This window comes from Triturus cristatus, chromosome 1_1 (assembly GCF_964204655.1).
Source record: "Triturus cristatus chromosome 1_1, aTriCri1.1, whole genome shotgun sequence".
Lineage (NCBI taxonomy): Eukaryota > Metazoa > Chordata > Amphibia > Caudata > Salamandridae > Triturus > Triturus cristatus.
The window spans coordinates 339879039-339951127 of NC_140579.1; positions in this window are offsets into that span (position 1 = coordinate 339879039).

The window sequence follows — 72089 nt, forward strand, 5'->3', positions numbered from 1 at the left end:
AGTCATGGTTTGAAATTAGGCAGAAAACGAAATTTCTTTGCCAATTGGAAAGCACACTTACTACTCTTTTTTTGGCAAGTGATAAGTACTTTTACAGTCTGACACATTTTGAATCCACTTTTCAGATTCTGAAAACAGCACATGTCCAAACAGCTTTTTGAGACCAGCAACATGTGTAACCTGGGTGACTGACTACACTCCAGCAAGGGCAACCAGCCTTAGTGATGCTGAATGTATTTGCATTACTGACTGCAACCTCAAACCCCACTCGGTTGTGAATACTATGCATGATTCTACAGCATAAGCAGCTGGGTGTGTGCTAAGAGTCTGCTTCTGCAGAAAAAATAGCTCTCCCTTTCCTACTAATGCAAATGTAAAATTACCAGAGTAATACGCAATAAATCTCTGTCTATAATTCCTCTTTGCACACAGAGTCATGGTTTGATATTAGTCAGAAAACGAAATTTCTTTGCCAATTGGAAAGCACACTTACTACTCCTTTTTTGGCAAGTGATAAGTACTTTTACAGTCTGACACATTTTGAATCCACTTTTCAGATTCTGAAAACAGCACATGTCCAAACAGCTTTTTGAGACCAGCAACATGTGTAACCTGGGTGACTGACTACACTCCAGCAAGGGCAACCAGCCTTAGTGATGCTGAATGTATTTGCATTACTGACTGCAACCTCAAACCGCACTCGGTTGTGAATACTATGCATGATTCTACAGGATAAGCAGCTGGGTGTGTGCTAAGAGTCTGCTTCTGCAGAAAAAATAGCTCCCTCTTTCATACTAATGCAAATGTAAAATTACCAGAGTAATACGCAATAAATCTCTGTCTATAATTCCTCTTTGCACACAGAGTCATGGTTTGAAATTAGGCAGAAAACGAAATTTCTTTGCCAATTGGAAAGCACACTTACTACTCTTTTTTTGGCAAGTGATAAGTACTTTTACAGTCTGACACATTTTGAATCCACTTTTCAGATTCTGAATACAGCACATGTCCAAACAGCTTTTTGAGACCAGCAACATGTGTAACCTGGGTGACTGACTACACTCCAGCAAGGGCAACCAGCCTTAGTGATGCTGAATGTATTTGCATTACTGACTGCAACCTCAAACCCCACTCGGTTGTGAATACTATGCATGATTCTACAGCATAAGCAGCTGGGTGTGTGCTAAGAGTCTGCTTCTGCAGAAAAAATAGCTCCCCCTTTCCTACTAATGCAAATGTAAAATTACCAGAGTAATACGCAATAAATCTCTGTCTATAATTCCTCTTTGCACACAGAGTCATGGTTTGATATTAGTCAGAAAACGAAATTTCTTTGCCAATTGGAAAGCACACTTACTACTCCTTTTTTGGCAAGTGATAAGTACTTTTACAGTCTGACACATTTTGAATCCACTTTTCAGATTCTGAAAACAGCACATGTCCAAACAGCTTTTTGAGACCAGCAACATGTGTAACCTGGGTGACTGACTACACACCAGCAAGGGCAACCAGCCTTAGTGATGCTGAATGTATTTGCATTACTGACTGCAACCTCAAACCCCACTCGGTTGTGAATACTATGCATGATTCTACAGGATAAGCAGCTGGGTGTGTGCTAAGAGTCTGCTTCTGCAGAAAAAATAGCTCCCTCTTTCATACTAATGCAAATGTAAAATTACCAGAGTAATACGCAATAAATCTCTGTCTATAATTCCTCTTTGCACACAGAGTCATGGTTTGAAATTAGGCAGAAAACGAAATTTCTTTGCCAATTGGAAAGCACACTTACTACTCTTTTTTTGGCAAGTGATAAGTACTTTTACAGTCTGACACATTTTGAATCCACTTTTCAGATTCTGAAAACAGCACATGTCCAAACAGCTTTTTGAGACCAGCAACATGTGTAACCTGGGTGACTAACTACACTCCACCAAGGGCAAAAAGCCTTAGTGATGCTGAATGTATTTGCATTACTGACTGCAACCTCAAACCCCACTCGGTTGTGAATACTATGCATGATTCTACAGGATAAGCAGCTGGGTGTGTGCTAAGAGTCTGCTTCTGCAGAAAAAATAGCTCCCTCTTTCCTACTAATGCAAATGTAAAATTACCAGAGTAATACGCAATAAATCTCTGTCTATAATTCCTCTTTGCTCACAGAGTCATGGTTTGAAATTAGGCAGAAAACGAAATTTCTTTGCCAATTGGAAAGCACACTTACTACTCTTTGTTTGGCAAGTGATAAGTACTTTTACACTCTGACACATTTTGAATCCACTTTTCAGATTCTAAAAACAGCACATGTCCAAACAGCTTTTTGAGACCAGCAACATGTGTAACCTGGGTGACTGACTACACTCCAGCAAGGGCAACCAGCCTTAGTGATGCTGAATGTATTTGCATTACTGACTGCAACCTCAAACCCCACTCGGTTGTGAATACTATGCATGATTCTACAGGATAAGCAGCTGGGTGTGTGCTAAGAGTCTGCTTCTGCAGAAAAAATAGCTCCCCCTTTCCTACTAATGCAAATGTAATATTACCAGAGTAATACGCAATAAATCTCTGTCTATAATTCCTCTTTGCACACAGAGTCATGGTTTGAAATTAGGCAGAAAACGAAATTTCTTTGCCAATTGGAAAGCACACTTACTACTCTTTTTTTGGCAAGTGATAAGTACTTTTACAGTCTGACACATTTTGAATCCACTTTTCAGATTCTGAAAACAGCACATGTCCAAACAGCTTTTTGAGACCAGCAACATGTGTAACCTGGGTGACTGACTACACACCAGCAAGGGCAACCAGCCTTAGTGATGCTGAATGTATTTGCATTACTGACTGCAACCTCAAACCCCACTCGGTTGTGAATACTATGCATGATTCTACAGGATAAGCAGCTGGGTGTGTGCTAAGAGTCTGCTTCTGCAGAAAAAATAGCTCCCTCTTTCATACTAATGCAAATGTAAAATTACCAGAGTAATACGCAATAAATCTCTGTCTATAATTCCTCTTTGCACACAGAGTCATGGTTTGAAATTAGGCAGAAAACGAAATTTCTTTGCCAATTGGAAAGCACACTTACTACTCTTTTTTTGGCAAGTGATAAGTACTTTTACAGTCTGACACATTTTGAATCCACTTTTCAGATTCTGAAAACAGCACATGTCCAAACAGCTTTTTGAGACCAGCAACATGTGTAACCTGGGTGACTGACTACACTCCAGCAAGGGCAACCAGCCTTATTGAGGCTGAATGTATTTGCATTACTGACTGCCACCTCAAACCCCACTCGGTTGTGAATACTATGCATGATTCTACAGGATAAGCAGCTGGGTGTGTGCTAAGAGTCTGCTTCTGCAGAATAAATAGCTCCCCCTTTCCTACTAATGCAAATGTAAAATTACCAGAGTAATACGCAATAAATCTCTGTCTATAATTCTTCTTTGCACACAGAGTCATGTTTTGAAATTAGGCAGAAAACGAAATTTCTTTGCCAATTGGAAAGCACACTTACTACTCTTTTTTTGGCAAGTGATAAGTACTTTTACAGTCTGACACATTTTGAATCCACTTTTCAGATTCTGAAAACAGCACATGTCCAAACAGCTTTTTGAGACCAGCAACATGTGTAACCTGGGTGACTAACTACACTCCACCAAGGGCAAAAAGCCTTAGTGATGCTGAATGTATTTGCATTACTGACTGCAACCTCAAACCCCACTCGGTTGTGAATACTATGCATGATTCTACAGGATAAGCAGCTGGGTGTGTGCTAAGAGTCTGCTTCTGCAGAAAAAATAGCTCCCTCTTTCCTACTAATGCAAATGTAAAATTACCAGAGTAATACGCAATAAATCTCTGTCTATAATTCCTCTTTGCACACAGAGTCATGGTTTGAAATTAGGCAGAAAACGAAATTTCTTTGCCAATTGGAAAGCACACTTACTACTCTTTTTTTGGCAAGTGATAAGTACTTTTACACTCTGACACATTTTGAATCCACTTTTCAGATTCTAAAAACAGCACATGTCCAAACAGCTTTTTGAGACCAGCAACATGTGTAACCTGGGTGACTGACTACACTCCAGCAAGGGCAACCAGCCTTAGTGATGCTGAATGTATTTGCATTACTGACTGCAACCTCAAACCCCACTCGGTTGTGAATACTATGCATGATTCTACAGGATAAGCAGCTGGGTGTGTGCTAAGAGTCTGCTTCTGCAGAAAAAATAGCTCCCTCTTTCATACTAATGCAAATGTAAAATTACCAGAGTAATACGCAATAAATCTCTGTCTATAATTCCTCTTTGCACACAGAGTCATGGTTTGAAATTAGGCAGAAAACGAAATTTCTTTGCCAATTGGAAAGCACACTTACTACTCTTTTTTTGGCAAGTGATAAGTACTTTTACAGTCTGACACATTTTGAATCCACTTTTCAGATTCTGAAAACAGCACATGTCCAAACAGCTTTTTGAGACCAGCAACATGTGTAACCTGGGTGACTAACTACACTCCACCAAGGGCAAAAAGCCTTAGTGATGCTGAATGTATTTGCATTACTGACTGCAACCTCAAACCCCACTCGGTTGTGAATACTATGCATGATTCTACAGGATAAGCAGCTGGGTGTGTGCTAAGAGTCTGCTTCTGCAGAAAAAATAGCTCCCTCTTTCCTACTAATGCAAATGTAAAATTACCAGAGTAATACGCAATAAATCTCTGTCTATAATTCCTCTTTGCTCACAGAGTCATGGTTTGAAATTAGGCAGAAAACGAAATTTCTTTGCCAATTGGAAAGCACACTTACTACTCTTTTTTTGGCAAGTGATAAGTACTTTTACACTCTGACACATTTTGAATCCACTTTTCAGATTCTAAAAACAGCACATGTCCAAACAGCTTTTTGAGACCAGCAACATGTGTAACCTGGGTGACTGACTACACTCCAGCAAGGGCAACCAGCCTTAGTGATGCTGAATGTATTTGCATTACTGACTGCAACCTCAAACCCCACTCGGTTGTGAATACTATGCATGATTCTACAGGATAAGCAGCTGGGTGTGTGCTAAGAGTCTGCTTCTGCAGAAAAAATAGCTCCCCCTTTCCTACTAATGCAAATGTAATATTACCAGAGTAATACGCAATAAATCTCTGTCTATAATTCCTCTTTGCACACAGAGTCATGGTTTGAAATTAGGCAGAAAACGAAATTTCTTTGCCAATTGGAAAGCACACTTACTACTCTTTTTTTGGCAAGTGATAAGTACTTTTACAGTCTGACACATTTTGAATCCACTTTTCAGATTCTGAAAACAGCACATGTCCAAACAGCTTTTTGAGACCAGCAACATGTGTAACCTGGGTGACTGACTACACACCAGCAAGGGCAACCAGCCTTAGTGATGCTGAATGTATTTGCATTACTGACTGCAACCTCAAACCCCACTCGGTTGTGAATACTATGCATGATTCTACAGGATAAGCAGCTGGGTGTGTGCTAAGAGTCTGCTTCTGCAGAAAAAATAGCTCCCTCTTTCATACTAATGCAAATGTAAAATTACCAGAGTAATACGCAATAAATCTCTGTCTATAATTCCTCTTTGCACACAGAGTCATGGTTTGAAATTAGGCAGAAAACGAAATTTCTTTGCCAATTGGAAAGCACACTTACTACTCTTTTTTTGGCAAGTGATAAGTACTTTTACAGTCTGACACATTTTGAATCCACTTTTCAGATTCTGAAAACAGCACATGTCCAAACAGCTTTTTGAGACCAGCAACATGTGTAACCTGGGTGACTGACTACACTCCAGCAAGGGCAACCAGCCTTATTGAGGCTGAATGTATTTGCATTACTGACTGCCACCTCAAACCCCACTCGGTTGTGAATACTATGCATGATTCTACAGGATAAGCAGCTGGGTGTGTGCTAAGAGTCTGCTTCTGCAGAATAAATAGCTCCCCCTTTCCTACTAATGCAAATGTAAAATTACCAGAGTAATACGCAATAAATCTCTGTCTATAATTCCTCTTTGCACACAGAGTCATGTTTTGAAATTAGGCAGAAAACGAAATTTCTTTGCCAATTGGAAAGCACACTTACTACTCTTTTTTTGGCAAGTGATAAGTACTTTTACAGTCTGACACATTTTGAATCCACTTTTCAGATTCTGAAAACAGCACATGTCCAAACAGCTTTTTGAGACCAGCAACATGTGTAACCTGGGTGACTAACTACACTCCACCAAGGGCAAAAAGCCTTAGTGATGCTGAATGTATTTGCATTACTGACTGCAACCTCAAACCCCACTCGGTTGTGAATACTATGCATGATTCTACAGGATAAGCAGCTGGGTGTGTGCTAAGAGTCTGCTTCTGCAGAAAAAATAGCTCCCTCTTTCCTACTAATGCAAATGTAAAATTACCAGAGTAATACGCAATACATCTCTGTCTATAATTCCTCTTTGCACACAGAGTCATGGTTTGAAATTAGGCAGAAAACGAAATTTCTTTGCCAATTGGAAAGCACACTTACTACTCTTTTTTTGGCAAGTGATAAGTACTTTTACACTCTGACACATTTTGAATCCACTTTTCAGATTCTAAAAACAGTACATGTCCAAACAGCTTTTTGAGACCAGCAACATGTGTAACCTGGGTGACTGACTACACTCCAGCAAGGGCAACCAGCCTTAGTGATGCTGAATGTATTTGCATTACTGACTGCAACCTCAAACCCCACTCGGTTGTGAATACTATGCATGATTCTACAGGATAAGCAGCTGGGTGTGTGCTAAGAGTCTGCTTCTGCAGAAAAAATAGCTCCCTCTTTCATACTAATGCAAATGTAAAATTACCAGAGTAATACGCAATAAATCTCTGTCTATAATTCCTCTTTGCACACAGAGTCATGGTTTGAAATTAGGCAGAAAACTAAATTTCTTTGCCAATTGGAAAGCACACTTACTACTCTTTTTTTGGCAAGTGATAAGTACTTTTACAGTCTGACACATTTTGAATCCACTTTTCAGATTCTGAAAACAGCACATGTCCAAACAGCTTTTTGAGACCAGCAACATGCCTAACCTGGGTGACTAACTACACTCCACCAAGGGCAAAAAGCCTTAGTGATGCTGAATGTATTTGCATTACTGACTGCAACCTCAAACCCCACTCGGTTGTGAATACTATGCATGATTCTACAGGATAAGCAGCTGGGTGTGTGCTAAGAGTCTGCTTCTGCAGAAAAAATAGCTCCCTCTTTCCTACTAATGCAAATGTAAAATTACCAGAGTAATACGCAATAAATCTCTGTCTATAATTCCTCTTTGCACACAGAGTCATGGTTTGAAATTAGGCAGAAAACGAAATTTCTTTGCCAATTGGAAAGCACACTTACTACTCTTTTTTTGGCAAGTGATAAGTACTTTTACACTCTGACACATTTTGAATCCACTTTTCAGATTCTAAAAACAGCACATGTCCAAACAGCTTTTTGAGACCAGCAACATGTGTAACCTGGGTGACTGACTACACTCCAGCAAGGGCAACCAGCCTTAGTGATGCTGAATGTATTTGCATTACTGACTGCAACCTCAAACCCCACTCGGTTGTGAATACTATGCATGATTCTACAGGATAAGCAGCTGGGTGTGTGCTAAGAGTCTGCTTCTGCAGAAAAAATAGCTCCCCCTTTCCTACTAATGCAAATGTAATATTACCAGAGTAATACGCAATAAATCTCTGTCTATAATTCCTCTTTGCACACAGAGTCATGGTTTGAAATTAGGCAGAAAACGAAATTTCTTTGCCAATTGGAAAGCACACTTACTACTCTTTTTTTGGCAAGTGATAAGTACTTTTACAGTCTGACACATTTTGAATCCACTTTTCAGATTCTGAAAACAGCACATGTCCAAACAGCTTTTTGAGACCAGCAACATGTGTAACCTGGGTGACTGACTACACTCCAGCAAGGGCAACCAGCCTTAGTGATGCTGAATGTATTTGCATTACTGACTGCAACCTCAAACCCCACTCGGTTGTGAATACTATGCATGATTCTACAGGATAAGCAGCTGGGTGTGTGCTAAGAGTCTGCTTCTGCAGAAAAAATAGCTCCCTCTTTCATACTAATGCAAATGTAAAATTACCAGAGTAATACGCAATAAATCTCTGTCTATAATTCCTCTTTGCACACAGAGTCATGGTTTGAAATTAGGCAGAAAACTAAATTTCTTTGCCAATTGGAAAGCACACTTACTACTCTTTTTTTGGCAAGTGATAAGTACTTTTACAGTCTGACACATTTTGAATCCACTTTTCAGATTCTGAAAACAGCACATGTCCAAACAGCTTTTTGAGACCAGCAACATGTGTAACCTGGGTGACTGACTACACTCCAGCAAGGGCAACCAGCCTTAGTGATGCTGAATGTATTTGCATTACTGACTGCAACCTCAAACCCCACTCGGTTGTGAATACTATGCATGATTCTACAGGATAAGCAGCTGGGTGTGTGCTAAGAGTCTGCTTCTGCAGAAAAAATAGCTCCCTCTTTCCTACTAATGCAAATGTAAAATTACCAGAGTAATACGCAATAAATCTCTGTCTATAATTCCTCTTTGCACACAGAGTCATGGTTTGAAATTAGGCAGAAAACGAAATTTCTTTGCCAATTGGAAAGCACACTTACTACTCTTTTTTTGGCAAGTGATAAGTACTTTTACAGTCTGACACATTTTTAATCCACTTTTCAGATTCTGAAAACAGCACATGTCCAAACAGCTTTTTGAGACCAGCAACACGTGTAACCTGGGTGACTAACTACACTCCAGCAAGGGCACCCAGCCTTAGTGATGCTGAATGTATTTGCATTACTGACTGCAACCTCAAACCCCACTCGGTTGTGAATACTATGCATGATTCTACAGGATAAGCATCTGGGTGTGTGCTAAGAGTCTGCTTCTGCAGAAAAAATATCTCCCTCTTTCCTACTAATGCAAATGTAAAATTACCAGAGTAATACGCAATAAATCTCTGTCTATACTTCCTCTTTGCACACAGAGTCATGGTTTGAAATTAGGCAGAAAACGAAATTTCTTTGCCAATTGGAAAGCACACTTACTACTCTTTTTTTGGCAAGTGATAAGTACTTTTACAGTCTGACACATTTTGAATCCACTTTTCAGATTCTGAAAACAGCACATGTCCAAACAGCTTTTTGAGACCAGCAACATGTGTAACCTGGGTGACTAACTACACTCCAACAAGGGCAACCAGCCTTAGTGATGCTGAATGTATTTGCATTACTGACTGCAACCTCAAACCCCACTTGGTTGTGAATACTATGCATGATTCTACAGGATAAGCAGCTGGGTGTGTGCTAAGAGTCTGCTTCTGCAGAATAAATAGCTCCCCCTTTCCTACTAATGCAAATGTAAAATTACCAGAGTAATACGCAATAAATCTCTGTCTATAATTCCTCTTTGTACACAGAGTCATGGTTTGAAATTAGGCAGAAAACGAAATTTCTTTGCCAATTGGAAAGCACACTTACTAATCTTTTTTTGGCAAGTGATAAGTACTTTTACAGTCTGACACATTTTGAATCCACTTTTCAGATTCTGAAAACAGCACATGTCCAAACAGCTTTTTGAGACCAGCAACATGTGTAACCTGGGTGACTAACTACACTCCAGCAAGGGCAACCAGCCTTAGTGATGCTGAATGTATTTGCATTACTGACTGCAACCTCAAACCCCACTCGGTTGTGAATACTATGCATGATTCTACAGGATAAGCAGCTGGGTGTGTGCTAAGAGTCTGCTTCTGCAGAAAAAATAGCTCCCTCTTTCCTACTAATGCAAATGTAAAATTACCAGAGTAATACGCAATAAATCTCTGTCTATAATTCCTCTTTGCACACAGAGTCATGGTTTGAAATTAGGCAGAAAACGAAATTTCTTTGCCAATTGGAAAGCACACTTACTACTCTTTTTTTGGCAAGTGATAAGTACTTTTACACTCTGACACATTTTGAATCCACTTTTCAGATTCTAAAAACAGCACATGTCCAAACAGCTTTTTGAGACCAGCAACATGTGTAACCTGGGTGACTGACTACACTCCAGCAAGGGCAACCAGCCTTAGTGATGCTGAATGTATTTGCATTACTGACTGCAACCTCAAACCCCACTCGGTTGTGAATACTATGCATGATTCTACAGGATAAGCAGCTGGGTGTGTGCTAAGAGTCTGCTTCTGCAGAAAAAATAGCTCCCTCTTTCCTACTAATGCAAATGTAAAATTACCAGAGTAATACGCAATAAATCTCTGTCTATAATTCCTCTTTGCACACAGAGTCATGGTTTGAAATTAGGCAGAAAACAAAATTTCTTTGCCAATTGGAAAGCACACTTACTACTCTTTTTTTGGCAAGTGATAAGTACTTTTACACTCTGACACATTTTGAATCCACTTTTCAGATTCTGAAAACAGCACATGTCCAAACAGCTTTTTGAGACCAGCAACATGTGTAACCTGGGTGACTGACTACACTCCAGCAAGGGCAACCAGCCTTAGTGATGCTGAATGTATTTGCATTACTGACTGCAACCTCAAACCCCACTCGGTTGTGAATACTATGCATGATTCTACAGGATAAGCAGCTGGGTGTGTGCTAAGAGTCTGCTTCTGCAGAAAAAATAGCTCCCTCTTTCATACTAATGCAAATGTAAAATTACCAGAGTAATACGCAATAAATCTCTGTCTATAATTCCTCTTTGCACACAGAGTCATGGTTTGAAATTAGGCAGAAAACGAAATTTCTTTGCCAATTGGAAAGCACACTTACTACTCTTTTTTTGGCAAGTGATAAGTACTTTTACAGTCTGACACATTTTGAATCCACTTTTCAGATTCTGAAAACAGCACATGTCCAAACAGCTTTTTGAGACCAGCAACATGTGTAACCTGGGTGACTAACTACACTCCAGCAAGGGCAACCAGCCTTAGTGATGCTGAATGTATTTGCATTACTGACTGCAACCTCAAACCCCACTCGGTTGTGAATACTATGCATGATTCTACAGGATAAGCAGCTGGGTGTGTGCTAAGAGTCTGCTTCTGCAGAAAAAATAGCTCCCTCTTTCCTACTAATGCAAATGTAAAATTACCAGAGTAATACGCAATAAATCTCTGTCTATACTTCCTCTTTGCACACAGAGTCATGGTTTGAAATTAGGCAGAAAACGAAATTTCTTTGCCAATTGGAAAGCACACTTACTACTCTTTTTTTGGCAAGTGATAAGTACTTTTACAGTCTGACACATTTTGAATCCACTTTTCAGATTCTGAAAACAGCACATGTCCAAACAGCTTTTTGAGACCAGCAACATGTGTAACCTGGGTGACTAACTACACTCCAACAAGGGCAACCAGCCTTAGTGATGCTGAATGTATTTGCATTACTGACTGCAACCTCAAACCCCACTTGGTTGTGAATACTATGCATGATTCTACAGGATAAGCAGCTGGGTGTGTGCTAAGAGTCTGATTCTGCAGAATAAATAGCTCCCCCTTTCCTACTAATGCAAATGTAAAATTACCAGAGTAATACGCAATAAATCTCTGTCTATAATTCCTCTTTGCACACAGAGTCATGGTTTGAAATTAGGCAGAAAACGAAATTTCTTTGCCAATTGGAAAGCACACTTACTACTCTTTTTTTGGCAAGTGATAAGTACTTTTACAGTCTGACACATTTTGAATCCACTTTTCAGATTCTGAAAACAGCACATGTCCAAACAGCTTTTTGAGACCAGCAACATGTGTAACCTGGGTGACTAACTACACTCCAGCAAGGGCAACCAGCCTTAGTGATGCTGAATGTATTTGCATTACTGACTGCAACCTCAAACCCCACTCGGTTGTGAATACTATGCATGATTCTACAGGATAAGCAGCTGGGTGTGTGCTAAGAGTCTGCTTCTGCAGAAAAAATAGCTCCCTCTTTCCTACTAATGCAAATGTAAAATTACCAGAGTAATACGCAATAAATCTCTGTCTATAATTCCTCTTTGCACACAGAGTCATGGTTTGAAATTAGGCAGAAAACGAAATTTCTTTGCCAATTGGAAAGCACACTTACTACTCTTTTTTTGGCAAGTGATAAGTACTTTTACACTCTGACACATTTTGAATCCACTTTTCAGATTCTGAAAACAGCACATGTCCAAATAGCTTTTTGAGACCAGCAACATGTGTAACCTGGGTGACTGACTACACTCCAGCAAGGGCAACCAGCCTTAGTGATGCTGAATGTATTTGCATTACTGACTGCAACCTCAAACCCCACTCGGTTGTGAATACTATGCATGATTCTACAGGATAAGCAGCTGGGTGTGTGCTAAGAGTCTGCTTCTGCAGAAAAAATAGCTCCCTCTTTCATACTAATGCAAATGTAAAATTACCAGAGTAATACGCAATAAATCTCTGTCTATAATTCCTCTTTGCACACAGAGTCATGGTTTTAAATTAGGCAGAAAACGAAATTTCTTTGCCAATTGGAAAGCACACTTACTACTCTTTTTTTGGCAAGTGATAAGTACTTTTACAGTCTGACACATTTTGAATCCACTTTTCAGATTCTGAAAACAGCACATGTCCAAACAGCTTTTTGAGACCAGCAACATGTGTAACCTGGGTGACTAACTACACTCCAGCAAGGGCAACCAGCCTTAGTGATGCTGAATGTATTTGCATTACTGACTGCAACCTCAAACCCCACTCGGTTGTGAATACTATGCATGATTCTACAGGATAAGCAGCTGGGTGTGTGCTAAGAGTCTGCTTCTGCAGAAAAAATAGCTCCCCCTTTCCTACTAATGCAAATGTAATATTACCAGAGTAATACGCAATAAATCTCTGTCTATAATTCCTCTTTGCACACAGAGTCATGGTTTGAAATTAGGCAGAAAACGAAATTTCTTTGCCAATTGGCAAGCACACTTACTACTCTTTTTTTGGCAAGTGATAAGTACTTTTACAGTCTGACACATTTTGAATCCACTTTTCAGATTCTGAAAACAGCACATGTCCAAACAGCTTTTTGAGACCAGCAACATGTGTAACCTGGGTGACTGACTACACTCCAGCAAGGGCAACCAGCCTTAGTGATGCTGAATGTATTTGCATTACTGACTGCAACCTCAAACCCCACTCGGTTGTGAATACTATGCATGATTCTACAGGATAAGCAGCTGGGTGTGTGCTAAGAGTCTGCTTCTGCAGAAAAAATAGCTCCCTCTTTCATACTAATGCAAATGTAAAATTACCAGAGTAATACGCAATAAATCTCTGTCTATAATTCCTCTTTGCACACAGAGTCATGGTTTGAAATTAGGCAGAAAACGAAATTTCTTTGCTAATTGGAAAGCACACTTACTACTCTTTTTTTGGCAAGTGATAAGTACTTTTACAGTCTGACACATTTTGAATCCACTTTTCAGATTCTGAAAACAGCACATGTCCAAACAGCTTTTTGAGACCAGCAACATGTGTAACCTGGGTGACTGACTACACTCCAGCAAGGGCAACCAGCCTTAGTGATGCTGAATGTATTTGCATTACTGACTGCAACCTCAAACCCCACTCGGTTGTGAATACTATATATGATTCTACAGGATAAGCAGCTGGGTGTGTGCTAAGAGTCTGCTTCTGCAGAAAAAATAGCTCCCCCTTTCCTACTAATGCAAATGTAAAATTACCAGAGTAATACGCAATAAATCTCTGTCTATAATTCCTCTTTGCACACAGAGTCATGGTTTGAAATTAGGCAGAAAACGAAATTTCTTTGCCAATTGGAAAGCACACTTACTACTCTTTTTTTGGCAAGTGATAAGTACTTTTACACTCTGACACATTTTGAATCCACTTTTCAGATTCTAAAAACAGCACATGTCCAAACAGCTTTTTGAGACCAGCAACATGTGTAACCTGGGTGACTGACTACACTCCAGCAAGGGCAACCAGCCTTAGTGATGCTGAATGTATTTGCATTACTGACTGCAACCTCAAACCCCACTCGGTTGTGAATACTATGCATGATTCTACAGGATAAGCAGCTGGGTGTGTGCTAAGAGTCTGCTTCTGCAGAAAAAATAGCTCCCCCTTTCCTACTAATGCAAATGTAATATTACCAGAGTAATACGCAATAAATCTCTGTCTATAATTCCTCTTTGCACACAGAGTCATGGTTTGAAATTAGGCAGAAAACGAAATTTCTTTGCCAATTGGCAAGCACACTTACTACTCTTTTTTTGGCAAGTGATAAGTACTTTTACAGTCTGACACATTTTGAATCCACTTTTCAGATTCTGAAAACAGCACATGTCCAAACAGCTTTTTGAGACCAGCAACATGTGTAACCTGGGTGACTGACTACACTCCAGCAAGGGCAACCAGCCTTAGTGATGCTGAATGTATTTGCATTACTGACTGCAACCTCAAACCCCACTCGGTTGTGAATACTATGCATGATTCTACAGGATAAGCAGCTGGGTGTGTGCTAAGAGTCTGCTTCTGCAGAAAAAATAGCTCCCTCTTTCCTACTAATGCAAATGTAAAATTACCAGAGTAATACGCAATAAATCTCTGTCTATAATTCCTCTTTGCACACAGAGTCATGGTTTGAAATTAGGCAGAAAACGAAATTTCTTTGCCAATTGGAAAGCACACTTACTACTCTTTTTTTGGCAAGTGATAAGTACTTTTACACTCTGACACATTTTGAATCCACTTTTCAGATTCTGAAAACAGCACATGTCCAAACAGCTTTTTGAGACCAGCAACATGTGTAACCTGGGTGACTGACTACACTCCAGCAAGGGCAACCAGCCTTAGTGATGCTGAATGTATTTGCATTACTGACTGCAACCTCAAACCCCACTCGGTTGTGAATACTATGCATGATTCTACAGGATAAGCAGCTGGGTGTGTGCTAAGAGTCTGCTTCTGCAGAAAAAATAGCTCCCTCTTTCATACTAATGCAAATGTAAAATTACCAGAGTAATACGCAATAAATCTCTGTCTATAATTCCTCTTTGCACACAGAGTCATGGTTTGAAATTAGGCAGAAAACGAAATTTCTTTGCCAATTGGAAAGCACACTTACTACTCTTTTTTTGGCAAGTGATAAGTACTTTTACAGTCTGACACATTTTGAATCCACTTTTCAGATTCTGAAAACAGCACATGTCCAAACAGCTTTTTGAGACCAGCAACATGTGTAACCTGGGTGACTAACTACACTCCAGCAAGGGCAACCAGCCTTAGTGATGCTGAATGTATTTGCATTACTGACTGCAACCTCAAACCCCACTCGGTTGTGAATACTATGCATGATTCTACAGGATAAGCAGCTGGGTGTGTGCTAAGAGTCTGCTTCTGCAGAAAAAATAGCTCCCTCTTTCCTACTAATGCAAATGTAAAATTACCAGAGTAATACGCAATAAATCTCTGTCTATAATTCCTCTTTGCACACAGAGTCATGGTTTGAAATTAGGCAGAAAACGAAATTTCTTTGCCAATTGGAAAGCACACTTACTACTCTTTTTTTGGCAAGTGATAAGTACTTTTACACTCTGACACATTTTGAATCCACTTTTCAGATTCTAAAAACAGCACATGTCCAAACAGCTTTTTGAGACCAGCAACATGTGTAACCTGGGTGACTGACTACACTCCAGCAAGGGCAACCAGCCTTAGTGATGCTGAATGTATTTGCATTACTGACTGCAACCTCAAACCCCACTCGGTTGTGAATACTATGCATGATTCTACAGGATAAGCAGCTGGGTGTGTGCTAAGAGTCTGCTTCTGCAGAAAAAATAGCTCCCCCTTTCCTACTAATGCAAATGTAATATTACCAGAGTAATACGCAATAAATCTCTGTCTATAATTCCTCTTTGCACACAGAGTCATGGTTTGAAATTAGGCAGAAAACGAAATTTCTTTGCCAATTGGCAAGCACACTTACTACTCTTTTTTTGGCAAGTGATAAGTACTTTTACAGTCTGACACATTTTGAATCCACTTATCAGATTCTGAAAACAGCACATGTCCAAACAGCTTTTTGAGACCAGCAACATGTGTAACCTGGGTGACTGACTACACTCCAGCAAGGGCAACCAGCCTAAGTGATGCTGAATGTATTTGCATTACTGACTGCAACCTCAAACCCCACTCGGTTGTGAATACTATGCATGATTCTACAGGATAAGCAGCTGGGTGTGTGCTAAGAGTCTGCTTCTGCAGAAAAAATAGCTCCCTCTTTCATACTAATGCAAATGTAAAATTACCAGAGTAATACGCAATACATCTCTGTCTATAATTCCTCTTTGCACACAGAGTCATGGTTTGAAATTAGGCAGAAAACGAAATTTCTTTGCTAATTGGAAAGCACACTTACTACTCTTTTTTTGGCAAGTGATAAGTACTTTTACAGTCTGACACATTTTGAATCCACTTTTCAGATTCTGAAAACAGCACATGTCCAAACAGCTTTTTGAGACCAGCAACATGTGTAACCTGGGTGACTGACTACACTCCAGCAAGGGCAACCAGCCTTAGTGATGCTGAATGTATTTGCATTACTGACTGCAACCTCAAACCCCACTCGGTTGTGAATACTATATATGATTCTACAGGATAAGCAGCTGGGTGTGTGCTAAGAGTCTGCTTCTGCAGAAAAAATAGCTCCCCCTTTCCTACTAATGCAAATGTAAAATTACCAGAGTAATACGCAATAAATCTCTGTCTATAATTCCTCTTTGCACACAGAGTCATGGTTTGATATTAGTCAGAAAACAAAATTTCTTTGCCAATTGGAAAGCACACTTACTACTCCTTTTTTGGCAAGTGATAAGTACTTTTACAGTCTGACACATTTTGAATCCACTTTTCAGATTCTGAAAACAGCACATGTCCAAACAGCTTTTTGAGACCAGCAACATGTGTAACCTGGGTGACTGACTACACACCAGCAAGGGCAACCAGCCTTAGTGATGCTGAATGTATTTGCATTACTGACTGCAACCTCAAACCCCACTCGGTTGTGAATACTATGCATGATTCTACAGGATAAGCAGCTGGGTGTGTGCTAAGAGTCTGCTTCTGCAGAAAAAATAGCTCCCTCTTTCATACTAATGCAAATGTAAAATTACCAGAGTAATACGCAATAAATCTCTGTCTATAATTCCTCTTTGCACACAGAGTCATGGTTTGAAATTAGGCAGAAAACGAAATTTCTTTGCCAATTGGAAAGCACACTTACTACTCTTTTTTTGGCAAGTGATAAGTACTTTTACAGTCTGACACATTTTGAACCCACTTTTCAGATTCTGAAAACAGCACATGTCCAAACAGCTTTTTGAGACCAGCAACATGTGTAACCTGGGTGACTGACTACACTCCAGCAAGGGCAACCAGCCTTATTGAGGCTGAATGTATTTGCATTACTGACTGCCACCTCAAACCCCACTCGGTTGTGAATACTATGCATGATTCTACAGGATAAGCAGCTGGGTGTGTGCTAAGAGTCTGCTTCTGCAGAATAAATAGCTCCCCCTTTCCTACTAATGCAAATGTAAAATTACCAGAGTAATACGCAATAAATCTCTGTCTATAATTCCTCTTTGCACACAGAGTCATGGTTTGAAATTAGGCAGAAAACTAAATTTCTTTGCCAATTGGAAAGCACACTTACTACTCTTTTTTTGGCAAGTGATAAGTACTTTTACAGTCTGACACATTTTGAATCCACTTTTCAGATTCTGAAAACAGCACATGTCCAAACAGCTTTTTGAGACCAGCAACATGTGTAACCTGGGTGACTAACTACACTCCAGCAAGGGCAAAAAGCCTTAGTGATGCTGAATGTATTTGCATTACTGACTGCAACCTCAAACCCCACTCGGTTGTGAATACTATGCATGATTCTACAGGATAAGCAGCTGGGTGTGTGCTAAGAGTCTGCTTCTGCAGAAAAAATAGCTCCCTCTTTCCTACTAATGCAAATGTAAAATTACCAGAGTAATACGCAATAAATCTCTGTCTATAATTCCTCTTTGCACACAGAGTCATGGTTTGAAATTAGGCAGAAAACGAAATTTCTTTGCCAATTGGAAAGCACACTTACTACTCTTTTTTTGGCAAGTGATAAGTACTTTTACACTCTGACACATTTTGAATCCACTTTTCAGATTCTAAAAACAGCACATGTCCAAACAGCTTTTTGAGACCAGCAACATGTGTAACCTGGGTGACTGACTACACTCCAGCAAGGGCAACCAGCCTTAGTGATGCTGAATGTATTTGCATTACTGACTGCAACCTCAAACCCCACTCGGTTGTGAATACTATGCATGATTCTACAGGATAAGCAGCTGGGTGTGTGCTAAGAGTCTGCTTCTGCAGAAAAAATAGCTCCCCCTTTCCTACTAATGCAAATGTAATATTACCAGAGTAATACGCAATAAATCTCTGTCTATAATTCCTCTTTGCACACAGAGTCATGGTTTGAAATTAGGCAGAAAACGAAATTTCTTTGCCAATTGGAAAGCACACTTACTACTCTTTTTTTGGCAAGTGATAAGTACTTTTACAGTCTGACACATTTTGAATCCACTTTTCAGATTCTGAAAACAGCACATGTCCAAACAGCTTTTTGAGACCAGCAACATGTGTAACCTGGGTGACTGACTACACTCCAGCAAGGGCAACCAGCCTTAGTGATGCTGAATGTATTTGCATTACTGACTGCAACCTCAAACCCCACTCGGTTGTGAATACTATGCATGATTCTACAGGATAAGCAGCTGGGTGTGTGCTAAGAGTCTGCTTCTGCAGAAAAAATAGCTCCCTCTTTCATACTAATGCAAATGTAAAATTACCAGAGTAATACGCAATAAATCTCTGTCTATAATTCCTCTTTGCACACAGAGTCATGGTTTGAAATTAGGCAGAAAACGAAATTTCTTTGCCAATTGGAAAGCACACTTACTACTCTTTTTTTGGCAAGTGATAAGTACTTTTACAGTCTGACACATTTTTAATCCACTTTTCAGATTCTGAAAACAGCACATGTCCAAACAGCTTTTTGAGACCAGCAACATGTGTAACCTGGGTGACTAACTACACTCCAGCAAGGGCAACCAGCCTTAGTGATGCTGAATGTATTTGCATTACTGACTGCAACCTCAAACCCCACTCGGTTGTGAATACTATGCATGATTCTACAGGATAAGCAGCTGGGTGTGTGCTAAGAGTCTGCTTCTGCAGAAAAAATAGCTCCCTCTTTCCTACTAATGCAAATGTAAAATTACCAGAGTAATACGCAATAAATCTCTGTCTATAATTCCTCTTTGCACACAGAGTCATGGTTTGAAATTAGGCAGAAAACGAAATTTCTTTGCCAATTGGAAAGCACACTTACTACTCTTTTTTTGGCAAGTGATAAGTACTTTTACACTCTGACACATTTTGAATCCACTTTTCAGATTCTAAAAACAGCACATGTCCAAACAGCTTTTTGAGACCAGCAACATGTGTAACCTGGGTGACTGACTACACTCCAGCAAGGGCAACCAGCCTTAGTGATGCTGAATGTATTTGCATTACTGACTGCAACCTCAAACCCCACTCGGTTGTGAATACTATGCATGATTCTACAGGATAAGCAGCTGGGTGTGTGCTACGAGTCTGCTTCTGCAGAAAAAATAGCTCCCCCTTTCCTACTAATGCAAATGTAATATTACCAGAGTAATACGCAATAAATCTCTGTCTATAATTCCTCTTTGCACACAGAGTCATGGTTTGAAATTAGGCAGAAAACGAAATTTCTTTGCCAATTGGAAAGCACACTTACTACTCTTTTTTTGGCAAGTGATAAGTACTTTTACAGTCTGACACATTTTGAATCCACTTTTCAGATTCTGAAAACAGCACATGTCCAAACAGCTTTTTGAGACCAGCAACATGTGTAACCTGGGTGACTGACTACACTCCAGCAAGGGCAACCAGCCTTAGTGATGCTGAATGTATTTGCATTACTGACTGCAACCTCAAACCCCACTCGGTTGTGAATACTATGCATGATTCTACAGGATAAGCAGCTGGGTGTGTGCTAAGAGTCTGCTTCTGCAGAAAAAATAGCTCCCTCTTTCATACTAATGCAAATGTAAAATTACCAGAGTAATACGCAATAAATCTCTGTCTATAATTCCTCTTTGCACACAGAGTCATGGTTTGAAATTAGGCAGAAAACGAAATTTCTTTGCCAATTGGAAAGCACACTTACTACTCTTTTTTTGGCAAGTGATAAGTACTTTTACAGTCTGACACATTTTGAATCCACTTTTCAGATTCTGAAAACAGCACATGTCCAAACAGCTTTTTGAGACCAGCAACATGTGTAACCTGGGTGACTAACTACACTCCAGCAAGGGCAACCAGCCTTAGTGATGCTGAATGTATTTGCATTACTGACTGCAACCTCAAACCCCACTCGGTTGTGAATACTATGCATGATTCTACAGGATAAGCAGCTGGGTGTGTGCTAAGAGTCTGCTTCTGCAGAAAAAATAGCTCCCTCTTTCCTACTAATGCAAATGTAAAATTACCAGAGTAATACGCAATAAATCTCTGTCTATAATTCCTCTTTGCACACAGAGTCATGGTTTGAAATTAGGCAGAAAACGAAATTTCTTTGCCAATTGGAAAGCACACTTACTACTCTTTTTTTGGCAAGTGATAAGTACTTTTACAGTCTGACACATTTTGAATCCACTTTTCAGATTCTAAAAACAGCACATGTCCAAACAGCTTTTTGAGACCAGCAACATGTGTAACCTGGGTGACTGACTACACTCCAGCAAGGGCAACCAGCCTTAGTGATGCTGAATGTATTTGCATTACTGACTGCAACCTCAAACCCCACTCGGTTGTGAATACTATGCATGATTCTACAGGATAAGCAGCTGGGTGTGTGCTACGAGTCTGCTTCTGCAGAAAAAATAGCTCCCCCTTTCCTACTAATGCAAATGTAATATTACCAGAGTAATACGCAATAAATCTCTGTCTATAATTCCTCTTTGCACACAGAGTCATGGTTTGAAATTAGGCAGAAAACGAAATTTCTTTGCCAATTGGAAAGCACACTTACTACTCTTTTTTTGGCAAGTGATAAGTACTTTTACAGTCTGACACATTTTGAATCCACTTTTCAGATTCTGAAAACAGCACATGTCCAAACAGCTTTTTGAGACCAGCAACATGTGTAACCTGGGTGACTGACTACACTCCAGCAAGGGCAACCAGCCTTAGTGATGCTGAATGTATTTGCATTACTGACTGCAACCTCAAACCCCACTCGGTTGTGAATACTATGCATGATTCTACAGGATAAGCAGCTGGGTGTGTGCTAAGAGTCTGCTTCTGCAGAAAAAATAGCTCCCTCTTTCATACTAATGCAAATGTAAAATTACCAGAGTAATACGCAATAAATCTCTGTCTATAATTCCTCTTTGCACACAGAGTCATGGTTTGAAATTAGGCAGAAAACTAAATTTCTTTGCCAATTGGAAAGCACACTTACTACTCTTTTTTTGGCAAGTGATAAGTACTTTTACAGTCTGACACATTTTGAATCCACTTTTCAGATTCTGAAAACAGCACATGTCCAAACAGCTTTTTGAGACCAGCAACATGTGTAACCTGGGAGACTGACTACACTCCAGCAAGGGCAACCAGCCTTAGTGATGCTGAATGTATTTGCATTACTGACTGCAACCTCAAACCCCACTCGGTTGTGAATACTATGCATGATTCTACAGGATAAGCAGCTGGGTCTGTGCTAAGAGTCTGCTTCTGCAGAAAAAATAGCTCCCTCTTTCCTACTAATGCAAATGTAAAATTACCAGAGTAATACGCAATAAATCTCTGTCTATAATTCCTCTTTGCACACAGAGTCATGGTTTGATATTAGTCAGAAAACGAAATTTCTTTGCCAATTGGAAAGCACACTTACTACTCTTTTTTTGGCAAGTGATAAGTACTTTTACAGTCTGACACATTTTGAATCCACTTTTCAGATTCTGAAAACAGCACATGTCCAAACAGCTTTTTGAGACCAGCAACATGTGTAACCTGGGTGACTGACTACACTCCAGCAAGGGCAACCAGCCTTAGTGATGCTGAATGTATTTGCATTACTGACTGCAACCTCAAACCCCACTCGGTTGTGAATACTATGCATGATTCTACAGGATAAGCAGCTGGGTGTGTGCTAAGAGTCTGCTTCTGCAGAAAAAATAGCTCCCCCTTTCCTACTAATGCAAATGTAATATTACCAGAGTAATACGCAATAAATCTCTGTCTATAATTCCTCTTTGCACACAGAGTCATGGTTTGAAATTAGGCAGAAAACGAAATTTCTTTGCCAATTGGAAAGCACACTTACTACTCTTTTTTTGGCAAGTGATAAGTACTTTTACAGTCTGACACATTTTGAATCCACTTTTCAGATTCTGAAAACAGCACATGTCCAAACAGCTTTTTGAGACCAGCAACATGTGTAACCTGGGTGACTGACTACACTCCAGCAAGGGCAACCAGCCTTAGTGATGCTGAATGTATTTGCATTACTGACTGCAACCTCAAACCCCACTCGGTTGTGAATACTATGCATGATTCTACAGGATAAGCAGCTGGGTGTGTGCTAAGAGTCTGCTTCTGCAGAAAAAATAGCTCCCCCTTTCCTACTAATGCAAATGTAAAATTACCAGAGTAATACGCAATAAATCTCTGTCTATAATTCCTCTTTGCACACAGAGTCATGGTTTGAAATTAGGCAGAAAATGAAATTTCTTTGCCAATTGGAAAGCACACTTACTACTCTTTTTTTGGCAAGTGATAAGTACTTTTACAGTCTGACACATTTTGAATCCACTTTTCAGATTCTGAAAACAGCACATGTCCAAACAGCTTTTTGAGACCAGCAACATGTGTAACCTGGGTGACTGACTACACTCCAGCAAGGGCAACCAGCCTTAGTGATGCTGAATGTATTTGCATTACTGACTGCAACCTCAAACCCCACTCGGTTGTGAATACTATGCATGATTCTACAGGATAAGCAGCTGGGTGTGTGCTAAGAGTCTGCTTCTGCAGAAAAAATAGCTCCCTCTTTCATACTAATGCAAATGTAAAATTACCAGAGTAATACGCAATAAATCTCTGTCTATAATTCCTCTTTGCACACAGAGTCATGGTTTGAAATTAGGCAGAAAACTAAATTTCTTTGCCAATTGGAAAGCACACTTACTACTCTTTTTTTGGCAAGTGATAAGTACTTTTACAGTCTGACACATTTTGAATCCACTTTTCAGATTCTGAAAACAGCACATGTCCAAACAGCTTTTTGAGACCAGCAACATGTGTAACCTGGGAGACTGACTACACTCCAGCAAGGGCAACCAGCCTTAGTGATGCTGAATGTATTTGCATTACTGACTGCAACCTCAAACCCCACTCGGTTGTGAATACTATGCATGATTCTACAGGATAAGCAGCTGGGTCTGTGCTAAGAGTCTGCTTCTGCAGAAAAAATAGCTCCCTCTTTTCTACTAATGCAAATGTAAAATTACCAGAGTAATACGCAATAAATCTCTGTCTATAATTCCTCTTTGCACACAGAGTCATGGTTTGATATTAGTCAGAAAACGAAATTTCTTTGCCAATTGGAAAGCACACTTACTACTCTTTTTTTGGCAAGTGATAAGTACTTTTACAGTCTGACACATTTTGAATCCACTTTTCAGATTCTGAAAACAGCACATGTCCAAACAGCTTTTTGAGACCAGCAACATGTGTAACCTGGGTGACTGACTACACTCCAGCAAGGGCAACCAGCCTTAGTGATGCTGAATGTATTTGCATTACTGACTGCAACCTCAAACCCCACTCGGTTGTGAATACTATGCATGATTCTACAGGATAAGCAGCTGGGTGTGTGCTAAGAGTCTGCTTCTGCAGAAAAAATAGCTCCCCCTTTCCTACTAATGCAAATGTAATATTACCAGAGTAATACGCAATAAATCTCTGTCTATAATTCCTCTTTGCACACAGAGTCATGGTTTGAAATTAGGCAGAAAACGAAATTTCTTTGCCAATTGGAAAGCACACTTACTACTCTTTTTTTGGCAAGTGATAAGTACTTTTACAGTCTGACACATTTTGAATCCACTTTTCAGATTCTGAAAACAGCACATGTCCAAACAGCTTTTTGAGACCAGCAACATGTGTAACCTGGGTGACTGACTACACTCCAGCAAGGGCAACCAGCCTTAGTGATGCTGAATGTATTTGCATTACTGACTGCAACCTCAAACCCCACTCGGTTGTGAATACTATGCATGATTCTACAGGATAAGCAGCTGGGTGTGTGCTAAGAGTCTGCTTCTGCAGAAAAAATAGCTCCCCCTTTCCTACTAATGCAAATGTAAAATTACCAGAGTAATACGCAATAAATCTCTGTCTATAATTCCTCTTTGCACACAGAGTCATGGTTTGAAATTAGGCAGAAAACGAAATTTCTTTGCCAATTGGAAAGCACACTTACTACTCTTTTTTTGGCAAGTGATAAGTACTTTTACACTCTGACACATTTTGAATCCACTTTTCAGATTCTAAAAACAGCACATGTCCAAACAGCTTTTTGAGACCAGCAACATGTGTAACCTGGGTGACTGACTACACTCCAGCAAGGGCAACCAGCCTTAGTGATGCTGAATGTATTTGCATTACTGACTGCAACCTCAAACCCCACTCGGTTGTGAATACTATGCATGATTCTACAGGATAAGCAGCTGGGTGTGTGCTAAGAGTCTGCTTCTGCAGAAAAAATAGCTCCCTCTTTCATACTAATGCAAATGTAAAATTACCAGAGTAATACGCAATAAATCTCTGTCTATAATTCCTCTTTGCACACAGAGTCATGGTTTGATATTAGCCAGAAAACGAAATTTCTTTGCCAATTGGAAAGCACACTTACTACTCTTTTTTTGGCAAGTGATAAGTACTTTTACAGTCTGACACATTTTGAATCCACTTTTCAGATTCTGAAAACAGCACATGTCCAAACAGCTTTTTGAGACCAGCAACATGTGTAACCTGGGTGACTGACTACACTCCAGCAAGGGCAACCAGCCTTAGTGATGCTGAATGTATTTGCATTACTGACTGCAACCTCAAACCCCACTCGATTGTGAATACTATGCATGATTCTACAGGATAAGCAGCTGGGTGTGTGCTAAGAGTCTGCTTCTGCAGAAAAAATAGCTCCCCCTTTCCTACTAATGCAAATGTAATATTACCAGAGTAATACGCAATAAATCTCTGTCTATAATTCCTCTTTGCACACAGAGTCATGGTTTGAAATTAGGCAGAAAACGAAATTTCTTTGCCAATTGGAAAGCACACTTACTACTCTTTTTTTGGCAAGTGATAAGTACTTTTACAGTCTGACACATTTTGAATCCACTTTTCAGATTCTGAAAACAGCACATGTCCAAACAGCTTTTTGAGACCAGCAACATGTGTAACCTGGGTGACTGACTACACTCCAGCAAGGGCAACCAGCCTTAGTGATGCTGAATGTATTTGCATTACTGACTGCAACCTCAAACCCCACTCGGTTGTGAATACTATGCATGATTCTACAGGATAAGCAGCTGGGTGTGTGCTAAGAGTCTGCTTCTGCAGAAAAAATAGCTCCCTCTTTCATACTAATGCAAATGTAAAATTACCAGAGTAATACGCAATAAATCTCTGTCTATAATTCCTCTTTGCACACAGAGTCATGGTTTGAAATTAGGCAGAAAACGAAATTTCTTTGCCAATTGGAAAGCACACTTACTACTCTTTTTTTGGCAAGTGATAAGTACTTTTACAGTCTGACACATTTTGAATCCACTTTTCAGATTCTGAAAACAGCACATGTCCAAACAGCTTTTTGAGACCAGCAACATGTGTAACCTGGGTGACTAACTACACTCCAGCAAGGGCAACCAGCCTTAGTGATGCTGAATGTATTTGCATTACTGACTGCAACCTCAAACCCCACTCGGTTGTGAATACTATGCATGATTCTACAGGATAAGCAGCTGGGTGTGTGCTAAGAGTCTGCTTCTGCAGAAAAAATAGCTCCCTCTTCCCTACTAATGCAAATGTAAAATTACCAGAGTAATACGCAATAAATCTCTGTCTATAATTCCTCTTTGCACACAGAGTCATGGTTTGAAATTAGGCAGAAAACGAAATTTCTTTGCCAATTGGAAAGCACACTTACTACTCTTTTTTTGGCAAGTGATAAGTACTTTTACAGTCTGACACATTTTGAATCCACTTTTCAGATTCTGAAAACAGCACATGTCCAAACAGCTTTTTGAGACCAGCAACATGTGTAACCTGGGTGACTGACTACACTCCAGCAAGGGCAACCAGCCTTAGTGATGCTGAATGTATTTGCATTACTGACTGCAACCTCAAACCCCACTCGGTTGTGAATACTATGCATGATTCTACAGGATAAGCAGCTGGGTGTGTGCTAAGAGTCTGCTTCTGCAGAAAAAATAGCTCCCTCTTTCATACTAATGCAAATGTAAAATTACCAGAGTAATACGCAATAAATCTCTGTCTATAATTCCTCTTTGCACACAGAGTCATGGTTTGAAATTAGGCAGAAAACTAAATTTCTTTGCCAATTGGAAAGCACACTTACTACTCTTTTTTTGGCATGTGATAAGTACTTTTACAGTCTGACACATTTTGAATCCACTTTTCAGATTCTAAAAACAGCACATGTCCAAACAGCTTTTTGAGACCAGCAACATGTGTAACCTGGGTGACTGACTACACTCCAGCAATGGCAACCAGCCTTAGTGATGCTGAATGTATTTGCATTACTGACTGCAACCTCAAACCCCACTCGGTTGTGAATACTATGCATGATTCTACAGGATAAGCAGCTGGGTGTGTGCTAAGAGTCTGCTTCTGCAGAAAAAATAGCTCCCCCTTTCCTACTAATGCAAATGTAATATTACCAGAGTAATACGCAATAAATCTCTGTCTATAATTCCTCTTTGCACACAGAGTCATGGTTTGAAATTAGGCAGAAAACGAAATTTCTTTGCCAATTGGAAAGCACACTTACTACTCTTTTTTTGGCAAGTGATAAGTACTTTTACAATCTGACACATTTTGAATCCACTTTTCAGATTCTGAAAACAGCACATGTCCAAACAGCTTTTTGAGACCAGCAACATGTGTAACCTGGGTGACTGACTACACTCCAGCAAGGGCAACCAGCCTTAGTGATGCTGAATGTATTTGCATTACTGACTGCAACCTCAAACCCCACTCGGTTGTGAATACTATGCATGATTCTACAGGATAAGCAGCTGGGTGTGTGCTAAGAGTCTGCTTCTGCAGAAAAAATAGCTCCCTCTTTCATACTAATGCAAATGTAAAATTACCAGAGTAATACGCAATACATCTCTGTCTATAATTCCTCTTTGCACACAGAGTCATGGTTTGAAATTAGGCAGAAAACTAAATTTCTTTGCCAATTGGAAAGCACACTTACTACTCTTTTTTTGGCAAGTGATAAGTACTTTTACAGTCTGACACATTTTGAATCCACTTTTCAGATTCTGAAAACAGCACATGTCCAAACAGCTTTTTGAGACCAGCAACATGTGTAACCTGGGTGACTGACTACACTCCAGCAAGGGCAACCAGCCTTAGTGATGCTGAATGTATTTGCATTACTGACTGCAACCTCAAACCCCACTCGGTTGTGAATACTATGCATGATTCTACAGGATAAGCAGCTGGGTGTGTGCTAAGAGTCTGCTTCTGCAGAAAAAATAGCTCCCTCTTTCCTACTAATGCAAATGTAAAATTACCAGAGTAATACGCAATAAATCTCTGTCTATAATTCCTCTTTGCACACAGAGTCATGGTTTGATATTAGTCAGAAAACGAAATTTCTTTGCCAATTGGAAAGCACACTTACTACTCTTTTTTTGGCAAGTGATAAGTACTTTTACAGTCTGACACATTTTGAATCCACTTTTCAGATTCTGAAAACAGCACATGTCCAAACAGCTTTTTGAGACCAGCAACATGTGTAACCTGGGTGACTGACTACACTCCAGCAAGGGCAACCAGCCTTAGTGATGCTGAATGTATTTGCATTACTGACTGCAACCTCAAACCCCACTCGGTTGTGAATACTATGCATGATTCTACAGGATAAGCAGCTGGGTGTGTGCTAAGAGTCTGCTTCTGCAGAAAAAATAGCTCCCCCTTTCCTACTAATGCAAATGTAATATTACCAGAGTAATACGCAATAAATCTCTGTCTATAATTCCTCTTTGCACACAGAGTCATGGTTTGAAATTAGGCAGAAAACGAAATTTCTTTGCCATTTGGAAAGCACACTTACTACTCTTTTTTTGGCAAGTGATAAGTACTTTTACAGTCTGACACATTTTGAATCCACTTTTCAGATTCTGAAAACAGCACATGTCCAAACAGCTTTTTGAGACCAGCAACATGTGTAACCTGGGTGACTGACTACACTCCAGCAAGGGCAACCAGCCTTAGTGATGCTGAATGTATTTGCATTACTGACTGCAACCTCAAACCCCACTCGGTTGTGAATACTATGCATGATTCTACAGGATAAGCAGCTGGGTGTGTGCTAAGAGTCTGCTTCTGCAGAAAAAATAGCTCCCCCTTTCCTACTAATGCAAATGTAAAATTACCAGAGTAATACGCAATAAATCTCTGTCTATAATTCCTCTTTGCACACAGAGTCATGGTTTGAAATTAGGCAGAAAATGAAATTTCTTTGCCAATTGGAAAGCACACTTACTACTCTTTTTTTGGCAAGTGATAAGTACTTTTACAGTCTGACACATTTTGAATCCACTTTTCAGATTCTGAAAACAGCACATGTCCAAACAGCTTTTTGAGACCAGCAACATGTGTAACCTGGGTGACTGACTACACTCCAGCAAGGGCAACCAGCCTTAGTGATGCTGAATGTATTTGCATTACTGACTGCAACCTCAAACCCCACTCGGTTGTGAATACTATGCATGATTCTACAGGATAAGCAGCTGGGTGTGTGCTAAGAGTCTGCTTCTGCAGAAAAAATAGCTCCCCCTTTCCTACTAATGCAAATGTAAAATTACCAGAGTAATACGCAATAAATCTCTGTCTATAATTCCTCTTTGCACACAGAGTCATGGTTTGATATTAGTCAGAAAACGAAATTTCTTTGCCAATTGGAAAGCACACTTACTACTCTTTTTTTGGCAAGTGATAAGTACTTTTACAGTCTGACACATTTTGAATCCACTTTTCAGATTCTGAAAACAGCACATGTCCAAACAGCTTTTTGAGACCAGCAACATGTGTAACCTGGGTGACTGACTACACTCCAGCAAGGGCAACCAGCCTTAGTGATGCTGAATGTATTTGCATTACTGACTGCAACCTCAAACCCCACTCGGTTGTGAATACTATGCATGATTCTACAGGATAAGCAGCTGGGTGTGTGCTAAGAGTCTGCTTCTGCAGAAAAAATAGCTCCCCCTTTCCTACTAATGCAAATGTAATATTACCAGAGTAATACGCAATAAATCTCTGTCTATAATTCCTCTTTGCACACAGAGTCATGGTTTGAAATTAGGCAGAAAACGAAATTTCTTTGCCAATTGGAAAGCACACTTACTACTCTTTTTTTGGCAAGTGATAAGTACTTTTACAGTCTGACACATTTTGAATCCACTTTTCAGATTCTGAAAACAGCACATGTCCAAACAGCTTTTTGAGACCAGCAACATGTGTAACCTGGGTGACTGACTACACTCCAGCGAGGGCAACCAGCCTTAGTGATGCTGAATGTATTTGCATTACTGACTGCAACCTCAAACCCCACTCGGTTGTGAATACTATGCATGATTCTACAGGATAAGCAGCTGGGTGTGTGCTAAGAGTCTGCTTCTGCAGAAAAAATAGCTCCCTCTTTCCTACTAATGCAAATGTAAAATTGCCAGAGTAATACGCAATAAATCTCTGTCTATAATTCCTCTTTGCACACAGAGTCATGGTTTGAAATTAGGCAGAAAACGAAATTTCTTTGCCAATTGGAAAGCACACTTACTACTCTTTTTTTGGCAAGTGATAAGTACTTTTACAGTCTGACACATTTTGAATCCACTTTTCAGATTCTGAAAACAGCACATGTCCAAACAGCTTTTTGAGACCAGCAACATGTGTAACCTGGGTGACTGACTACACTCCAGCAAGGGCAACCAGCCTTAGTGATGCTGAATGTATTTGCATTACTGACTGCAACCTCAAACCCCACTCAGTTGTGAATACTATGCATGATTCTACAGGATAAGCAGCTGGGTGTGTGCTAAGAGTCTGCTTCTGCAGAAAAAATAGCTCCCTCTTTCATACTAATGCAAATGTAAAATTACCAGAGTAATACGCAATAAATCTCTGTCTATAATTCCTCTTTGCACACAGAGTCATGGTTTGAAATTAGGCAGAAAACTACATTTCTTTGCCAATTGGAAAGCACACTTACTACTCTTTTTTTGGCATGTGATAAGTACTTTTACAGTCTGACACATTTTGAATCCACTTTTCAGATTCTAAAAACAGCACATGTCCAAACAGCTTTTTGAGACCAGCAACATGTGTAACCTGGGTGACTGACTACACTCCAGCAAGGGCAACCAGCCTTAGTGATGCTGAATGTATTTGCATTACTGACTGCAACCTCAAACCCCACTCGGTTGTGAATACTATGCATGATTCTACAGGATAAGCAGCTGGGTGTGTGCTAAGAGTCTGCTTCTGCAGAAAAAATAGCTCCCTCTTTCCTACTAATGCAAATGTAAAATTACCAGAGTAATACGCAATAAATCTCTGTCTATAATTCCTCTTTGCACACAGAGTCATGGTTTGATATTAGTCAGAAAACGAAATTTCTTTGCCAATTGGAAAGCACACTTACTACTCTTTTTTTGGCAAGTGATAAGTACTTTTACAGTCTGACACATTTTGAATCCACTTTTCAGATTCTGAAAACAGCACATGTCCAAACAGCTTTTTGAGACCAGCAACATGTGTAACCTGGGTGACTGACTACACTCCAGCAAGGGCAACCAGCCTTAGTGATGCTGAATGTATTTGCATTACTGACTGCAACCTCAAACCCCACTCGGTTGTGAATACTATGCATGATTCTACAGGATAAGCAGCTGGGTGTGTGCTAAGAGTCTGCTTCTGCAGAAAAAGCTCCCCCTTTCCTACTAATGCATATGTAATATTACCAGAGTAATACGCAATAAATCTCTGTCTATAATTCCTCTTTGCACACAGAGTCATGGTTTGAAATTAGGCAGAAAACGAAATTTCTTTGCCAATTGGAAAGCACACTTACTACTCTTTTTTTGGCAAGTGATAAGTACTTTTACAGTCTGACACATTTTGAATCCACTTTTCAGATTCTGAAAACAGCACATGTCCAAACAGCTTTTTGAGACCAGCAACATGTGTAACCTGGGTGACTGACTACACTCCAGCAAGGGCAACCAGCCTTAGTGATGCTGAATGTATTTGCATTACTGACTGCAACCTCAAACCCCACTCGGTTGTGAATACTATGCATGATTCTACAGGATAAGCAGCTGGGTGTGTGCTAAGAGTCTGCTTCTGCAGAAAAAATAGCTCCCCCTTTCCTACTAATGCAAATGTAAAATTACCAGAGTAATACGCAATAAATCTCTGTCTATAAGTCCTCTTTGCACACAGAGTCATGGTTTGAAATTAGGCAGAAAATGAAATTTCTTTGCCAATTGGAAAGCACACTTACTACTCTTTTTTTGGCAAGTGATAAGTACTTTTACAGTCTGACACATTTTGAATCCACTTTTCAGATTCTGAAAACAGCACATGTCCAAACAGCTTTTTGAGACCAGCAACATGTGTAACCTGGGTGACTGACTACACTCCAGCAAGGGCAACCAGCCTTAGTGATGCTGAATGTATTTGCATTACTGACTGCAACCTCAAACCCCACTCGGTTGTGAATACTATGCATGATTCTACAGGATAAGCAGCTGGGTGTGTGCTAAGAGTCTGCTTCTGCAGAAAAAATAGCTCCCCCTTTCCTACTAATGCAAATGTAAAATTACCAGGGTAATACGCAATAAATCTCTGTCTATAATTCCTCTTTGCACACAGAGTCATGGTTTGATATTAGCCAGAAAACGAAATTTCTTTGCCAATTGGAAAGCACACTTACTACTCTTTTTTTGGCAAGTGATAAGTACTTTTACAGTCTGACACATTTTGAATCCACTTTTCAGATTCTGAAAACAGCACATGTCCAAACAGCTTTTTGAGACCAGCAACATGTGTAACCTGGGTGACTGACTACACTCCAGCAAGGGCAACCAGCCTTAGTGATGCTGAATGTATTTGCATTACTGACTGCAACCTCAAACCCCACTCGGTTGTGAATACTATGCATGATTCTACAGGATAAGCAGCTGGGTGTGTGCTAAGAGTCTGCTTCTGCAGAAAAAATAGCTCCCCCTTTCCTACTAATGCAAATGTAATATTACCAGAGTAATACGCAATAAATCTCTGTCTATAATTCCTCTTTGCACACAGAGTCATGGTTTGAAATTAGGCAGAAAACGAAATTTCTTTGCCAATTGGAAAGCACACTTACTACTCTTTTTTTGGCAAGTGATAAGTACTTTTACAGTCTGACACATTTTGAATCCACTTTTCAGATTCTGAAAACAGCACATGTCCAAACAGCTTTTTGAGACCAGCAACATGTGTAACCTGGGTGACTGACTACACTCCAGCAAGGGCAACCAGCCTTAGTGATGCTGAATGTATTTGCATTACTGACTGCAACCTCAAACCCCACTCGGTTGTGAATACTATGCATGATTCTACAGGATAAGCAGCTGGGTGTGTGCTAAGAGTCTGCTTCTGCAGAAAAAATAGCTCCCTCTTTCATACTAATGCAAATGTAAAATTACCAGAGTAATACGCAATAAATCTCTGTCTATAATTCCTCTTTGCACACAGAGTCATGGTTTGAAATTAGGCAGAAAACGAAATTTCTTTGCCAATTGGAAAGCACACTTACTACTCTTTTTTTGGCAAGTGATAAGTACTTTTACAGTCTGACACATTTTGAATCCACTTTTCAGATTCTGAAAACAGCACATGTCCAAACAGCTTTTTGAGACCAGCAACATGTGTAACCTGGGTGACTGACTACACTCCAGCAAGGGCAACCAGCCTTAGTGATGCTGAATGTATTTGCATTACTGACTGCAACCTCAAACCCCACTCGGTTGTGAATACTATGCATGATTCTACAGGATAAGCAGCTGGGTGTGTGCTAAGAGTCTGCTTCTGCAGAAAAAATAGCTCCCTCTTTCATACTAATGCAAATGTAAAATTACCAGAGTAATACGCAATAAATCTCTGTCTATAATTCCTCTTTGCACACAGAGTCATGGTTTGAAATTAGGCAGAAAACGAAATTTCTTTGCCAATTGGAAAGCACACTTACTACTCTTTTTTTGGCAAGTGATAAGTACTTTTACAGTCTGACACATTTTGAATCCACTTTTCAGATTCTGAAAACAGCACATGTCCAAACAGCTTTTTGAGACCAGCAACATGTGTAACCTGGGTGACTAACTACACTCCAGCAAGGGCAACCAGCCTTAGTGATGCTGAATGTATTTGCATTACTGACTGCAACCTCAAACCCCACTCGGTTGTGAATACTATGCATGATTCTACAGGATAAGCAGCTGGGTGTGTGCTAAGAGTCTGCTTCTGCAGAAAAAATAGCTCCCTCTTCCCTACTAATGCAAATGTAAAATTACCAGAGTAATACGCAATAAATCTCTGTCTATAATTCCTCTTTGCACACAGAGTCATGGTTTGAAATTAGGCAGAAAACGAAATTTCTTTGCCAATTGGAAAGCACACTTACTACTCTTTTTTTGGCAAGTGATAAGTACTTTTACACTCTGACACATTTTGAATCCACTTTTCAGATTCTAAAAACAGCACATGTCCAAACAGCTTTTTGAGACCAGCAACATGTGTAACCTGGGTGACTGACTACACTCCAGCAAGGGCAACCAGCCTTAGTGATTCTAAATGTATTTGCATTACTGACTGCAACCTCAAACCCCACTCGGTTGTGAATACTATGCATAATTCTACAGGATAAGCAGCTGGGTGTGTGCTAAGAGTCTGCTTCTGCAGAAAAAATAGCTCCCTCTTTCCTACTAATGCAAATGTAAAATTGCCAGAGTAATACGCAATAAATCTCTGTCTATAATTCCTCTTTGCACACAGAGTCATGGTTTGAAATTAGGCAGAAAACGAAATTTCTTTGCCAATTGGAAAGCACACTTACTACTCTTTTTTTGGCAAGTGATAAGTACTTTTACAGTCTGACACATTTTGAATCCACTTTTCAGATTCTGAAAACAGCATATGTCCAATCAGCTTTTTGAGACCAGCAACATGTGTAACCTGGGTGACTGACTACACTCCAGCAAGGGCAACCAGCCTTAGTGATGCTGAATGTATTTGCATTACTGACTGCAACCTCAAACCCCACTCGGTTGTGAATACTATGCATGATTCTACAGGATAAGCAGCTGGGTGTGTGCTAAGAGTCTGCTTCTGCAGAAAAAATAGCTCCCTCTTTCATACTAATGCAAATGTAAAATTACCAGAGTAATACGCAATAAATCTCTGTCTATAATTCCTCTTTGCACACAGAGTCATGGTTTGAAATTAGGCAGAAAACTAAATTTCTTTGCCAATTGGAAAGCACACTTACTACTCTTTTTTTGGCATGTGATAAGTACTTTTACAGTCTGACACATTTTGAATCCACTTTTCAGATTCTAAAAACAGCACATGTCCAAACAGCTTTTTGAGACCAGCAACATGTGTAACCTGGGTGACTGACTACACTCCAGCAAGGGCAACCAGCCTTAGTGATGCTGAATGTATTTGCATTACTGACTGCAACCTCAAACCCCACTCGGTTGTGAATACTATGCATGATTCTACAGGATAAGCAGCTGGGTGTGTGCTAAGAGTCTGCTTCTGCAGAAAAAATAGCTCCCCCTTTCCTACTAATGCAAATGTAATATTACCAGAGTAATACGCAATAAATCTCTGTCTATAATTCCTCTTTGCACACAGAGTCATGGTTTGAAATTAGGCAGAAAACGAAATTTCTTTGCCAATTGGAAAGCACACTTACTACTCTTTTTTTGGCAAGTGATAAGTACTTTTACAATCTGACACATTTTGAATCCACTTTTCAGATTCTGAAAACAGCACATGTCCAAACAGCTTTTTGAGACCAGCAACATGTGTAACCTGGGTGACTGACTACACTCCAGCAAGGGCAACCAGCCTTAGTGATGCTGAATGTATGTGCATTACTGACTGCAACCTCAAACCCCACTCGGTTGTGAATACTATGCATGATTCTACAGGATAAGCAGCTGGGTGTGTGCTAAGAGTCTGCTTCTGCAGAAAAAATAGCTCCCTCTTTCCTACTAATGCAAATGTAAAATTACCAGAGTAATACGCAATAAATCTCTGTCTATAATTCCTCTTTGCACACAGAGTCATGGTTTGATATTAGTCAGAAAACGAAATTTCTTTGCCAATTGGAAAGCACACTTACTACTCTTTTTTTGGCAAGTGATAAGTACTTTTACAGTCTGACACATTTTGAATCCACTTTTCAGATTCTGAAAACAGCACATGTCCAAACAGCTTTTTGAGACCAGCAACATGTGTAACCTGGGTGACTGACTACACTCCAGCAAGGGCAACCAGCCTTAGTGATGCTGAATGTATTTGCATTACTGACTGCAACCTCAAACCCCACTCGGTTGTGAATACTATGCATGATTCTACAGGATAAGCAGCTGGGTGTGTGCTAAGAGTCTGCTTCTGCAGAAAAAATAGCTCCCCCTTTCCTACTAATGCAAATGTAATATTACCAGAGTAATACGCAATAAATCTCTGTCTATAATTCCTCTTTGCACACAGAGTCATGGTTTGAAATTAGGCAGAAAACGAAATTTCTTTGCCATTTGGAAAGCACACTTACTACTCTTTTTTTGGCAAGTGATAAGTACTTTTACAGTCTGACACATTTTGAATCCACTTTTCAGATTCTGAAAACAGCACATGTGCAAACAGCTTTTTGAGACCAGCAACATGTGTAACCTGGGTGACTGACTACACTCCAGCAAGGGCAACCAGCCTTAGTGATGCTGAATGTATTTGCATTACTGACTGCAACCTCAAACCCCACTCGGTTGTGAATACTATGCATGATTCTACAGGATAAGCAGCTGGGTGTGTGCTAAGAGTCTGCTTCTGCAGAAAAAATAGCTCCCCCTTTCCTACTAATGCAAATGTAAAATTACCAGAGTAATACGCAATAAATCTCTGTCTATAATTCCTCTTTGCACACAGAGTCATGGTTTGAAATTAGGCAGAAAATGAAATTTCTTTGCCAATTGGAAAGCACACTTACTACTCTTTTTTTGGCAAGTGATAAGTACTTTTACAGTCTGACACATTTTGAATCCACTTTTCAGATTCTGAAAACAGCACATGTCCAAACAGCTTTTTGAGACCAGCAACATGTGTAACCTGGGTGACTGACTACACTCCAGCAAGGGCAACCAGCCTTAGTGATGCTGAATGTATTTGCATTACTGACTGCAACCTCAAACCCCACTCGGTTGTGAATACTATGCATGATTCTACAGGATAGGCAGCTGGGTGTGTGCTAAGAGTCTGCTTCTGCAGAAAAAATAGCTCCCCCTTTCCTACTAATGCAAATGTAATATTACCAGAGTAATACACAATAAATCTCTGTCTATAATTCCTCTTTGCACACAGAGTCATGGTTTGAAATTAGGCAGAAAACGAAATTTCTTTGCCAATTGGAAAGCACACTTACTACTCTTTTTTTGGCAAGTGATAAGTACTTTTACAATCTGACACATTTTGAATCCACTTTTCAGATTCTGAAAACAGCACATGTCCAAACAGCTTTTTGAGACCAGCAACATGTGTAACCTGGGTGACTGACTACACTCCAGCAAGGGCAACCAGCCTTAGTGATGCTGAATGTATTTGCATTACTGACTGCAACCTCAAACCCCACTCGGTTGTGAATACTATGCATGATTCTACAGGATAAGCAGCTGGGTGTGTGCTAAGAGTCTGCTTCTGCAGAAAAAATAGCTCCCTCTTTCATACTAATGCAAATGTAAAATTACCAGAGTAATACGCAATAAATCTCTGTCTATAATTCCTCTTTGCACACAGAGTCATGGTTTGAAATTAGGCAGAAAACTAAATTTCTTTGCCAATTGGAAAGCACACTTACTATTCTTTTTTTGGCAAGTGATAAGTACTTTTACAGTCTGACACATTTTGAATCCACTTTTCAGATTCTGAAAACAGCACATGTCCAAACAGCTTTTTGAGACCAGCAACATGTGTAACCTGGGTGACTGACTACACTCCAGCAAGGGCAACCAGCCTTAGTGATGCTGAATGTATTTGCATTACTGACTGCAACCTCAAACCCCACTCGGTTGTGAATACTATGCATGATTCTACAGGATAAGCAGCTGGGTGTGTGCTAAGAGTCTGCTTCTGCAGAAAAAATAGCTCCCTCTTTCCTACTAATGCAAATGTAAAATTACCAGAGTAATACGCAATAAATCTCTGTCTATAATTCCTCTTTGCACACAGAGTCATGGTTTGATATTAGTCAGAAAACGAAATTTCTTTGCCAATTGGAAAGCACACTTACTACTCTTTTTTTGGCAAGTGATAAGTACTTTTACAGTCTGACACATTTTGAATCCACTTTTTAGATTCTGAAAACAGCACATGTCCAAACAGCTTTTTGAGACCAGCAACATGTGTAACCTGGGTGACTGACTACACTCCAGCAAGGGCAACCAGCCTTAGTGATGCTGAATGTATTTGCATTACTGACTGCAACCTCAAACCCCACTCGGTTGTGAATACTATGCATGATTCTACAGGATAAGCAGCTGGGTGTGTGCTAAGAGTCTGCTTCTGCAGAAAAAATAGCTCCCCCTTTCCTACTAATGCAAATGTAATATTACCAGAGTAATACGCAATAAATCTCTGTCTATAATTCCTCTTTGCACACAGAGTCATGGTTTGAAATTAGGCAGAAAACGAAATTTCTTTGCCATTTGGAAAGCACACTTACTACTCTTTTTTTGGCAAGTGATAAGTACTTTTACAGTCTGACACATTTTGAATCCACTTTTCAGATTCTGAAAACAGCACATGTCCAAACAGCTTTTTGAGACCAGCAACATGTGTAACCTGGGTGACTGACTACACTCCAGCAAGGGCAACCAGCCTTAGTGATGCTGAATGTATTTGCATTACTGACTGCAACCTCAAACCCCACTCGGTTGTGAATACTATGCATGATTCTACAGGATAAGCAGCTGGGTGTGTGCTAAGAGTCTGCTTCTGCAGAAAAAATAGCTCCCCCTTTCCTACTAATGCAAATGTAAAATTACCAGAGTAATACGCAATAAATCTCTGTCTATAATTCCTCTTTGCACACAGAGTCATGGTTTGAAATTAGGCAGAAAATGAAATTTCTTTGCCAATTGGAAAGCACACTTACTATTCTTTTTTTGGCAAGTGATAAGTACTTTTACAGTCTGACACATTTTGAATCCACTTTTCAGATTCTGAAAAAAGCACATGTCCAAACAGCTTTTTGAGACCAGCAACATGTGTAACCTGGGTGACTGACTACACTCCAGCAAGGGCAACCAGCCTTAGTGATGCTGAATGTATTTGCATTACTGACTGCAACCTCAAACCCCACTCGGTTGTGAATACTATGCATGATTCTACAGGATAAGCAGCTGGGTGTGTGCTAAGAGTCTGCTTCTGCAGAAAAAATAGCTCCCCCTTTCCTACTAATGCAAATGTAAAATTACCAGAGTAATACGCAATAAATCTCTGTCTATAATTCCTCTTTGCACACAGAGTCATGGTTTGATATTAGTCAGAAAACGAAATTTCTTTGCCAATTGGAAAGCACACTTACTACTCTTTTTTTGGCAAGTGATAAGTACTTTTACAGTCTGACACATTTTGAATCCACTTTTCAGATTCTGAAAACAGCACATGTCCAAACAGCTTTTTGAGACTAGCAACATGTGTAACCTGGGTGACTGACTACACTCCAGCAAGGGCAACCAGCCTTAGTGATGCTGAATGTATTTGCATTACTGACTGCAACCTCAAACCCCACTCGGTTGTGAATACTATGCATGATTCTACAGGATAAGCAGCTGGGTGTGTGCTAAGAGTCTGCTTCTGCAGAAAAAATAGCTCCCCCTTTCCTACTAATGCAAATGTAATATTACCAGAGTAATACGCAATAAATCTCTGTCTATAATTCCTCTTTGCACACAGAGTCATGGTTTGAAATTAGGCAGAAAACGAAATTTCTTTGCCAATTGGAAAGCACACTTACTACTCTTTTTTTGGCAAGTGATAAGTACTTTTACAGTCTGACACATTTTGAATCCACTTTTCAGATTCTGAAAACAGCACATGTCCAAACAGCTTTTTGAGACCAGCAACATGTGTAACCTGGGTGACTGACTACACTCCAGCAAGGGCAACCAGCCTTAGTGATGCTGAATGTATTTGCATTACTGACTGCAACCTCAAACCCCACTCAGTTGTGAATACTATGCATGATTCTACAGGATAAGCAGCTGGGTGTGTGCTAAGAGTCTGCTTCTGCAGAAAAAATAGCTCCCCCTTTCCTACTAATGCAAATGTAAAATTACCAGAGTAATACGCAATAAATCTCTGTCTATAATTCCTCTTTGCACACAGAGTCATGGTTTGATATTAGCCAGAAAACGAAATTTCTTTGCCAATTGGAAAGCACACTTACTACTCTTTTTTTGGCAAGTGATAAGTACTTTTACAGTCTGACACATTTTGAATCCACTTTTCAGATTCTGAAAACAGCACATGTCCAAACAGCTTTTTGAGACCAGCAACATGTGTAACCTGGGTGACTGACTACACTCCAGCAAGGGCAACCAGCCTTAGTGATGCTGAATGTATTTGCATTACTGACTGCAACCTCAAACCCCACTCGGTTGTGAATACTATGCATGATTCTACAGGATAAGCAGCTGGGTGTGTGCTAAGAGTCTGCTTCTGCAGAAAAAATAGCTCCCCCTTTCCTACTAATGCAAATGTAATATTACCAGAGTAATACGCAATAAATCTCTGTCTATAATTCCTCTTTGCACACAGAGTCATGGTTTGAAATTAGGCAGAAAACGAAATTTCTTTGCCATTTGGAAAGCACACTTACTACTCTTTTTTTGGCAAGTGATAAGTACTTTTACAGTCTGACACATTTTGAATCCACTTTTCAGATTCTGAAAACAGCACATGTCCAAACAGCTTTTTGAGACCAGCAACATGTGTAACCTGGGTGACTGACTACACTCCAGCAAGGGCAACCAGCCTTAGTGATGCTGAATGTATTTGCATTACTGACTGCAACCTCAAACCCCACTCGGTTGTGAATACTATGCATGATTCTACAGGATAAGCAGCTGGGTGTGTGCTAAGCGTCTGCTTCTGCAGAAAAAATAGCTCCCCCTTTCCTACTAATGCAAATGTAAAATTACCAGAGTAATACGCAATAAATCTCTGTCTATAATTCCTCTTTGCACACAGAGTCATGGTTTGAAATTAGGCAGAAAATGAAATTTCTTTGCCAATTGGAAAGCACACTTACTACTCTTTTTTTGGCAAGTGATAAGTACTTTTACAGTCTGACACATTTTGAATCCACTTTTCAGATTCTGAAAACAGCACATGTCCAAACAGCTTTTTGAGACCAGCAACATGTGTAACCTGGGTGACTGACTACACTCCAGCAAGGGCAACCAGCCTTAGTGATGCTGAATGTATTTGCATTACTGACTGCAACCTCAAACCCCACTCGGTTGTGAATACTATGCATGATTCTACAGGATAAGCAGCTGGGTGTGTGCTAAGAGTCTGCTTCTGCAGAAAAAATAGCTCCCCCTTTCCTACTAATGCAAATGTAAAATTACCAGAGTAATACGCAATAAATCTCTGTCTATAATTCCTCTTTGCACACAGAGTCATGGTTTGATATTAGTCAGAAAACGAAATTTCTTTGCCAATTGGAAAGCACACTTACTACTCTTTTTTTGGCAAGTGATAAGTACTTTTACAGTCTGACACATTTTGAATCCACTTTTCAGATTCTGAAAACAGCACATGTCCAAACAGCTTTTTGAGACCAGCAACATGTGTAACCTGGGTGACTGACTACACTCCAGCAAGGGCAACCAGCCTTAGTGATGCTGAATGTATTTGCATTACTGACTGCAACCTCAAACCCCACTCAGTTGTGAATACTATGCATGATTCTACAGGATAAGCAGCTGGGTGTGTGCTAAGAGTCTGCTTCTGCAGAAAAAATAGCTCCCCCTTTCCTACTAATGCAAATGTAAAATTACCAGAGTAATACGCAATAAATCTCTGTCTATAATTCCTCTTTGCACACAGAGTCATGGTTTGATATTAGCCAGAAAACGAAATTTCTTTGCCAATTGGAAAGCACACTTACTACTCTTTTTTTGGCAAGTGATAAGTACTTTTACAGTCTGACACATTTTGAATCCACTTTTCAGATTCTGAAAACAGCACATGTCCAAACAGCTTTTTGAGACCAGCAACATGTGTAACCTGGGTGACTGACTACACTCCAGCAAGGGCAACCAGCCTTAGTGATGCTGAATGTATTTGCATTACTGACTGCAACCTCAAACCCCACTCGGTTGTGAATACTATGCATGATTCTACAGGATAAGCAGCTGGGTGTGTGCTAAGAGTCTGCTTCTGCAGAAAAAATAGCTCCCTCTTCCCTACTAATGCAAATGTAAAATTACCAGAGTAATACGCAATAAATCTCTGTCTATAATTCCTCTTTGCACACAGAGTCATGGTTTGAAATTAGGCAGAAAACGAAATTTCTTTGCCAATTGGAAAGCACACTTACTACTCTTTTTTTGGCAAGTGATAAGTACTTTTACAGTCTGACACATTTTGAATCCACTTTTCAGATTCTGAAAACAGCACATGTCCAACCAGCTTTTTGAGACCAGCAACATGTGTAACCTGGGTGACTGACTACACTCCAGCAAGGGCAACCAGCCTTAGTGATGCTGAATGTATTTGCATTACTGACTGCAACCTCAAACCCCACTCGGTTGTGAATACTATGCATGATTCTACAGGATAAGCAGCTGGGTGTGTGCTAAGAGTCTGCTTCTGCAGAAAAAATAGCTCCCTCTTTCATACTAATGCAAATGTAAAATTACCAGAGTAATACGCAATAAATCTCTGTCTATAATTCCTCTTTGCACACAGAGTCATGGTTTGAAATTAGGCAGAAAACTAAATTTCTTTGCCAATTGGAAAGCACACTTACTACTCTTTTTTTGGCATGTGATAAGTACTTTTACAGTCTGACACATTTTGAATCCACTTTTCAGATTCTAAAAACAGCACATGTCCAAACAGCTTTTTGAGACCAGCAACATGTGTAACCTGGGTGACTGACTACACTCCAGCAAGGGCAACCAGCCTTAGTGATGCTGAATGTATTTGCATTACTGACTGCAACCTCAAACCCCACTCGGTTGTGAATACTATGCATGATTCTACAGGATAAGCAGCTGGGTGTGTGCTAAGAGTCTGCTTCTGCAGAAAAAATAGCTCCCCCTTTCCTACTAATGCAAATGTAATATTACCAGAGTAATACGCAATAAATCTCTGTCTATAATTCCTCTTTGCACACAGAGTCATGGTTTGAAATTAGGCAGAAAACGAAATTTCTTTGCCAATTGGAAAGCACACTTACTACTCTTTTTTTGGCAAGTGATAAGTACTTTTACAATCTGACACATTTTGAATCCACTTTTCAGATTCTGAAAACAGCACATGTCCAAACAGCTTTTTGAGACCAGCAACATGTGTAACCTGGGTGACTGACTACACTCCAGCAAGGGCAACCAGCCTTAGTGATGCTGAATGTATTTGCATTACTGACTGCAACCTCAAACCCCACTCGGTTGTGAATACTATGCATGATTCTACAGGATAAGCAGCTGGGTGTGTGCTAAGAGTCTGCTTCTGCAGAAAAAATAGCTCCCTCTTTCATACTAATGCAAATGTAAAATTACCAGAGTAATACGCAATACATCTCTGTCTATAATTCCTCTTTGCACACAGAGTCATGGTTTGAAATTAGGCAGAAAACTAAATTTCTTTGCCAATTGGAAAGCACACTTACTACTCTTTTTTTGGCAAGTGATAAGTACTTTTACAGTCTGACACATTTTGAATCCACTTTTCAGATTCTGAAAACAGCACATGTCCAAACAGCTTTTTGAGACCAGCAACATGTGTAACCTGGGTGACTGACTACACTCCAGCAAGGGCAACCAGCCTTAGTGATGCTGAATGTATTTGCATTACTGACTGCAACCTCAAACCCCACTCGGTTGTGAATACTATGCATGATTCTACAGGATAAGCAGCTGGGTGTGTGCTAAGAGTCTGCTTCTGCAGAAAAAATAGCTCCCTCTTTCCTACTAATGCAAATGTAAAATTACCAGAGTAATACGCAATAAATCTCTGTCTATAATTCCTCTTTGCACACAGAGTCATGGTTTGATATTAGTCAGAAAACGAAATTTCTTTGCCAATTGGAAAGCACACTTACTACTCTTTTTTTGGCAAGTGATAAGTACTTTTACAGTCTGACACATTTTGAATCCACTTTTCAGATTCTGAAAACAGCACATGTCCAAACAGCTTTTTGAGACCAGCAACATGTGTAACCTGGGTGACTGACTACACTCCAGCAAGGGCAACCAGCCTTAGTGATGCTGAATGTATTTGCATTACTGACTGCAACCTCAAACCCCACTCGGTTGTGAATACTATGCATGATTCTACAGGATAAGCACCTGGGTGTGTGCTAAGAGTCTGCTTCTGCAGAAAAAATAGCTCCCCCTTTCCTACTAATGCAAATGTAATATTACCAGAGTAATACGCAATAAATCTCTGTCTATAATTCCTCTTTGCACACAGAGTCATGGTTTGAAATTAGGCAGAAAACGAAATTTCTTTGCCATTTGGAAAGCACACTTACTACTCTTTTTTTGGCAAGTGATAAGTACTTTTACAGTCTGACACATTTTGAATCCACTTTTCAGATTCTGAAAACAGCACATGTCCAAACAGCTTTTTGAGACCAGCAACATGTGTAACCTGGGTGACTGACTACACTCCAGCAAGGGCAACCAGCCTTAGTGATGCTGAATGTATTTGCATTACTGACTGCAACCTCAAACCCCACTCGGTTGTGAATACTATGCATGATTCTACAGGATAAGCAGCTGGGTGTGTGCTAAGAGTCTGCTTCTGCAGAAAAAATAGCTCCCCCTTTCCTACTAATGCAAATGTAAAATTACCAGAGTAATACGCAATAAATCTCTGTCTATAATTCCTCTTTGCACACAGAGTCATGGTTTGAAATTAGGCAGAAAATGAAATTTCTTTGCCAATTGGAAAGCACACTTACTACTCTTTTTTTGGCAAGTGATAAGTACTTTTACAGTCTGACACATTTTGAATCCACTTTTCAGATTCTGAAAACAGCACATGTCCAAACAGCTTTTTGAGACCAGCAACATGTGTAACCTGGGTGACTGACTACACTCCAGCAAGGGCAACCAGCCTTAGTGATGCTGAATGTATTTGCATTACTGACTGCAACCTCAAACCCCACTCGGTTGTGAATACTATGCATGATTCTACAGGATAAGCAGCTGGGTGTGTGCTAAGAGTCTGCTTCTGCAGAAAAAATAGCTCCCCCTTTCCTACTAATGCAAATGTAAAATTACCAGAGTAATACGCAATAAATCTCTGTCTATAATTCCTCTTTGCACACAGAGTCATGGTTTGATATTAGTCAGAAAACGAAATTTCTTTGCCAATTGGAAAGCACACTTACTACTCTTTTTTTGGCAAGTGATAAGTACTTTTACAGTCTGACACATTTTGAATCCACTTTTCAGATTCTGAAAACAGCACATGTCCAAACAGCTTTTTGAGACCAGCAACATGTGTAACCTGGGTGACTGACTACACTCCAGCAAGGGCAACCAGCCTTAGTGATGCTGAATGTATTTGCATTACTGACTGCAACCTCAAACCCCACTCGGTTGTGAATACTATGCATGATTCTACAGGATAAGCAGCTGGGTGTGTGCTAAGAGTCTGCTTCTGCAGAAAAAATAGCTCCCTCTTTCCTACTAATGCAAATGTAAAATTACCAGAGTAATACGCAATAAATCTCTGTCTATAATTCCTCTTTGCACACAGAGTCATGGTTTGATATTAGTCAGAAAACGAAATTTCTTTGCCAATTGGAAAGCACACTTACTACTCTTTTTTTGGCAAGTGATAAGTACTTTTACAGTCTGACACATTTTGAATCCACTTTTCAGATTCTGAAAACAGCACATGTCCAAACAGCTTTTTGAGACCAGCAACATGTGTAACCTGGGTGACTGACTACACTCCAGCAAGGGCAACCAGCCTTAGTGATGCTGAATGTATTTGCATTACTGACTGCAACCTCAAACCCCACTCGGTTGTGAATACTATGCATGATTCTACAGGATAAGCACCTGGGTGTGTGCTAAGAGTCTGCTTCTGCAGAAAAAATAGCTCCCCCTTTCCTACTAATGCAAATGTAATATTACCAGAGTAATACGCAATAAATCTCTGTCTATAATTCCTCTTTGCACACAGAGTCATGGTTTGAAATTAGGCAGAAAACGAAATTTCTTTGCCATTTGGAAAGCACACTTACTACTCTTTTTTTGGCAAGTGATAAGTACTTTTACAGTCTGACACATTTTGAATCCACTTTTCAGATTCTGAAAACAGCACATGTCCAAACAGCTTTTTGAGACCAGCAACATGTGTAACCTGGGTGACTGACTACACTCCAGCAAGGGCAACCAGCCTTAGTGATGCTGAATGTATTTGCATTACTGACTGCAACCTCAAACCCCACTCGGTTGTGAATACTATGCATGATTCTACAGGATAAGCAGCTGGGTGTGTGCTAAGAGTCTGCTTCTGCAGAAAAAATAGCTCCCCCTTTCCTACTAATGCAAATGTAAAATTACCAGAGTAATACGCAATAAATCTCTGTCTATAATTCCTCTTTGCACACAGAGTCATGGTTTGAAATTAGGCAGAAAATGAAATTTCTTTGCCAATTGGAAAGCACACTTACTACTCTTTTTTTGGCAAGTGATAAGTACTTTTACAGTCTGACACATTTTGAATCCACTTTTCAGATTCTGAAAACAGCACATGTCCAAACAGCTTTTTGAGACCAGCAACATGTGTAACCTGGGTGACTGACTACACTCCAGCAAGGGCAACCAGCCTTAGTGATGCTGAATGTATTTGCATTACTGACTGCAACCTCAAACCCCACTCGGTTGTGAATACTATGCATGATTCTACAGGATAAGCAGCTGGGTGTGTGCTAAGAGTCTGCTTCTGCAGAAAAAATAGCTCCCCCTTTCCTACTAATGCAAATGTAAAATTACCAGAGTAATACGCAATAAATCTCTGTCTATAATTCCTCTTTGCACACAGAGTCATGGTTTGATATTAGTCAGAAAACGAAATTTCTTTGCCAATTGGAAAGCACACTTACTACTCTTTTTTTGGCAAGTGATAAGTACTTTTACAGTCTGACACATTTTGAATCCACTTTTCAGATTCTGAAAACAGCACATGTCCAAACAGCTTTTTGAGACCAGCAACATGTGTAACCTGGGTGACTGACTACACTCCAGCAAGGGCAACCAGCCTTAGTGATGCTGAATGTATTTGCATTACTGACTGCAACCTCAAACCCCACTCGGTTGTGAATACTATGCATGATTCTACAGGATAAGCAGCTGGGTGTGTGCTAAGAGTCTGCTTCTGCAGAAAAAATATCTCCCCCTTTCCTACTAATGCAAATGTAATATTACCAGAGTAATACGCAATAAATCTCTGTCTATAATTCCTCTTTGCACACAGAGTCATGGTTTGAAATTAGGCAGAAAACGAAATTTCTTTGCCAATTGGAAAGCACACTTACTACTCTTTTTTTGGCAAGTGATAAGTACTTTTACAGTCTGACACATTTTGAATCCACTTTTCAGATTCTGAAAACAGCACATGTCCAAACAGCTTTTTGAGACCAGCAACATGTGTAACCTGGGTGACTGACTACACTCCAGCAAGGGCAACCAGCCTTAGTGATGCTGAATGTATTTGCATTACTGACTGCAACCTCAAACCCCACTCGGTTGTGAATACTATGCATGATTCTACAGGATAAGCAGCTGGGTGTGTGCTAAGAGTCTGCTTCTGCAGAAAAAATAGCTCCCTCTCTCCTACTAATGCAAATGTAAAATTGCCAGAGTAATACGCAATAAATCTCTGTCTATAATTCCTCTTTGCACACAGAGTCATGGTTTGAAATTAGGCAGAAAACGAAATTTCTTTGCCAATTGGAAAGCACACTTACTACTCTTTTTTTGGCAAGTGATAAGTACTTTTACAGTCTGACACATTTTGAATCCACTTTTCAGATTCTGAAAACAGCACATGTCCAAACAGCTTTTTGAGACCAGCAACATGTGTAACCTGGGTGCCTGACTACACTCCAGCAAGGGCAACCAGCCTTAGTGATGCTGAATGTATTTGCATTACTGACTGCAACCTCAAACCCCACTCGGTTGTGAATACTATGCATGATTCTACAGGATAAGCAGCTGGGTGTGTGCTAAGAGTCTGCTTCTGCAGAAAAAATAGCTCCCTCTTTCATACTAATGCAAATGTAAAATTACCAGAGTAATACGCAATAAATCTCTGTCTATAATTCCTCTTTGCACACAGAGTCATGGTTTGAAATTAGGCAGAAAACTAAATTTCTTTGCCAATTGGAAAGCACACTCACTACTCTTTTTTTGGCATGTGATAAGTACTTTTACAGTCTGACACATTTTGAATCCACTTTTCAGATTCTAAAAACAGCACATGTCCAAACAGCTTTTAGAGACCAGCAACATGTGTAACCTGGGTGACTGACTACACTCCAGCAAGGGCAACCAGCCTTAGTGATGCTGAATGTATTTGCATTACTGACTGCAACCTCAAACCCCACTCGGTTGTGAATACTATGCATGATTCTACAGGATAAGCAGCTGGGTGTGTGCTAAGAGTCTGCTTCTGCAGAAAAAATAGCTCCCTCTTTCCTACTAATGCAAATGTAAAATTACCAGAGTAATACGCAATAAATCTCTGTCTATAATTCCTCTTTGCACACAGAGTCATGGTTTGATATTAGTCAGAAAACAAAATTTCTTTGCCAATTGGAAAGCACACTTACTACTCTTTTTTTGGCAAGTGATAAGTACTTTTACAGTCTGACACATTTTGAATCCACTTTTCAGATTCTGAAAACAGCACATGTCCAAACAGCTTTTTGAGACCAGCAACATGTGTAACCTGGGTGACTGACTACACTCCAGCAAGGGCAACCAGCCTTAGTGATGCTGAATGTATTTGCATTACTGACTGCAACCTCAAACCCCACTCGGTTGTGAATACTATGCATGATTCTACAGGATAAGCAGCTGGGTGTGTGCTAAGAGTCTGCTTCTGCAGAAAAAATAGCTCCCCCTTTCCTACTAATGCAAATGTAATATTACCAGAGTAATACGCAATAAATCTCTGTCTATAATTCCTCTTTGCACACAGAGTCATGGTTTGAAATTAGGCAGAAAACGAAATTTCTTTGCCAATTGGAAAGCACACTTACTACTCTTTTTTTGGCAAGTGATAAGTACTTTTACAGTCTGACACATTTTGAATCCACTTTTCAGATTCTGAAAACAGCACATGTCCAAACAGCTTTTTGAGACCAGCAACATGTGTAACCTGGGTGACTGACTACACTCCAGCAAGGGCAACCAGCCTTAGTGATGCTGAATGTATTTGCATTACTGACTGCAACCTCAAACCCCACTCGGTTGTGAATACTATGCATGATTCTACAGGATAAGCAGCTGGGTGTGTGCTAAGAGTCTGCTTCTGCAGAAAAAATAGCTCCCCCTTTCCTACTAATGCAAATGTAAAATTACCAGAGTAATACGCAATAAATCTCTGTCTATAATTCCTCTTTGCACACAGAGTCATGGTTTGAAATTAGGCAGAAAATGAAATTTCTTTGCCAATTGGAAAGCACACTTACTACTCTTTTTTTGGCAAGTGATAAGTACTTTTACAGTCTGACACATTTTTAATCCACTTTTCAGATTCTGAAAACAGCACATGTCCAAACAGCTTTTTGAGACCAGCAACATGTGTAACCTGGGTGACTGACTACACTCCAGCAAGGGCAACCAGCCTTAGTGATGCTGAATGTATTTGCATTACTGACTGCAACCTCAAACCCCACTCGGTTGTGAATACTATGCATGATTCTACAGGATAAGCAGCTGGGTGTGTGCTAAGAGTCTGCTTCTGCAGAAAAAATAGCTCCCCCTTTCCTACTAATGCAAATGTAAAATTACCAGGGTAATACGCAATAAATCTCTGTCTATAATTCCTCTTTGCACACAGAGTCATGGTTTGATATTAGCCAGAAAACGAAATTTCTTTGCCAATTGGAAAGCACACTTACTACTCTTTTTTTGGCAAGTGATAAGTACTTTTACAGTCTGACACATTTTGAATCCACTTTTCAGATTCTGAAAACAGCACATGTCCAAACAGCTTTTTGAGACCAGCAACATGTGTAACCTGGGTGACTGACTACACTCCAGCAAGGGCAACCAGCCTTAGTGATGCTGAATGTATTTGCATTACTGACTGCAACCTCAAACCCCACTCGGTTGTGAATACTATGCATGATTCTACAGGATAAGCAGCTGGGTGTGTGCTAAGAGTCTGCTTCTGCAGAAAAAATAGCTCCCTCTTTCATACTAATGCAAATGTAAAATTACCAGAGTAATACGCAATAAATCTCTGTCTATAATTCCTCTTTGCACACAGAGTCATGGTTTGAAATTAGGCAGAAAACGAAATTTCTTTGCCAATTGGAAAGCACACTTACTACTCTTTTTTTGGCAAGTGATAAGTACTTTTACAGTCTGACACATTTTGAATCCACTTTTCAGATTCTGAAAACAGCACATGTCCAAACAGCTTTTTGAGACCAGCAACATGTGTAACCTGGGTGACTAACTACACTCCAGCAAGGGCAACCAGCCTTAGTGATGCTGAATGTATTTGCATTACTGACTGCAACCTCAAACCCCACTCGGTTGTGAATACTATGCATGATTCTACAGGATAAGCAGCTGGGTGTGTGCTAAGAGTCTGCTTCTGCAGAAAAAATAGCTCCCTCTTCCCTACTAATGCAAATGTAAAATTACCAGAGTAATACGCAATAAATCTCTGTCTATAATTCCTCTTTGCACACAGAGTCATGGTTTGAAATTAGGCAGAAAACGAAATTTCTTTGCCAATTGGAAAGCACACTTACTACTCTTTTTTTGGCAAGTGATAAGTACTTTTACACTCTGACACATTTTGAATCCACTTTTCAGATTCTAAAAACAGCACATGTCCAAACAGCTTTTTGAGACCAGCAACATGTGTAACCTGGGTGACTGACTACACTCCAGCAAGGGCAACCAGCCTTAGTGATTCTAAATGTATTTGCATTACTGACTGCAACCTCAAACCCCACTCGGTTGTGAATACTATGCATAATTCTACAGGATAAGCAGCTGGGTGTGTGCTAAGAGTCTGCTTCTGCAGAAAAAATAGCTCCCTCTTTCCTACTAATGCAAATGTAAAATTGCCAGAGTAATACGCAATAAATCTCTGTCTATAATTCCTCTTTGCACACAGAGTCATGGTTTGAAATTAGGCAGAAAACTAAATTTCTTTGCCAATTGGAAAGCACACTTACTACTCTTTTTTTGGCAAGTGATAAGTACTTTTACAGTCTGACACATTTTGAATCCACTTTTCAGATTCTGAAAACAGCATATGTCCAATCAGCTTTTTGAGACCAGCAACATGTGTAACCTGGGTGACTGACTACACTCCAGCAAGGGCAACCAGCCTTAGTGATGCTGAATGTATTTGCATTATTGACTGCAACCTCAAACCCCACTCGGTTGTGAATACTATGCATGATTCTACAGGATAAGCAGCTGGGTGTGTGCTAAGAGTCTGCTTCTGCAGAAAAAATAGCTCCCTCTTTCATACTAATGCAAATGTAAAATTACCAGAGTAATACGCAATAAATCTCTGTCTATAATTCCTCTTTGCACACAGAGTCATGGTTTGAAATTAGGCAGAAAACTAAATTTCTTTGCCAATTGGAAAGCACACTTACTACTCTTTTTTTGGCATGTGATAAGTACTTTTACAGTCTGACACATTTTGAATCCACTTTTCAGATTCTAAAAACAGCACATGTCCAAACAGCTTTTTGAGACCAGCAACATGTGTAACCTGGGTGACTGACTACACTCCAGCAAGGGCAACCAGCCTTAGTGATGCTGAATGTATTTGCATTACTGACTGCAACCTCAAACCCCACTTGGTTGTGAATACTATGCATGATTCTACAGGATAAGCAGCTGGGTGTGTGCTAAGAGTCTGCTTCTGCAGAAAAAATAGCTCCCCCTTTCCTACTAATGCAAATGTAATATTACCAGAGTAATACGCAATAAATCTCTGTCTATAATTCCTCTTTGCACACAGAGTCATGGTTTGAAATTAGGCAGAAAACGAAATTTCTTTGCCAATTGGAAAGCACACTTACTACTCTTTTTTTGGCAAGTGATAAGTACTTTTACAATCTGACACATTTTGAATCCACTTTTCAGATTCTGAAAACAGCACATGTCCAAACAGCTTTTTGAGGCCAGCAACATGTGTAACCTGGGTGACTGACTACACTCCAGCAAGGGCAACCAGCCTTAGTGATGCTGAATGTATTTGCATTACTGACTGCAACCTCAAACCCCACTCGGTTGTGAATACTATGCATGATTCTACAGGATAAGCAGCTGGGTGTGTGCTAAGAGTCTGCTTCTGCAGAAAAAATAGCTCCCTCTTTCATACTAATGCAAATGTAAAATTACCAGAGTAATACACAATAAATCTCTGTCTATAATTCCTCTTTGCACACAGAGTCATGGTTTGAAATTAGGCAGAAAACTAAATTTCTTTGCCAATTGGAAAGCACACTTACTACTCTTTTTTTGGCAAGTGATAAGTACTTTTACAGTCTGACACATTTTGAATCCACTTTTCAGATTCTGAAAACAGCACATGTCCAAACAGCTTTTTGAGACCAGCAACATGTGTAACCTGGGTGACTGACTACACTCCAGCAAGGGCAACCAGCCTTAGTGATGCTGAATGTATTTGCATTACTGACTGCAACCTCAAACCCCACTCGGTTGTGAATACTATGCATGATTCTACAGGATAAGCAGCTGGGTGTGTGCTAAGAGTCTGCTTCTGCAGAAAAAATAGCTCCCTCTTTCCTACTAATGCAAATGTAAAATTACCAGAGTAATACGCAATAAATCTCTGTCTATAATTCCTCTTTGCACACAGAGTCATGGTTTGATATTAGTCAGAAAACGAAATTTCTTTGCCAATTGGAAAGCACACTTACTACTCTTTTTTTGGCAAGTGATAAGTACTTTTACAGTCTGACACATTTTGAATCCACTTTTCAGATTCTGAAAACAGCACATGTCCAAACAGCTTTTTGAGACCAGCAACATGTGTAACCTGGGTGACTGACTACACTCCAGCAAGGGCAACCAGCCTTAGTGATGCTGAATGTATTTGCATTACTGACTGCAACCTCAAACCCCACTCGGTTGTGAATACTATGCATGATTCTACAGGATAAGCAGCTGGGTGTGTGCTAAGAGTCTGCTTCTGCAGAAAAAATAGCTCCCCCTTTCCTACTAATGCAAATGTAAAATTACCAGAGTAATACGCAATAAATCTCTGTCTATAATTCCTCTTTGCACACAGAGTCATGGTTTGAAATTAGGCAGAAAATGAAATTTCTTTGCCAATTGGAAAGCACACTTACTACTCTTTTTTTGGCAAGTGATAAGTACTTTTACAGTCTGACACATTTTGAATCCACTTTTCAGATTCTGAAAACAGCACATGTCCAAACAGCTTTTTGAGACCAGCAACATGTGTAACCTGGGTGACTGACTACACTCCAGCAAGGGCAACCAGCCTTAGTGATGCTGAATGTATTTGCATTACTGACTGCAACCTCAAACCCCACTCGGTTGTGAATACTATGCATGATTCTACAGGATAGGCAGCTGGGTGTGTGCTAAGAGTCTGCTTCTGCAGAAAAAATAGCTCCCCCTTTCCTACTAATGCAAATGTAATATTACCAGAGTAATACGCAATAAATCTCTGTCTATAATTCCTCTTTGCACACAGAGTCATGGTTTGAAATTAGGCAGAAAACGAAATTTCTTTGCCAATTGGAAAGCACACTTACTACTCTTTTTTTGGCAAGTGATAAGTACTTTTACAATCTGACACATTTTGAATCCACTTTTCAGATTCTGAAAACAGCACATGTCCAAACAGCTTTTTGAGACCAGCAACATGTGTAACCTGGGTGACTGACTACACTCCAGCAAGGGCAACCAGCCTTAGTGATGCTGAATGTATTTGCATTACTGACTGCAACCTCAAACCCCACTCGGTTGTGAATACTATGCATGATTCTACAGGATAAGCAGCTGGGTGTGTGCTAAGAGTCTGCTTCTGCAGAAAAAATAGCTCCCTCTTTCATACTAATGCAAATGTAAAATTACCAGAGTAATACGCAATAAATCTCTGTCTATAATTCCTCTTTGCACACAGAGTCATGGTTTGAAATTAGGCAGAAAACTAAATTTCTTTGCCAATTGGAAAGCACACTTACTATTCTTTTTTTGGCAAGTGATAAGTACTTTTACAGTCTGACACATTTTGAATCCACTTTTCAGATTCTGAAAACAGCACATGTCCAAACAGCTTTTTGAGACCAGCAACATGTGTAACCTGGGTGACTGACTACACTCCAGCAAGGGCAACCAGCCTTAGTGATGCTGAATGTATTTGCATTATTGACTGCAACCTCAAACCCCACTCGGTTGTGAATACTATGCATGATTCTACAGGATAAGCAGCTGGGTGTGTGCTAAGAGTCTGCTTCTGCAGAAAAAATAGCTCCCTCTTTCATACTAATGCAAATGTAAAATTACCAGAGTAATACGCAATAAATCTCTGTCTATAATTCCTCTTTGCACACAGAGTCATGGTTTGAAATTAGGCAGAAAACTAAATTTCTTTGCCAATTGGAAAGCACACTTACTACTCTTTTTTTGGCATGTGATAAGTACTTTTACAGTCTGACACATTTTGAATCCACTTTTCAGATTCTAAAAACAGCACATGTCCAAACAGCTTTTTGAGACCAGCAACATGTGTAACCTGGGTGACTGACTACACTCCAGCAAGGGCAACCAGCCTTAGTGATGCTGAATGTATTTGCATTACTGACTGCAACCTCAAACCCCACTTGGTTGTGAATACTATGCATGATTCTACAGGATAAGCAGCTGGGTGTGTGCTAAGAGTCTGCTTCTGCAGAAAAAATAGCTCCCCCTTTCCTACTAATGCAAATGTAATATTACCAGAGTAATACGCAATAAATCTCTGTCTATAATTCCTCTTTGCACACAGAGTCATGGTTTGAAATTAGGCAGAAAACGAAATTTCTTTGCCAATTGGAAAGCACACTTACTACTCTTTTTTTGGCAAGTGATAAGTACTTTTACAATCTGACACATTTTGAATCCACTTTTCAGATTCTGAAAACAGCACATGTCCAAACAGCTTTTTGAGACCAGCAACATGTGTAACCTGGGTGACTGACTACACTCCAGCAAGGGCAACCAGCCTTAGTGATGCTGAATGTATTTGCATTACTGACTGCAACCTCAAACCCCACTCGGTTGTGAATACTATGCATGATTCTACAGGATAAGCAGCTGGGTGTGTGCTAAGAGTCTGCTTCTGCAGAAAAAATAGCTCCCTCTTTCATACTAATGCAAATGTAAAATTACCAGAGTAATACACAATAAATCTCTGTCTATAATTCCTCTTTGCACACAGTGTCATGGTTTGAAATTAGGCAGAAAACTAAATTTCTTTGCCAATTGGAAAGCACACTTACTACTCTTTTTTTGGCAAGTGATAAGTACTTTTACAGTCTGACACATTTTGAATCCACTTTTCAGATTCTGAAAACAGCACATGTCCAAACAGCTTTTTGAGACCAGCAACATGTGTAACCTGGGTGACTGACTACACTCCAGCAAGGGCAACCAGCCTTAGTGATGCTGAATGTATTTGCATTACTGACTGCAACCTCAAACCCCACTCGGTTGTGAATACTATGCATGATTCTACAGGATAAGCAGCTGGGTGTGTGCTAAGAGTCTGCTTCTGCAGAAAAAATAGCTCCCTCTTTCCTACTAATGCAAATGTAAAATTACCAGAGTAATACGCAATAAATCTCTGTCTATAATTCCTCTTTGCACACAGAGTCATGGTTTGATATTAGTCAGAAAACGAAATTTCTTTGCCAATTGGAAAGCACACTTACTACTCTTTTTTTGGCAAGTGATAAGTACTTTTACAGTCTGACACATTTTGAATCCACTTTTCAGATTCTGAAAACAGCACATGTCCAAACAGCTTTTTGAGACCAGCAACATGTGTAACCTGGGTGACTGACTACACTCCAGCAAGGGCAACCAGCCTTAGTGATGCTGAATGTATTTGCATTACTGACTGCAACCTCAAACCCCACTCGGTTGTGAATACTATGCATGATTCTACAGGATAAGCAGCTGGGTGTGTGCTAAGAGTCTGCTTCTGCAGAAAAAATAGCTCCCCCTTTCCTACTAATGCAAATGTAATATTACCAGAGTAATACGCAATAAATCTCTGTCTATAATTCCTCTTTGCACACAGAGTCATGGTTTGAAATTAGGCAGAAAACGAAATTTCTTTGCCATTTGGAAAGCACACTTACTACTCTTTTTTTGGCAAGTGATAAGTACTTTTACAGTCTGACACATTTTGAATCCACTTTTCAGATTCTGAAAACAGCACATGTCCAAACAGCTTTTTGAGACCAGCAACATGTGTAACCTGGGTGACTGACTACACTCCAGCAAGGGCAACCAGCCTTAGTGATGCTGAATGTATTTGCATTACTGACTGCAACCTCAAACCCCACTCGGTTGTGAATACTATGCATGATTCTACAGGATAAGCAGCTGGGTGTGTGCTAAGAGTCTGCTTCTGCAGAAAAAATAGCTCCCCCTTTCCTACTAATGCAAATGTAAAATTACCAGAGTAATACGCAATAAATCTCTGTCTATAATTCCTCTTTGCACACAGAGTCATGGTTTGAAATTAGGCAGAAAATGAAATTTCTTTGCCAATTGGAAAGCACACTTACTACTCTTTTTTTGGCAAGTGATAAGTACTTTTACAGTCTGACACATTTTGAATCCACTTTTCAGATTCTGAAAACAGCACATGTCCAAACAGCTTTTTGAGACCAGCAACATGTGTAACCTGGGTGACTGACTACACTCCAGCAAGGGCAACCAGCCTTAGTGATGCTGAATGTATTTGCATTACTGACTGCAACCTCAAACCCCACTCGGTTGTGAATACTATGCATGATTCTACAGGATAGGCAGCTGGGTGTGTGCTAAGAGTCTGCTTCTGCAGAAAAAATAGCTCCCCCTTTCCTACTAATGCAAATGTAATATTACCAGAGTAATACGCAATAAATCTCTGTCTATAATTCCTCTTTGCACACAGAGTCATGGTTTGAAATTAGGCAGAAAACGAAATTTCTTTGCCAATTGGAAAGCACACTTACTACTCTTTTTTTGGCAAGTGATAAGTACTTTTACAATCTGACACATTTTGAATCCACTTTTCAGATTCTGAAAACAGCACATGTCCAAACAGCTTTTTGAGACCAGCAACATGTGTAACCTGGGTGACTGACTACACTCCAGCAAGGGCAACCAGCCTTAGTGATGCTGAATGTATTTGCATTACTGACTGCAACCTCAAACCCCACTCGGTTGTGAATACTATGCATGATTCTACAGGATAAGCAGCTGGGTGTGTGCTAAGAGTCTGCTTCTGCAGAAAAAATAGCTCCCTCTTTCATACTAATGCAAATGTAAAATTACCAGAGTAATACGCAATAAATCTCTGTCTATAATTCCTCTTTGCACACAGAGTCATGGTTTGAAATTAGGCAGAAAACTAAATTTCTTTGCCAATTGGAAAGCACACTTACTATTCTTTTTTTGGCAAGTGATAAGTACTTTTACAGTCTGACACATTTTGAATCCACTTTTCAGATTCTGAAAACAGCACATGTCCAAACAGCTTTTTGAGACCAGCAACATGTGTAACCTGGGTGACTGACTACACTCCAGCAAGGGCAACCAGCCTTAGTGATGCTGAATGTATTTGCATTACTGACTGCAACCTCAAACCCCACTCGGTTGTGAATACTATGCATGATTCTACAGGATAAGCAGCTGGGTGTGTGCTAAGAGTCTGCTTCTGCAGAAAAAATAGCTCCCTCTTTCCTACTAATGCAAATGTAAAATTACCAGAGTAATACGCAATAAATCTCTGTCTATAATTCCTCTTTGCACACAGAGTCATGGTTTGATATTAGTCAGAAAACGAAATTTCTTTGCCAATTGGAAAGCACACTTACTACTCTTTTTTTGGCAAGTGATAAGTACTTTTACAGTCTGACACATTTTGAATCCACTTTTCAGATTCTGAAAACAGCACATGTCCAAACAGCTTTTTGAGACCAGCAACATGTGTAACCTGGGTGACTGACTACACTCCAGCAAGGGCAACCAGCCTTAGTGATGCTGAATGTATTTGCATTACTGACTGCAACCTCAAACCCCACTCGGTTGTGAATACTATGCATGATTCTACAGGATAAGCAGCTGGGTGTGTGCTAAGAGTCTGCTTCTGCAGAAAAAATAGCTCCCCCTTTCCTACTAATGCAAATGTAATATTACCAGAGTAATACGCAATAAATCTCTGTCTATAATTCCTCTTTGCACACAGAGTCATGGTTTGAAATTAGGCAGAAAACGAAATTTCTTTGCCATTTGGAAAGCACACTTACTACTCTTTTTTTGGCAAGTGATAAGTACTTTTACAGTCTGACACATTTTGAATCCACTTTTCAGATTCTGAAAACAGCACATGTCCAAACAGCTTTTTGAGACCAGCAACATGTGTAACCTGGGTGACTGACTACACTCCAGCAAGGGCAACCAGCCTTAGTGATGCTGAATGTATTTGCATTACTGACTGCAACCTCAAACCCCACTCGGTTGTGAATACTATGCATGATTCTACAGGATAAGCAGCTGGGTGTGTGCTAAGAGTCTGCTTCTGCAGAAAAAATAGCTCCCCCTTTCCTACTAATGCAAATGTAAAATTACCAGAGTAATACGCAATAAATCTCTGTCTATAATTCCTCTTTGCACACAGAATCATGGTTTGAAATTAGGCAGAAAATGAAATTTCTTTGCCAATTGGAAAGCACACTTACTACTCTTTTTTTGGCAAGTGATAAGTACTTTTACAGTCTGACACATTTTGAATCCACTTTTCAGATTCTGAAAACAGCACATGTCCAAACAGCTTTTTGAGACCAGCAACATGTGTAACCTGGGTGACTGACTACACTCCAGCAAGGGCAACCAGCCTTAGTGATGCTGAATGTATTTGCATTACTGACTGCAACCTCAAACCCCACTCGGTTGTGAATACTATGCATGATTCTACAGGATAAGCAGCTGGGTGTGTGCTAAGAGTCTGCTTCTGCAGAAAAAATAGCTCCCCCTTTCCTACTAATGCAAATGTAAAATTACCAGAGTAATACGCAATAAATCTCTGTCTATAATTCCTCTTTGCACACAGAGTCATGGTTTGATATTAGTCAGAAAACGAAATTTCTTTGCCAATTGGAAAGCACACTTACTACTCTTTTTTTGGCAAGTGATAAGTACTTTTACAGTCTGACACATTTTGAATCCACTTTTCAGATTCTGAAAACAGCACATGTCCAAACAGCTTTTTGAGACCAGCAACATGTGTAACCTGGGTGACTGACTACACTCCAGCAAGGGCAACCAGCCTTAGTGATGCTGAATGTATTTGCATTACTGACTGCAACCTCAAACCCCACTCGGTTGTGAATACTATGCATGATTCTACAGGATAAGCAGCTGGGTGTGTGCTAAGAGTCTGCTTCTGCAGAAAAAATAGCTCCCCCTTTCCTACTAATGCAAATGTAATATTACCAGAGTAATACGCAATAAATCTCTGTCTATAATTCCTCTTTGCACACAGAGTCATGGTTTGAAATCAGGCAGAAAACGAAATTTCTTTGCCAATTGGAAAGCACACTTACTACTCTTTTTTTGGCAAGTGATAAGTACTTTTACAGTCTGACACATTTTGAATCCACTTTTCAGATTCTGAAAACAGCACATGTCCAAACAGCTTTTTGAGACCAGCAACATGTGTAACCTGGGTGACTGACTACACTCCAGCAAGGGCAACCAGCCTTAGTGATGCTGAATGTATTTGCATTACTGACTGCAACCTCAAACCCCACTCGGTTGTGAATACTATGCATGATTCTACAGGATAAGCAGCTGGGTGTGTGCTAAGAGTCTGCTTCTGCAGAAAAAATAGCTCCCTCTTTCCTACTAATGCAAATGTAAAATTGCCAGAGTAATACGCAATAAATCTCTGTCTATAATTCCTCTTTGCACACAGAGTCATGGTTTGAAATTAGGCAGAAAACGAAATTTCTTTGCCAATTGGAAAGCACACTTACTACTCTTTTTTTGGCAAGTGATAAGTACTTTTACAGTCTGACACATTTTGAATCCACTTTTCAGATTCTGAAAACAGCACATGTCCAAACAGCTTTTTGAGACCAGCAACATGTGTAACCTGGGTGACTGACTACACTCCAGCAAGGGCAACCAGCCTTAGTGATGCTGAATGTATTTGCATTACTGACTGCAACCTCAAACCCCACTCGGTTGTGAATACTATGCATGATTCTACAGGATAAGCAGCTGGGTGTGTGCTAAGAGTCTGCTTCTGCAGAAAAAATAGCTCCCCCTTTCCTACTAATGCAAATGTAATATTACCAGAGTAATACGCAATAAATCTCTGTCTATAATTCCTCTTTGCACACAGAGTCATGGTTTGAAATTAGCAGAAAACGAAATTTCTTTGCCAATTGGAAAGCACACTTACTACTCTTTTTTTGGCAAGTGATAAGTACTTTTACAGTCTGACACATTTTGAATCCACTTTTCAGATTCTGAAAACAGCACATGTCCAAACAGCTTTTTGAGACCAGCAACATGTGTAACCTGGGTGACTGACTACACTCCAGCAAGGGCAACCAGCCTTAGTGATGCTGAATGTATTTGCATTACTGACTGCAACCTCAAACCCCACTCGGTTGTGAATACTATGCATGATTCTACAGGATAAGCAGCTGGGTGTGTGCTAAGAGTCTGCTTCTGCAGAAAAAATAGCTCCCTCTTTCATACTAATGCAAATGTAAAATTACCAGAGTAATACGCAATAAATCTCTGTCTATAATTCCTCTTTGCACACAGAGTCATGGTTTGAAATTAGGCAGAAAACGAAATTTCTTTGCCAATTGGAAAGCACACTTACTACTCTTTTTTTGGCAAGTGATAAGTACTTTTACAGTCTGACACATTTTGAATCCACTTTTCAGATTCTGAAAACAGCACATGTCCAAACAGCTTTTTGAGACCAGCAACATGTGTAACCTGGGTGACTAACTACACTCCAGCAAGGGCAACCAGCCTTAGTGATGCTGAATGTATTTGCATTACTGACTGCAACCTCAAACCCCACTCGGTTGTGAATACTATGCATGATTCTACAGGATAAGCAGCTGGGTGTGTGCTAAGAGTCTGCTTCTGCAGAAAAAATAGCTCCCTCTTCCCTACTAATGCAAATGTAAAATTACCAGAGTAATACGCAATAAATCTCTGTCTATAATTCCTCTTTGCACACAGAGTCATGGTTTGAAATTAGGCAGAAAACGAAATTTCTTTGCCAATTGGAAAGCACACTTACTACTCTTTTTTTGGCAAGTGATAAGTACTTTTACACTCTGACACATTTTGAATCCACTTTTCAGATTCTAAAAACAGCACATGTCCAAACAGCTTTTTGAGACCAGCAACATGTGTAACCTGGGTGACTGACTACACTCCAGCAAGGGCAACCAGCCTTAGTGATTCTGAATGTATTTGCATTACTGACTGCAACCTCAAACCCCACTCGGTTGTGAATACTATGCATGATTCTACAGGATAAGCAGCTGGGTGTGTGCTAAGAGTCTGCTTCTGCAGAAAAAATAGCTCCCTCTTTCCTACTAATGCAAATGTAAAATTTCCAGAGTAATACGCAATAAATCTCTGTCTATAATTCCTCTTTGCACACAGAGTCATGGTTTGAAATTAGGCAGAAAACGAAATTTCTTTGCCAATTGGAAAGCACACTTACTACTCTTTTTTTGGCAAGTGATAAGTACTTTTACAGTCTGACACATTTTGAATCCACTTTTCAGATTCTGAAAACAGCACATGTCCAAACAGCTTTTTGAGACCAGCAACATGTGTAACCTGGGTGACTGACTACACTCCAGCAAGGGCAACCAGCCTTAGTGATGCTGAATGTATTTGCATTACTGACTGCAACCTCAAACCCCACTCGGTTGTGAATACTATGCATGATTCTACAGGATAAGCAGCTGGGTGTGTGCTAAGAGTCTGCTTCTGCAGAAAAAATAGCTCCCTCTTTCCTACTAATGCAAATGTAAAATTACCAGAGTAATACGCAATAAATCTCTGTCTATAATTCCTCTTTGCACACAGAGTCATGGTTTGAAATTAGGCAGAAAACTAAATTTCTTTGCCAATTGGAAAGCACACTTACTACTCTTTTTTTGGCAAGTGATAAGTACTTTTACAGTCTGACACATTTTGAATCCACTTTTCAGATTCTGAAAACAGCACATGTCCAAACAGCTTTTTGAGACCAGCAACATGTGTAACCTGGGTGACTAACTACACTCCAGCAAGGGCAACCAGCCTTAGTGATGCTGAATGTATTTGCATTACTGACTGCAACCTCAAACCCCACTCGGTTGTGAATACTATGCATGATTCTACAGGATAAGCAGCTGGGTGTGTGCTAAGAGTCTGCTTCTGCAGAAAAAATAGCTCCCTCTTCCCTACTAATGCAAATGTAAAATTACCAGAGTAATACGCAATAAATCTCTGTCTATAATTCCTCTTTGCACACAGAGTCATGGTTTGAAATTAGGCAGAAAACGAAATTTCTTTGCCAATTGGAAAGCACACTTACTACTCTTTTTTTGGCAAGTGATAAGTACTTTTACACTCTGACACATTTTGAATCCACTTTTCAGATTCTAAAAACAGCACATGTCCAAACAGCTTTTTGAGACCAGCAACATGTGTAACCTGGGTGACTGACTAAACTCCAGCAAGGGCAACCAGCCTTAGTGATTCTGAATGTATTTGCATTACTGACTGCAACCTCAAACCCCACTCGGTTGTGAATACTATGCATGATTCTACAGGATAAGCAGCTGGGTGTGTGCTAAGAGTCTGCTTCTGCAGAAAAAATAGCTCCCTCTTTCCTACTAATGCAAATGTAAAATTGCCAGAGTAATACGCAATAAATCTCTGTCTATAATTCCTCTTTGCACACAGAGTCATGGTTTGAAATTAGGCAGAAAACGAAATTTCTTTGCCAATTGGAAAGCACACTTACTACTCTTTTTTTGGCAAGTGATAAGTACTTTTACAGTCTGACACATTTTGAATCCACTTTTCAGATTCTGAAAACAGCACATGTCCAAACAGCTTTTTGAGACCAGCAACATGTGTAACCTGGGTGACTGACTACACTCCAGCAAGGGCAACCAGCCTTAGTGATGCTGAATGTATTTGCATTACTGACTGCAACCTCAAACCCCACTCGGTTGTGAATACTATGCATGATTCTACAGGATAAGCAGCTGGGTGTGTGCTAAGAGTCTGCTTCTGCAGAAAAAATAGCTCCCTATTTCCTACTAATGCAAATGTAAAATTACCAGAGTAATACGCAATAAATCTCTGTCTATAATTCCTCTTTGCACACAGAGTCATGGTTTGAAATTAGGCAGAAAACTAAATTTCTTTGCCAATTGGAAAGCACACTTACTACTCTTTTTTTGGCATGTGATAAGTACTTTTACAGTCTGACACATTTTGAATCCACTTTTCAGATTCTGAAAACAGCACATGTCCCAACAGCTTTTTGAGACCAGCAACATGTGTAACCTGGGTGACTGACTACACTCCAGCAAGGGCAACCAGCCTTAGTGATGCTGAATGTATTTGCATTACTGACTGCAACCTCAAACCCCACTCGGTTGTGAATACTATGCATGATTCTACAGGATAAGCAGCTGGGTGTGTGCTAAGAGTCTGCTTCTGCAGAAAAAATAGCTCCCTCTTTCCTACTAATGCAAATGTAAAATTACCAGAGTAATACGCAATAAATCTCTGTCTATAATTCCTCTTTGCACACAGAGTCATGGTTTGAAATTAGGCAGAAAAGGAAATTTCTTTGCCAATTGGAAAGCACACTTACTACTCTTTTTTTGGCAAGTGATAAGTACTTTTACAGTCTGACACATTTTTAATCCACTTTTCAGATTCTGAAAACAGCACATGTCCAAACAGCTTTTTGAGACCAGCAACATGTGTAACCTGGGTGACTAACTACACTCCAGCAAGGGCAACCAGCCTTAGTGATGCTGAATGTATTTGCATTACTGACTGCAACCTCAAACCCCACTCGGTTGTGAATACTATGCATGATTCTACAGGATAAGCAGCTGGGTGTGTGCTAAGAGTCTGCTTCTGCAGAAAAAATATCTCCCTCTTTCCTACTAATGCAAATGTAAAATTACCAGAGTAATACGCAATAAATCTCTGTCTATACTTCCTCTTTGCACACAGAGTCATGGTTTGAAATTAGGCAGAAAACGACATTTCTTTGCCAATTGGAAAGCACACTTACTACTTTTTTTTTTTTGGCAAGTGATAAGTACTTTTACAGTCTGACACATTTTGAATCCACTTTTCAGATTCTGAAAACAGCACATGTCCAAACAGCTTTTTGAGACCAGCAACATGTGTAACCTGGGTGACTGACTACACTCCAGCAAGGGCAACCAGCCTTAGTGATGCTGAATGTATTTGCATTACTGACTGCAACCTCAAACCCCACTCGGTTGTGAATACTATGCATGATTCTACAGGATAAGCAGCTGGGTGTGTGCTAAGAGTCTGCTTCTGCAGAAAAAATAGTTCCCCCTTTCCTACTAATGCAAATGTAAAATTACCAGAGTAATACGCAATAAATCTCTGTCTATAATTCCTCTTTGCACACAGAGTCATGGTTTGAAATTAGGCAGAAAATGAAATTTCTTTGCCAATTGGAAAACACACTTACTACTCTTTTTTTGGCAAGTGATAAGTACTTTTACAGTCTGACACATTTTGAATCCACTTTTCAGATTCTGAAAACAGCACATGTCCAAACAGCTTTTTGAGACCAGCAACATGTGTAACCTGGGTGACTGACTACACTCCAGCAAGGGCAACCAGCCTTAGTGATGCTGAATGTATTTGCATTACTGACTGCAACCTCAAACCCCACTCGGTTGTGAATACTATGCATGATTCTACAGGATAAGCAGCTGGGTGTGTGCTAAGAGTCTGCTTCTGCAGAAAAAATAGCTCCCCCTTTCCTACTAATGCAAATGTAAAATTACCAGAGTAATACGCAATAAATCTCTGTCTATAATTCCTCTTTGCACACAGAGTCATGGTTTGATATTAGTCAGAAAACGAAATTTCTTTGCCAATTGGAAAGCACACTTACTACTCTTTTTTTGGCAAGTGATAAGTACTTTTACAGTCTGACACATTTTGAATCCACTTTTCAGATTCTGAAAACAGAACATGTCCAAACAGCTTTTTGAGACCAGCAACATGTGTAACCTGGGTGACTGACTACACTCCAGCAAGGGCAACCAGCCTTAGTGATGCTGAATGTATTTGCATTACTGACTGCAACCTCAAACCCCACTCGGTTGTGAATACTATGCATGATTCTACAGGATAAGCAGTTGGGTGTGTGCTAAGAGTCTGCTTCTGCAGAAAAAATAGCTCCCCCTTAACTACTAATGCAAATGTAATATTACCAGAGTAATACGCAATAAATCTCTGTCTATAATTCCTCTTTGCACACAGAGTCATGGTTTGAAATTAGGCAGAAAACAAAATTTCTTTGCCAATTGGAAAGCACACTTACTACTCTTTTTTTGGCAAGTGATAAGTACTTTTACAGTCTGACACATTTTGAATCCACTTTTCAGATTCTGAAAACAGCACATGTCCAAACAGCTTTTTGAGACCAGCAACATGTGTAACCTGGGTGACTGACTACACTCCAGCAAGGGCAACCAGCCTTAGTGATGCTGAATGTATTTGCATTACTGACTGCAACCTCAAACCCCACTCGGTTGTGAATACTATGCATGATTCTACAGGATAAGCAGCTGGGTGTGTGCTAAGAGTCTGCTTCTGCAGAATAAATAGCTCCCCCTTTCCTAATAATGCAAATGTAAAATTACCAGAATAATACGCAATACATCTCTGTCTATAATTCCTCTTTGCACACAGAGTCATGGTTTGAAATTAGGCAGAAAACGAAATTTCTTTGCCAATTGGAAAGCACACTTACTACTCTTTTTTTGGCAAGTGATAAGTACTTTTACAGTCTGACACATTTTGAATCCACATTTCAGATTCTGAAAACAGCACATGTCCAAACAGCTTTTTGAGACCAGCAACATGTGTAACCTGGGTGACTAACTACACTCCAGCAAGGGCAACCAGCCTTAGTGATGCTGAATGTATTTGCATTACTGACTGCAACCTCAAACCCCACTCGGTTGTGAATACTATGCATGATTCTACAGGATAAGCAGCTGGGTGTGTGCTAAGAGTCTGCTTCTGCAGAAAAAATAGCTCCCTCTTTCCTACTAATGCAAATGTAAAATTGCCAGAGTAATACGCAATAAATCTCTGTCTATAATTCCTCTTTGCACACAGAGTCATGGTTTGAAATTAGGCAGAAAACGAAATTTCTTTGCCAATTGGAAAGCACACTTACTACTCTTTTTTTGGCAAGTGATAAGTACTTTTACAGTCTGACACATTTTGAATCCACTTTTCAGATTCTGAAAACAGCACATGTCCAAACAGCTTTTTGAGACCAGCAACATGTGTAACCTGGGTGACTGACTACACTCCAGCAAGGGCAACCAGCCTTAGTGATGCTGAATGTATTTGCATTACTGACTGCAACCTCAAACCCCACTCGGTTGTGAATACTATGCATGATTCTACAGGATAAGCAGCTGGGTGTGTGCTAAGAGTCTGTTTCTTCAGAAAAAATAGCTCCCCCTTTCCTACTAATGCAAATGTAAAATTACCAGAGTAATACGCAATACATCTCTGTCTATAATTCCTCTTTGCACACAGAGTCATGGTTTGAAATTAGGCAGAAAACGAAATTTCTTTGCCAATTGGAAAGCACACTTACTACTCTTTTTTTGGCAAGTGATAAGTACTTTTACAGTCTGACACATTTTGAATCCACTTTTCAGATTCTGAAAACAGCACATGTCCAAACAGCTTTTTGAGACCAGCAACATGTGTAACCTGGGTGACTGACTACACTCCAGCAAGGGCAACCAGCCTTAGTGATGCTGAATGTATTTGCATTACTGACTGCAACCTCAAACCCCACTCGGTTGTGAATACTATGCATGATTCTACAGGATAAGCAGCTGGGTGTGTGCTAAGAGTCTGCTTCTGCAGAAAAAATAGCTCCCCCTTTCCTACTAATGCAAATGTAAAATTACCAGAGTAATACGCAATAAATCTCTGTCTATAATTCCTCTTTGCACACAGAGTCATGGTTTGATATTAGTCAGAAAACGACATTTCTTTGCCAATTGGAAAGCACACTTACTACTCTTTTTTTGGCAAGTGATAAGTACTTTTACACTCTGACACATTTTGAATCCACTTTTCAGATTCTAAAAACAGCACATGTCCAAACATCTTTTTGAGACCAGCAACATGTGTAACCTGGGTGACTGACTACACTCCAGCAAGGGCAACCAGCCTTAGTGATGCTGAATGTATTTGCATTACTGACTGCAACCTCAAACCCCACTCGGTTGTGAATACTATGCATGATTCTACAGGATGAGCAGCTGGGTGTGTGCTAAGAGTCTGCTTCTGCAGAAAAAATAGCTCCCCCTTTCCTACTAATGCAAATGTAATATTACCAGAGTAATACGCAATAAATCTCTGTCTATAATTCCTCTTTGCACACAGAGTCATGGTTTGAAATTAGGCAGAAAACGAAATTTCTTTGCCAATTGGAAAGCACACTTACTACTCTTTTTTTGGCAAGTGATAAGTACTTTTACAGTCTGACACATTTTGAATCCACTTTTCAGATTCTGAAAACAGCACATGTCCAAACAGCTTTTTGAGACCAGCAACATGTGTAACCTGGGTGACTGACTACACTCCAGCAAGGGCAACCAGCCTTAGTGATGCTGAATGTATTTGCATTACTGACTGCAACCTCAAACCCCACTCGGTTGTGAATACTATGCATGATTCTACAGGATAAGCAGCTGGGTGTGTGCTAAGAGTCTGCTTCTGCAGAATAAATAGCTCCCCCTTTCCTACTAATGCAAATGTAAAATTACCAGAGTAATACGCAATAAATCTCTGTCTATAATTCCTCTTTGCACACAGAGTCATGGTTTGAAATTAGGCAGAAAACGAAATTTCTTTGCCAATTGGAAAGCACACTTACTACTCTTTTTTTGGCAAGTGATAAGTACTTTTACAGTCTGACACATTTTGAATCCACTTTTCAGATTCTGAAAACAGCACATGTCCAAACAGCTTTTTGAGACCAGCAACATGTGTAACCTGGGTGACTGACTACACTCCAGCAAGGGCAACCAGCCTTAGTGATGCTGAATGTATTTGCATTACTGACTGCAACCTCAAACCCCACTCGGTTGTGAATACTATGCATGATTCTACAGGATAAGCAGCTGGGTGTGTGCTAAGAGTCTGCTTCTGCAGAAAAAATAGCTCCCCCTTTCCTACTAATGCAAATGTAAAATTACCAGAGTAATACGCAATAAATCTCTGTCTATAATTCCTCTTTGCACACAGAGTCATGGTTTGATATTAGTCAGAAAACGAAATTTCTTTGCCAATTGGAAAGCACACTTACTACTCTTTGTTTGGCAAGTGATAAGTACTTTTACAGTCTGACACATTTTGAATCCACTTTTCAGATTCTGAAAACAGCACATGTCCAAACAGCTTTTTGAGACCAGCAACATGTGTAACCTGGGTGACTGACTACACTCCAGCAAGGGCAACCAGCCTTAGTGATGCTGAATGTATTTGCATTACTGACTGCAACCTCAAACCCCACTCGGTTGTGAATACTATGCATGATTCTACAGGATAAGCAGCTGGGTGTGTGCTAAGAGTCTGCTTCTGCAGAAAAAATAGCTCCCCCTTTCCTACTAATGCAAATGTAATATTACCAGAGTAATACGCAATAAATCTCTGTCTATAATTCCTCTTTGCACACAGAGTCATGGTTTGAAATTAGGCAGAAAACAAAATTTCTTTGCCAATTGGAAAGCACACTTACTACTCTTTTTTTGGCAAGTGATAAGTACTTTTACAGTCTGACACATTTTGAATCCACTTTTCAGATTCTGAAAACAGCACATGTCCAAACAGCTTTTTGAGACCAGCAACATGTGTAACCTGGGTGACTGACTACACTCCAGCAAGGGCAACCAGCCTTAGTGATGCTGAATGTATTTGCATTACTGACTGCAACCTCAAACCCCACTCGGTTGTGAATACTATGCATGATTCTACAGGATAAGCAGCTGGGTGTGTGCTAAGAGTCTGCTTCTGCAGAAAAAATAGCTCCCCCTTTCCTACTAATGCAAATGTAAAATTACCAGAGTAATACGCAATAAATCTCTGTCTATAATTCCTCTTTGCACACAGAGTCATGGTTTGATATTAGTCAGAAAACGAAATTTCTTTGCCAATTGGAAAGCACACTTACTACTCTTTTTTTGGCAAGTGATAAGTACTTTTACACTCTGACACATTTTGAATCCACTTTTCAGATTCTAAAAACAGCACATGTCCAAACATCTTTTTGAGACCAGCAACATGTGTAACCTGGGTGACTGACTACACTCCAGCAAGGGCAACCAGCCTTAGTGATGCTGAATGTATTTGCATTACTGACTGCAACCTCAAACCCCACTCGGTTGTGAATACTATGCATGATTCTACAGGATGAGCAGCTGGGTGTGTGCTAAGAGTCTGCTTCTGCAGAAAAAATAGCTCCCCCTTTCCTACTAATGCAAATGTAATATTACCAGAGTAATACGCAATAAATCTCTGTCTATAATTCCTCTTTGCACACAGAGTCATGGTTTGAAATTAGGCAGAAAACGAAATTTCTTTGCCAATTGGAAAGCACACTTACTACTCTTTTTTTGGCAAGTGATAAGTACTTTTACAGTCTGACACATTTTGAATCCACTTTTCAGATTCTGAAAACAGCACATGTCCAAACAGCTTTTTGAGACCAGCAACATGTGTAACCTGGGTGACTGACTACACTCCAGCAAGGGCAACCAGCCTTAGTGATGCTGAATGTATTTGCATTACTGACTGCAACCTCAAACCCCACTCGGTTGTGAATACTATGCATGATTCTACAGGATAAGCAGCTGGGTGTGTGCTAAGAGTCTGCTTCTGCAGAAAAAATAGCTCCCTCTTTCCTACTAATGCAAATGTAAAATTACCAGAGTAATACGCAATAAATCTCTGTCTATAATTCCTCTTTGCACACAGAGTCATGGTTTGATATTAGTCAGAAAACGAAATTTCTTTGCCAATTGGAAAGCACACTTACTACTCTTTTTTTGGCAAGTGATAAGTACTTTTACACTCTGACACATTTTGAATCCACTTTTCAGATTCTAAAAACAGCACATGTCCAAACAGCTTTTTGAGACCAGCAACATGTGTAACCTGGGTGACTGACTACACTCCAGCATGGGCAACCAGCCTTAGTGATGCTGAATGTATTTGCATTACTGACTGCAACCTCAAACCCCACTCGGTTGTGAATACTATGCATGATTCTACAGGATAAGCAGCTGGGTGTGTGCTAAGAGTCTGCTTCTGCAGAAAAAATAGCTCCCCCTTTCCTACTAATGCAAATGTAAAATTACCAGAGTAATACGCAATAAATCTCTGTCTATAATTCCTCTTTGCACACAGAGTCATGGTTTGAAATTAGGCAGAAAACGACATTTCTTTGCCAATTGGAAAGCACACTTACTACTCTTTTTTTGGCAAGTGATAAGTACTTTTACAGTCTGACACATTTTGAATCCACTTTTCAGATTCTGAAAACAGCACATGTCCAAACAGCTTTTTGAGACCAGCAACATGTGTAACCTGGGTGACTAACTACACTCCAACAAGGGCAACCAGCCTTAGTGATGCTGAATGTATTTGCATTACTGACTGCAACCTCAAACCCCACTCGGTTGTGAATACTATGCATGATTCTACAGGATAAGCAGCTGGGTGTGTGCTAAGAGTCTGCTTCTGCAGAATAAATAGCTCCCCCTTTCCTACTAATGCAAATGTAAAATTACCAGAGTAATACGCAATAAATCTCTGTCTATAATTCCTCTTTGCACACAGAGTCGTGGTTTGAAATTAGGCAGAAAACGAAATTTCTTTGCCAATTGGAAAGCACACTTACTACTCTTTTTTTGGCAAGTGATAAGTACTTTTACAGTCTGACACATTTTGAATCCACTTTTCAGATTCTGAAAACAGCACATGTCCAAACAGCTTTTTGAGACCAGCAACATGTGTAACCTGGGTGACTGACTACACTCCAGCAAGGGCAACCAGCCTTAGTGATGCTGAATGTATTTGCATTACTGACTGCAACCTCAAACCCCACTCGGTTGTGAATACTATGCATGATTCTACAGGATAAGCAGCTGGGTGTGTGCTAAGAGTCTGCTTCTGCAGAAAAAATAGCTCCCCCTTTCCTACTAATGCAAATGTAAA